Genomic DNA, 69,927 nt, shown 5'->3' on the forward strand with positions numbered 1-69,927 from the left:
AGTACTACAACACAGTCGTAAAATATCTATATTTGCTCAGGCTTGGAGCCTTTGATATCTGTGGCTTCAAACTGCCAAACTTATTGCTTCTGCTACTGGGAGATATTTTGCCATTTGCCTGTATTTTCTTGAGTCTGAACAATGAAATGTAATCGAAATGTAACCTTGTCTGTACTCTGTGCTACTTTAAATAGTCACATTAAACTGTGAAATTGTCTTTTATTTGGAACATTTCAATTTGGGGTTATTCAGCTAGACAGAACAACCTGGGGGGGGGGGAGGATTTTGGCTCCAGAACTCTTAGTTGGGCACTTTAAAACTCTTTCTTTAACAGACTTGTCTCTTCAGCTGCCACCATGGTAGCAAGTTCCCTCCACAAGAAAGCGAGTAGGATTTCCACCAAAACTCTGCTGTGGAGATAAACTCTTGATGCCTTTCTGCAGAAATCTGCATTATTAAGTGTTGACAGCTATAAACACAGAACAAGCTGACTGAAGCAGATCCAGCCCTTTCAGACCCATGCCTGGGGGTTACCAACCATGCTTCAGGACATCTGAATATGATGTGTTGTCATTTCTGAACTTCTGCCGTTTGCAATCCAGTTTGTTAAAACCGAAATTAGCAATGGTTTAATAAAGTTGGATGCTAAACTGCTGCTATTCAAGACCTCCTCTTTGAGCCACCTTCGCTTGTTCAGGAGAGCAGCACATTCACTCCCAATTTGTACTACCCCAGTGCTGCTGACTTGGGTCATTCAACAGTGCAGCTAAAATACCACATAAACTCCACCAGTCATCACTACAGGAAGAAGAATTCAGAGTTTTGCTTCCCTGCTTTGTTTTTTTAGGACACAGTGACTGATACCTGTAACTTTTGCCTTCTGTTGGCCATACTAAAATATTCCTGAATGCAGATTTTTCTCTACAGCATGCCTAGTCTGTTTAAACTGTGCGTGGAAGAGCATTAGGTAGACTTGGAAAGGAACATATTTGATTGCCTCCCTCTAGTGGCTGAATAAAGGGGAATAAAAATAGGGCTGGGATGAAGTGAACCCTAATGTTAAGTATGTGTATTAGCCACTAGTTTAAGATCAAAGGAAGTAAACTTGGGAAGAATACTCAGGCTATATCAAAACATGACACAGAATTACTGAGTTATTGCCAAAGCACAGTTACCCTCTTCCAGTCCTGAAAATATGTGTCTTGCCACTGTCTTCCTTACTTTGTGTCCTACATGGGATGATCTAAGGACACAGGTGAGCCAAAATCTGTGTATAGAGACTATTTTAGTTTAGTTTAGTTTAGTTTAGTTTAGTTTAGTTTAGTTTTTTTTCCAGCTCTTTTGGTTGGCCTTCTAAAACAAATATGTAAGCCCTTGTTTTTCAGACATGAAGAAGGGCTTCTGCACCTGCCTATGAAATTTTTCAAGCCATATTCATTAACCTAGCAAACGATGCTGTTTTCTTTCACAAACCTTGTCCCAATAGATATTTAAAGAACAGGTAAGATCTGGACAGTGCAGCATCTTTATTCCATTTCCAGTACTTTCTTGACGGTTCTATGCACTAGATTTTGTCTTTGACAAAACAGCATCTATATGTATGACCACCAACTGTATTCCTGTTTTTTACTGAGGTACGAGAAATCCCAAGGATGCATGATTCTCTATACATTTTATAGAAATAGGTAGCAATGTCACTATAGCTAGACAAAAGTTATGGCTGGAAAAAATTCCATTAAAAATGGCAAAAATGCAGACAGCCCAGCTGCAAGAGGGGTTGTGCCTTAGTGCTTCCTTTTGGATCTCTCACACTTTGGCCTCAGGGTGTTCAATCAAAGGTTAGATTTGCAGACTGAGTGAGACAAGCTGAACTGAGCTGTATCTACCACACATCCTAAAGAAACCTGGTGGATGAATTTGTGTTACCAGCACAGCAGAAATAAGACATTTGCTGCTATTCTCCCGATCACTTTCATTGATGTAGTCTGATTTTTTTTTGCTAGCTAGAAATACCAATTTGGTTCCACCTGAACCTCACTCTGGGACAAGGTTCTCTTTCGATGTCTCAGCTCCAAGCACTCCACAGTCAGTGGGTATGTTCTGAGCTCAAACTTATTTGCAAACATACAGGTGGAGTTAAAAAGCCATTTGAGGTCACCTGTTCCATACACACAAATGCCTCTGACATAATGGCCTGCCAAAAAAAAAAAAAAAAAAAAAAAAAGAAAGAAATGTCAAAACCCAGGTTTATGGTTTATTTCCACAGGCATGATCAAGGAGCCAAAACTTTATTTTGGTAACTTTTATCTGCAAAGCCACTATCAGTAATCTCTTACACAACAAACACGCTAAAATACCTTATAAATGTAAATAAAATGAATGAAATGAAGAAAGTTACTTGAAAGTAAACAACAAGTAAAATTCCTGAATAAGGAGATAGATCAGAAAAGTGTTATTAGTTAAGACTTTCTATGATGAGACTGACACATAGCAAAGGGGAGAATTTTCTTCTGTCAGTGAAGAGGAACTTACGCTTTTACTTATACAAGATTTTCAACTACATAATTCTTGTTGGCACTGGTTCAGTGTCACTTATTTCAGTGTATTCATGCTGATGTGAAACTGATGCAATTTAAGCTGACTGAAATTCTCAAAATTTTTCTCCTCAGCACAAAAAACTATATGAGATGGATCAAAAATTCTTGAAATAAAATTTGTATTCTCTTTTTCTCCCACTTTTTTATGTCAGAAGTACAAAACAGTAAGCAAAAAATGAAGTGTGCCATAGAGGTTATATCTTGTTAAGGTCATATCATGAAAACTGTTCCAGCTTTCTCACTGCTTGTCATATGTAGCTATTATCATTCACTACCTAATGACTACGGAAGAGCTGACTCCTTTTAAATGCCTTATCTGCCACCTGAAGACTGACTCACATTACAGTTAGAGGCCATAGGACTACAGGAAAAATAAGCAAGTGTTTTTCACTAGATGAACAGAAAGAATAAAGGATGAAAAATGTATACATTACCATGACAACCTCCATGGCTCTCTTCCATATCAATCCACTTCACTGCTTTCAGGTCTCCTTCCCATGATGCGTTGGGCATGGAGCCTGGGACACCTGGTAATTAGGTAACAAAAAATAAAATAATTAGTCCTTTTAACAAGTATATGCTCAGTTTTCTGTCTGTTTGCTAGGACCCTTCTCACAAAACTAGGATAAAATACTCTGTAGTATGTGTCAACCAATGCCTGGATGCTAACTTTGTTGTAAAGCTTTTTCACTGAAAGCAGCTTTCATTCTGTGAACAAGTTGACAGCCCAAGAGACCTAAATAATTTTACCTGAAAAACAAAGTCTCAGTGTGATACTGCATGCAGTATACTGCATTCACATCACCTTCATAACCAGTATGGCCCTCCCAGTGCTATTTGCACACCAGGCCACTGACACATCACATCTTCAGTAGTGTTAAATACTTCATTTTTTCTTACAGTTTCCTTCTCTCTCTCTCTCTCTTAAAATATATATATATATATTTGAGAAAACAAAAAGGAAAAGAGACCACCAGAACAAGTTCAAGTGTGATATCAGTGGATGGAGTTCTTGAAACTGAACTATATAGCTTATGAAAGTACACAATAGTATGTTAATGTCTAGACATATCACAGGACCTATCTAGACATAAACTGGTAAATGATGAACACCTGCTATAACATCCATTTTAAGTACTTAAGGGAATAATGCTGAGCACTCAGTGTTTAGTATTTCATGAAGAGTAAACAAGCAACATATATGCAATGTGTTGGCAGCTGCTTAAGTCAAGAGAACTTCAGTATTTTCAACTCTAGGCAGCAACAAAGACCCATTGCCATGAGATGAGGCGTTCGGTTTTGAAGGTAGGAGCTGACCAGGTAGGTACAGCTAGGAAACCCTCTATGCCTGATCTGTATGGCTATAAGTGACCAATGATAGGACCCGCGGGAATGGTGTCAATCTGCGGCAGGAGAGGTTCAGGCTGGACATCAGGAAGAGGTTCTTCACTGAGAGGGTTGTCGTGCACTGGAACAGGCTCCCCAGGGAAGTAGTCACTGCACCAAGCCTGTTGGAGTTCAAGCGTTTGGACTGTGCACTTAGTCACATGGTCTGAATTTTTGGGTTGACCTGTGTGGTGCTGGGAGTTGGGCTTGATGATCCTTGTGGGTCCCTTCCAATTCGGGATATTCTATAATTCTATAGCACGCTCAGTATAGTGAAAGATGTTTATTGAAGCCCTTCTTAAAACAGTCTTCAAAATACAGTAGAAAAAAGTAAAGGCATGTTATGTAAAATCATAAAAGCTTTCTACGAACTCATCCCTTTCTGTAAATTTTATCTTTCTTACTGGCTAATTTGTTGCTTGAGAGCTAAGCAGACTGTAACTGCCACCCCATACACACTAAGAAAACTGGAAAAACACCAACTTCTCACTGTAGCACAAACACTTGTAAATAATTTATTTGCCTGCTTGGAAAAAAAAAAAAAAAAATCAACATATTTTGTTTTTTTCCTGCCCAGCAATGTAGTGTTGTGCCTGAGTTATTGTATGGCAGAACAGGAAACGTTTGGGGAGCCAAACACATGCAGGTACAAAAATGCAGACATTTCTGCTTTCTCCTCATGAAGCTACAAACAGAGGAAAAGACAAACTTGCTCAAATGCAAGCATTAATTTACCACCGTGGAGTACCTGCAACTCAATCTTTTTAACAGCTGCAGCAGAAGCAACAGGGTGTGACTGGGGTGGCAGTGGCAGGCAGCAGCAAGCTGCAGCTCCCTCTTCTGAGAGTCCCCCCATCACAGATGACAATTGTCATAAATTAGACCACGCCAATTTTTGGTCTATCAAAAATTTATTAATTGAGTAAGCGGATGCAAACAAAACAGCGCTGGGCGGCCGGGGAGTCTGCGCTCCACCAACGGCGCGCGCCCCTCTTCTCCAGTCTCCTCTTCTTATAGTCTAATAGTTCCGGTTGTTTGTCTGCTACACTGCCACATCCTGGCATATCTGCGGCTACGCGCGCTGTTGCTAGGGGGTCGTCTTCAGTTTTTGGTGGTCGTGAAGATGAAGGCCATAGTCTTCCTCTACGAATCAGTCCCCTCTTATCTCCTTATAAGGGTCCCTACAAGACCCAGAGCTTAACACCTAAGAATATTGCAAAATCTGTCTAACAGCTTAGGAAGTAGATAATAATCTTTGCCCAGTCAAGAAGCTGCACCTGTCTAGCAACTTAAGAAAAACAAGTAGATTACAATCTTTGTTCTATCAGGAAGCTGCTGCGGTTCTTTGTTCTACAGGATACAGCTATTCTGCAAAGCTTTTACCCTGCTCTTTAGCAAAGTCTTTCTTATTTCACAATGAACAAACTTTATTATTCCATCACAACAATGATATTAATAATGTCATTAACTAATAACCCCTGGTCATAGTTGAACTGTAATTAAAGCAAAAGTTAAACTACTTGAACAGATAAACATATTCAAATCTTTTTCTTCCAGATTTTTAATAGGGCTATTTAAAGTCTTTTATTCCTATGTCCTCTTGTTTGCTTTTCAAAAGAAACTATCTGAGTGGCAGGGAGGGAACCATGCAGCTTTTTATTGAAACATCCTCATAATTTTTGCATTATTATCCATCATTTGTACTGACTCTCAGTACTAAAAACACAGCAATTTTCCTCGATTTACAGTAAGATTTTTAGAGCTTGAACAAAATGCAGAATAGTGTTGGTTTGCCGTTGCAGGACCTGTGCCCAGTATGATTTTAAGTAAAATAAAACAGACATTTTAATCCCCACTTCTGACCTCTTTCTTTAAGAGCAATTAGCCCACTTTCTGATTTTCATAATGTCATTTAAAATGTGTATTAATATAAACTATTTATTTTGCTATTTAACTACACTCCTAAAAGGGGTTATTTGACAGCAGTTCTGTAAAACAGAACAGAAAGCTAGTGCTTGCAGAACACAAAGAAGCCATCAGCAGTGTTCAAATGGTAACTGAAATAGTGTCATCACCTCAACTTTGGTGTTTTCTGAAATTTAAAGCTGAAAGCAAAGGGAGATTTTGCTACTATTCTATTTTGTTTGTTTGTTTGTTCGTTTGCTTGTCTTCTGTTCCCTTCTGGATGGCAGTCATCACAGTATCTTCACAATTACTCTAGCCTAACAACTACTTTGCTTGTGAGCTTGAAGAGAAGTACAGCAAAGGTCAAAAGAGATCCTAAAGGCACTGAGTAATATCAAAGGCATGGGAGTGGGTATTTTGGTTTGTTTTGAGGAAATTTGATGGGAGGAAGGTTAAGTAGTTTTTTGGCTTTGTTTTTGATTTCAGATTGCTTGCTTGGTTTGGTGTATTTAAATACAGCATGTTCCTTGCAACTAAAAAAGGTTGTTTGCAAATATTGAGTTGTGACTTTTATGTCAGATGCAAAAAGACTGCTTGATCTGCCAGCAGAACCACTGCAGCAGTTTGCTATAGAGATACCTGGCAGCAGTAACTGGAACGTCACAATCTTATTCTGCCCCCCCTTTGTATATTAGGCTTTTGTCAAACAAAAGAACATGCCAAAAAGCATGATTTTGTCCTGGGGAAAATTCTGAAAATGTTATTCCTTTGCAGAAAGCATCCAACTAAAGATAACACTTCATAAAAGAAAAAAAAAAAAAAAGAGGCAGTGATGACAGGCTATATGCACCTCAAATGGCCTGGGATATATGTTATTCCTCCAAATTAAAAACCTGTTCACAAGAGCTGGCAGTAAATGTGGTGTGAGGAAAATCTTGGAAAATGCTGACACTGTGGGAAAGCAAAAAAGATGACTGACAAAACAGGAAAGACCTCAGGATATCCACAAAAACAATGGGAGCACTGCCTTCTAGGAATACAAAATTACTGACTTCACATTATTCACTAGCTCTCAAATTAAGTAAACTAGGCATTTTTGTAAGTTAATTGAAGAGTAAGGAATAATGTAGTTCAGCACTAAAAAAAAATAGATTTATCACATTCTCCATTATATATTTGTTTGGTCCTTATCAATTGTTTTCCTATTCAGAAACTGTTCTTGGGACCTCTTTTGATAAATACTTTGTCTGAAAAGTTATGCTGATGTTAAATATGAATATAAACTCAGGTGTGAGTTGCTAACCTCTACTTTTGTTCAGCTCTTATCTCCCCCTCCATGGGGCTAAAAGGAGTTTTGTCCCTAAAACACAGGCAGCAGAAATGAAGGCTGCTCTGTAAACTACAACAGGGATGAACATATTCCCTGCTCCTTCTCATTTAGCACAAGTGGGGAAGCATGATCAATATCTCCACATTTTCCTGTCCACCTTTTAAGTGTACTTGGTTGCTGGAGGGAAAGTAAGGGGAAAGGGGGAAGTGCGATGTTTCTGCTCTATCCAACATGAGAATCATGCAGCTCAAATCCCCCTCAAATCCTGTATTGTGACAGTTTATTTTTCAGGAACTTGAAGGTGCCCCCAGCAAAGGAAGTGTTTTTCAAGTACACGCTAAGGGAAGAAATGAAATTAAAGGCATCAGAGGGCTGGACTGTCTTTCCAGTCAGTCATGGTCGTCTTCATACCTGACCTGTGCAGTTTTGTTGGCTGCAAACCACTACTTGGCAAGCAAAGCACACTCTTTCTGTGAGCAGCACCTCCTGTGGGCACAACACCATGCTGAGCACCCTTCCTTTTCAGACAGAGGTTTGGAGGCAAGAAAAATACACTTTGGTTCAGAACATGGACCTCATCCACAGGACACAACACGTTTCTCAGCTAAGCTCTTCCTTTTTTTTTTTTTTTTTACTTCTTTTTACCATTGAAATACAATGAGAGTTGATTTGCATGTGTTGGCACTAAGACAGAGGCAACTCCATTTCCTTCTTGCATCTCTACCAGGTATTATCAAGAAAGACATCCATATGTTACATAAAATGAGCCACCGTACTTGCATTTCTGCAACGCATGCATAAACTGACATTCAGAAGGAAATGCTACAGCATAAATGGCTGCCCAATTTGCTCTGAACTTCCAAGCCCTGTACCTGTAATTCCGGAACCAAACCAACGCATCAGTTAAAGCCAAGCTGACAAGCAGCTAGTCCTCTCTGGTCTTCTGAAGCAGCAGTGTGTGCTTCCTCATTTGCAGCTGTATAGGGAAGGGAATGAGCTTACACATCTATACCACCAGCTCATCCAAGATTTTCTCCTGCACTTTGTAAGCTGGTACACAGAAAAAAAATCCATGCCCTCACCTGGCACATGAGGGCTAGGGCACACTTCCTAAATCTGCTCCAAACGGTGCATGCTTGGGGTAGAGAGGGACTATTATTCTAAGAGACCTTTTGAAATCAGTGATAACTTTGGCTGGACTTTAGGATCAGATATTTACGTTCCTGAAAAACGTTGGTATTGGAGTGGGATATGCATAGGTGGGCGAACTCCATTAGGGTTAATGCCACAGAGGTGAGACTCGTGGTGACCACCACAATCAGCTGACACCATGCCATGGCCAGTTATTCCTACTGTACTATTTTAGCAATAATTAGTACTAAAACCTTCTCCTCACCTGTCCCAAGGTGCTGGATGCCAGGACATGGACCTCAAAGCTTACCTGGGATCCTGTTGAGCGTCACCCAGAAGTGCTCGTCGGGGCTGTAGGTGTCCTGGGACCATGCCAGCAAGTCGATGGCACGCCGGTCCCTCAGCACGAATTTCACAAAAGGCCGGGTGACTGCAATGTATGCGGAGCCGAAGTAGATGGTCAGGTTGTGTGGTGGGGGAGCCTTGTGCACCTTGGGGGTGACCAGCCCCGAAATGTTGCTTCCCTCCCACTCTTGGTGCATGAATCGCGTTCGTGCAGTGACATGGGGTGGCGGCAGCACCCCAGGGGTGACATTCTTTCCCCTGAAGCCCTTCAGCTGCCGGACAATCTCCCGGTTGGTCTTCAAGGGGAAGTCCTGTCCGCAAACGTTCAGCAGGTACCGCCAGGGCACGGCGGAGGCCAGCAGGTCCTGCATGCAGTGCAGGTCGGCCCGCAGGCGGGATGCGCCGCCATAGACCACCCGCTCGGTGTGGGAGGCAAGGAAGGCGTTGGGGAAGCAGCCCACCAGCTGCCACACTGCCTGCCGCAAGGCAGCCGGCGCCTTACCGTCCACGTGGACGCAGTAGACATTTTGGGGCATGTAGACCGCCCTGAAGAGCCGCTCGAAGGTCTCAAACTCCTTATGCAGGGTGATGATGTAGGCAAGGGGGAAGGCGGCCTCCTCGGAGGACAGGGCACGGGTGATATACCGGCTGTGGAACACGTATGTGCTGCAGGATGAGCCCCTGGTCGCGGGCCGCAGCCCACCGCCCTGCATGCCAGGGGCCTGCCCAGCCAGCAGCGCCCCACACACCCGCTCCAGCACCATGCCCTCAGCTGAGCCACTGCCTGGCCCTGCCGTCCGCCACCCGCCACGGCCCAGCAGCACGGCGGCACCCAGCAGCACCACGGTCACCAGCACTGCCACTGCCCGTCGCTGCCGCATGGCCATGCAGGGCCGGAGAGGCAGCACTGGTAATGCTGTTACCGGCTGCCTTTCACGGGGTTGGGAATCAGTCCGTTTTAGTGCTCTCCAGGTTCTGGAACTGTGGATTAGATTGGTTTGGAGGGGGAGGATGGGGGAGGGAGGGTGTTCTCTCTTTGGGTTTGTGTTTGGTTTTCTTTTGTTGCTTTTTTTCCAGCCTCTGTCATTTTACAGAAGTGCCTAGGGAGAAGTCCAAACCACAAGCTGCCAGTGCCAGGAAGAGCGAGGGAGACCAAGCAGCCACAAGTAGGATAGAAGTGGTCACCTCCAAATGGAAATGGTTGCTGGGTTCTTGAGGTGACACGCAGGAAGGATTTGCGCTGAAATCCTGGTTTAGTTGTTGTCCAGCTTGTCCTTCAAGACAAGCTCTCCCAGCTGTCCTTCAGGGAGGTGACTGGTAAAGGTACGAGGAGGTCTTTAAAAGAAAAACTCTTCTTTTAAAAGAAGAAAAGGGGAAAAAAATATTGCAAGAAAAGCTCTTCTTGCAAGATTAGATTGAAATAACAGGAAAAAAACAAAAACAACAAAAAACCACCACTTCCCCTTAAAAATGTACAAGTGCTCAGTTTTGAATCTTGTTGCCATAAATGTCCATTTCAGTGGGGGTTACGGATGTAAAAGCAGTGTGTGTGGCAGGGGTGGGAGTTAAATTAACACAAGATTGACAAGCTTTAAAGCAGACCTCTGAACCTGTAGAGTAGGAAATAGAACTCGAGGGGGGGGGGAGCTTGTTTGAAACTGCTTCTTTCAAGACAGTGGTTTGAATTAAGGCAATGCATGCTCTCTGCTTGAGCAGTTAGGCTGTTGACAATGGTAGGAGAGCTAACCTGCACCTCTTGTTTTGATTAATCTGATGGATAATAAGGAAATGGTCTCAGTTCTAGTAACCAGCTTCATTTGACAATATGTTTTGAAGGAGGTTTTTCTAAGCTTTTTATTCACCCATAAACCAATGTGAGCATCTTCAGCAGGGTCGTGGTTTTGACTCAGAGGAGCTGGCTGATCTCTACAGGGCTGCTCAGGACTTGCCCGCTTTGCCAGCACCCTGTCAGGAATGGCTCTGCTGACTTCTACATCGGCTGCCCAGACAGGCTTCTGGCAACAGGGCTTGTCTCACAACACGTGTAACACAGCTTTCAGTGCAGTCAGATGAGTTTATGTGTAGATGAAAGCAGAAGACAGGTTCAGGATGCCTGACTGTGCCTTCCTAATGAAAACAAGGGGTTGTAAGCAGCTCAGCATCTCATGGGAACACTGTATTCAAAAAGAGGCGCTGTTACTGCAGCTGGACTGAAGTTTGTTTAGTCACATGCAATAATTTTGATAGATATTACCTGATGGTAAAATTCAAAAAAAAATACATGCTTTCTTAAGATGCTGTCATCTGATTCTGCTCTTCAAGGAGTTGTGCTGTTTGAAGCCCATTATGCCAATGTGTGATAGATACAAAGATACTGGAGAGTCAAGCAAAGGAGTGCAAGTCCATTTATTAGTTGTGCCTTTTCAGAAAGCCTTCCTTAAGGCATATCCTTCCTTATCCTGTCATCACTAGGCAGCTTTAGTGCAAAACAAACAACTGGTTGTGAAGCAACATTTGACTTCAATAGCAGCAAAATCAAATTGATCAAACTGAAAGCAGTACTTAAGTTCCAGTGACTGCAGATTGCATAAAGACTAAACCATATTTTAATTCACATTTTTTCAGATGAACTTTGGTATCTGAATGGTGAATAGAGGACAAGAGTAATTTTTCTGGAAATTCTACCATAAAGCAGATGTATTTGTGATTGCTGCCATTGTGTTGCAACACCTTGCCCTAAGTAGGTTTGGCAAAAGAGAAAGGTTTTAATTATGAGATTGCAACAGCTTTGTGGACATAAGACTCAATAATGATCACAAAAGATTCCCTGGCCTTTTTATACCTTATTACTACAAGAAATTCTTGCTCGATCAGGAAGTCTCATTAAAATAATGTGGAATAGGAACAAGATAACAAGTATTAGTTATATAAGTAATGCTGCAGATATAGGTACAACATACTTCCTTCTAGAATATTGCTTGTTCAACTAGCATTGCTATCTGGAATCATATTAAAAAGCGTCTGCCTCTCTGTCTACCTGTCATTTGAAGTGTGGGCACTAACTTAAGGAAAATGAACCATTGTGGCAGACAAAAGCCAACCCAAATGGTGAATGTTAGTATGGTGCATGCATTGCTGAGAAGGTCATTCTAAGAGTCTGTATAGAAACTATGGAGAGGTACCAAAGTAGTTTTAAATTATTTAGTTGCTGTAGAAGGAACCTTCATGCAGCCTAAATTGCTGGGGGGAGCAGGTCTGTTAAAATTTCACTGCAGTTTATTTGAGGCAATAGTTTCAGAGACAAATAAAAGCTGATAGCTCTCAAGGAAAATCTCATCCACTTCCTTTCGTGGTGGTTGTGAGAGAAGAATACCAGAAAATTCAGGGTATCACTGATAGCACATTAATCAATCACATTAGGCAATTCCTAATTTTAAAATTTTTATGTGTCTGTTTGCTTGTACAAAAAGAACTTCTGTCTGCCCTGAGAGTGCACTTAGCTTGACTCACAGCACTGCCTCCCACATGCCTGCCATTCCCTGAGGCATACTGTATGACAACTGCCCTTCTTATTTTGCTGTCTACTATTGAAATCCCAGCTGAGGGCTTGCCATCAGGATGGTGCAGATATACTTTTGAAGTTTGGGTGTGATTTAAGACACCACTTGCTAACAAAACTATCCACCCTTTTCGTTCTTTCTCAGCCATTGTTGAAACGAATGAGTCAGTTAGCAACCTTTATCCTGTTCAGAGAAAGGTGAGATGAGACTGGTTCTTTCCACTTAGGTACACACGATATGCAATTGTATCCAAAAAAAAAAAAAAAAACAAACTTTGTGATAGGCACACAGCTGGATGAATACTTGGAAAAGCAAGCACAGAGTAGAATGCAAAGTCGTCTTCCACGGCTTTCCTATTTCTATGTTGAATTAGCAGTAACAGGAGAAAGGACCTCACCCAAAGATAGCGGGTTGAGGTTGCTGATGTCCCCAGGTGCTTGTTCTCAAAGGGAAGCTGCCTAGAGGTTCAGTGATCTGACCACTCAAATCAAGGGTGGTCTGGGCATGCAAGACAGGACACTGTGAACCACCCCTTCTGTTAATCAACTACCTTGTGTTCACACTAACCCAAAAGTTTGTCACATTTTACAGCAAGCAGTGATGGTATGCTGTGTAACCAGTGTTCTTCCCAGGCTGGCGCATCAGCAGAAGTGACATGGTACTCCAATCTTTATTTCTTCCCCTCTGGGACACACAATCCACAGCTGCAGGCTTCTTGCAGAACCAGGAATAAAAGCAATTCTGCCCTAGCGCTTTCCCTGCAAACCCCCAGCTTCCCTTATACCAAGTGACCATCACCCCTGTGGAGGCATGTGCGTGACCAAGGGAGGTCCCAGTAGCGGGACCTCCAGGTCAGAATCATAGAATTATAGAGTCATAGAATCATTAAGGTTGGAAAAGACTTTCAAGATCATCTGGTCCAAACATCCCCCTACCACCACTGTCACCCACGAAACCATGTCCCTAAGCACTACGTCCAGACTTTTCTCGAACACCCCCAGGGACAGTGGATCCACTACCTCTCTGGGCAACCCATTCCAATGCCTGACTGCTCTTTCTGAGAAGAAATGTCTCCTGATTTCCAATCTAAACCTTCCCTGGTGCAACCTGAGGCCATTCTCTCTAGTCCTATCACTAGTTATCTGTGAGAAGAGGCTGACCCCCAGCTCCCCACACCTTATGTGTACTCTCACATAAAGCTGAAGAGAAGTGAAAGAACAAAGTTGTGCTGTGTGTGAGGGGGCACACTGAATCCCATACCACATGCACAGGTGGCATTGTAGAAGATAGCTTGAACCAGGCTAATGATTTACTGTCCCTGAAAGAGGAAGGTCTGACTTCTCTTCCTCCTGATTTCCCTCTCCTTCTTACCCACATCTGCCTGTTTCCCCCTGCTTTTCTTTGTGCTGACTTCAGTGCTGGCTGGATTCTTCACTGAGTCAGTTCAACTCACCCACTCAGAAACAGTACATTGTTTTACTTCAGGGCTAATTAATTGAACTGGCAACCCTCCTGGCACAGAAGGGAGGAAAGGATGAGCAGGATGCAGGAGGAAAAGAAAGTATTGGTCTTTGTTGCATGGCTGTGGGTAATAAGCGTGCTATTTTAAGATATGGGGACCAAACAGTCTTTTGTATTATCTGAATGAGATTGTCATGGCTGTCTGAAACTACAAATACCTGTTTTGTTTAGTTCTTTCATGATACGGTGTGTGTCGAAACTGATCTGCAGATGATCTCTCTTCCTGCATGAAGGCCTCCAACTATTTGTTCTAATAGCTGGACCACTGCCTGATGCTATTATCTTCAAGAGTCACATCAAGCATTGGATCCAACTCGCATATGCTTGGGACAGTCTGACACCTCCTGCTACACTTAGGAGATAGGCTTCAAAATCCTGGATGACAGCAGCCCTTGAGTACATCTGTCAAAGCTATATGGCTACTTTTGTCACTCTAGTAATGGCAGGGAAAACATGGAAGAGGAAGGAGCATTTCTCATGTGGAAACTGCTCCTTGTTTTCATCCTCTGCAAGTTAGAGGATGAAAAAGAAAAAGACAGGAGAATAAACCTATCCTTGCTTCCATTGCTTGTGTTCCTGCTTTGGGCTGCTATGAAACTCTAGGAAGTTAGGAGCAGTAAAATCCTACCTGGTGTTTCTAAAAGCAGTGTGCATGCATGGGGGAGAAGTCCTGTGCACTTTCCAACCCTTCCTCAGACAAGGTAAAACTAATTATAAATACATAAGGTAAAAGTGAAAGTACTGGTTCTAATTCTGTTCCTCTTAACCAATCCTTGAGCCTGTATGTTGGAATTTAGGCAGTACCTATGAGCACCTGCTTTTTGCAGCTGTTACGGGAGAGCTGATATCTTTGTACCCACAGAAGGGCACGTGAAGACTAGAAGCAAATTATAGGCTGAATTCAGATTTTTGCTCTGGAGTAATAGATAGAGAAAAAGAAATTGGCTTCTATTCATGGAAAAATAAAGTCCTTCCACAAAATGTGGATATCTTGTAGTAAACCTTCACTTCCATAGCTTATTCTTTATTCTGTGCCTTTTCTTCATCTTGATTTCTACCAGTAAAATGATTGAATCAGCAGAGATTTCCAAAGGTTTGAATTGGAACTTAGATCCTCTGGGCTTTTGGTCAGATACAAAGAAAGTAATGCACACCACACAGAACAGTGATCTAAGTGGCCAATAAGCTTATTTCATAGCTCATCCTTTTGTAGGAATTGTAATCTGATTACATTTTTCATCTCGGTTTTGCCAAAGTCAGCCTGAGGTATGTGAATGTGTATGGTGTGTGCACACCTACGCGTGCATCTTCAGGAAAAAAAAAAATAAAGAAAGAAAGAAGGTGTCCTTACCTGGGATCCTGTTGAGAGTCACCCAGAAGTGCTCATCAGGGCTGTAGGTGTCCTGGGACCATGCCAGCAAGTCGATGGCACGCCGGTCCTGCAGCACGAACTTCACAAAGGGCCGGGTGACTGCAATGTATGCAGAGCCGAAGTAGATGGTCAGGTTGTGTGGTGGGGGAGCCTTGTGCACAAACGTCCGCAGCATGAAAGAAAAGAAAGGGTATAGTTGCTCCCGGTGCACATACTTGGTGCGAGCGATGACGTGGGGTGGCGGCAGCACCCCAGGGGTGACATTCTTTCCCCTGAAGCCCTTCAGCTGCCGGACAATCTCCCGGTTGGTCTTCAAGGGGAAGTCCTGTCCGCAGACGTTCAGCAGGTACTGCCAGGGCACGGCGGAGGCCAGCAGGTCCTGCATGCAGTGCAGGTCGGCCCGCAGGCGGGATGCGCCGCCATAGACCACCCGCTCGGTGTGGGAGGCAAGGAAGGCGTTGGGGAAGCAGCCCACCAGCTGCCACACTGCCTGCCGCAAGGCAGCCGGCGCCTTACCGTCCACGTGGACGCAGTAGACATTTTGGGGCATGTAGACCGCCCTGAAGAGCCGCTCGAAGGTCTCAAACTCCTTATGCAGGGTGATGATGTAGGCAAGGGGGAAGGCGGCCTCCTCGGAGGACAGGGCACGGGTGATGTAGTGGTTCCATGTGATGTACTCTGTGCAGTTGGATTTTCTGAAGGATGTTTTTAAAGCAGTTTCCTTCAGAAAGGGCGCCTTATCTTCAATAAGTGCTTTACAGGCTTCTGCTAAAGTTGAGCTCACTGGGAAGTTGAGCCTCCTTAGAGATTTTTGCACATGGAAATTAATGGCATAGAAAACAAATAGAAGGGAAACACTGAGAATCAAGATGGTAAAGAAGCAATATCTGAGTGTATTCATTGCTGCTTGGAAAAAGAGTCTCACTTGAAATATTACAAGGAGGTCAGATCAAACATCCGAAACACCTCATTTCACTGGCTGTGCTTGCTTCCTTATGGAGAATGCCTATGTCAGGCTGATGCATAATACGCAGCTGATGTCCTTACTTTTCATATATGTTTGTAGTCGTTCTTTACGTGGAACGAACATGAGTAGTGAACAAACTGTAGAGGGAAGCTGCTTCACAGCATCCTAAAGATTGAACAGACACATTGTGTAATTGCTAATTTAACAAGAACATCCACCACCACATACTTCAGTGTCTTTGAATACAGTTTGTGGGTTTTCTCTTAATTGCTCCCTCCCACTCTTCCTGCAGGAATTCCAGTGCCATGAAACTTTGTAGGTGTATACTGTGACAGAAAACACTCATATGTACCTCTTGTATAATTCTTTTTTTATTATTATTATTTATAGGGACTTTTTTTTTTTTCTGACCCATCCAAGATTATCAGTCATTGCTACTTGAGAATTACAAATGGTTTGTACACTGTATTACCATGTAAGGCCACCAACAGTCATTTATAAAAAGCAGAAAAGTGTTTTTGGCCTCTGTGTAGAGTTATATCAGAACAATATTGCAACAATATTTGCTTGTTGTAAATTTGGAAGCTGTAAAATTGTTTCTGCTAAGTGTTGTGGATGAGTTGTGATGAGCTCCTGGCTTACAGTCATCACAAGGAACCAAGTTCACAAAATCTACTAGTTAAACTATTTAAGTTAACCTTATGCTTTCTAACAAGGCATTCTTGTTTCTAAGAGCCATGCATGCATTAGGTACAACATCATGCTTATGCAGTGAGAGATTTTGGCATGGCTCTGTCTAAAGTGGAACACTTGGTAATTCTCTCTTTTCCAACTGCGAGTCTGTTACTGTGGATATGCTGCCATGAGACAGCATATTTGCAGGATGTAAGCATTTTCCATACTCATAATACTTTGATCCAACATGAAATAATGTTGAGGCAATGTCAGATGATCTGAGATTGCACCAATAAATGCTTTGATCAGGCAATCCAGCATGCTACAAGGCAAAGGTGGAAATACCATCACCTGCCTTCCAACACATGCAGACAGGCTACCTCAGGCACAGACAGGTTCCTCCTGATGCCCTTTGGGTCTCTTTCCTCCCATCCTGGCCCCATGCACTCAGTTAATAAGACTGAAGACTGCAGGTGGTAGCTTCAGCCCTACCAGGTACAGTCATAAGCTGTTCTGAAAGGAGCTCTGAAGCTGCTTTGTAAGGATTCGTGGCCAGAATGAACCCTAGGCAGGCACTGATGCAGGACGCAGGAGTCAAGCTTACACAGTGATGATAAGTAGCACACTCTTCAAAAACAACACCTCATTGGGGAGCTAGCAAGGATAGGTAGGGGTAGCCATGGTCATGCTGGGCTTCCAGTGCAGTCATCTTCACCAATGCCACTGCCTTTGGTTGGAGGCAGGAAGACTGCTCTGGTGGAGCCGAAGGACTGGAACAGGGTTGTTCAAAGTCACAGGGAGTAAAGGAGACTTGCCAGACACCACTAAGAGGTCATCTGGAAAATGGCACCACAGCCCAACAGTACAGCTTGTTAAAAGAGGATTCAGAGAGATGAGCAAACACTGAGCTGAGACCACTGTCGAAGTCAACAAAGGAATATGGAGCAAACACCAGTTCACTGGTCCCAGCTCAGTGACTGGTGAACGCTGTCCCACGGGTGCACAGACCTGCCCACAACACCTCAAACCACTGCTACTTCCTAATTGGATCGTTATAGTGAATCTCATTCAGGAGTGAACCCTGCCAGACACCTCAGTAACACAAAATGCTGTGATCTCAGGTCATAAAGCCAGCAGCCTCTGTGCTCCCCTCTGTGCTCCATGGACCATCGAGTTCAGTGTGTTCCCATTGGGACTAGCTGCCCTCAACCAACTGCAAGACCATTTCTTTCCCTGCACCATGGTCTTACAGGAGAGCTCCAACCATCTGGAATGAGGAAAATGTGGAAGGAGGAAAACTGGGAGCAGGTGCCAGTTTTCCTGCGGGAGCATGATTTCCTTGGGGAAGTCTCAGTTTGGGGCAGAGAGCACAGGTAATATTTCCAAAGTATTAAATGCTGAGATCCTCCAAAGCATTTGAATAACTTTGAAACTGCTCAGGTGCTTCTAAAACTCTATTTTAGGCACTGTGTAACTTGCTAGACAGCTAGGAAGACTTAAAAACTTTATATACATATAAATGAATATATGTCCAAGGAGACTGTTTACTCTTAGCTGTCGAAGTTTGCATTACTTGTATGATCCATAGCAAACAGATAAGCTACATTCAGAAAATGAGAGAAAGAGACCTGCTCATCATAGGACTGGAATGCAAATGCAAGCCTTAACTTTTTTTTTTTTTTTTTTTTTTTCTTGCACAGACACTGCTGCAACACCCTTTCAGCAAACCAGACTAGCCACAATCCTTTGGTACTACTAGCCTTTGGGGGAACGAAGGCTGCATGCTTGGTGGTACTTCTTAATCCTGGTGCATTGATGCTTCAGCACTGTTATTATTTAAAATTCTGAAAACATGCATGCAAATAATTACTGTAGAAATCCAAGCTGTCGAAAATTTTTTGATCATTTGGTGGGTTGGTTTTGTTTTTGTTTTTAACTAGTTCTAACTTGTGGTGATTTCTATGAAATAACGCCCAAGCCTTGGATTATAGGCAGAAATCACATACACACACACAGAGCAAGGAAGCAAACAGAGTATAAAGCCACATAGAAAGTCTCTTTCTGAGGTCTTGGTGCAAAGTTCATACACAAGGAACAGCCAAATCTACATGTAAATCTGAATTATATTATGGCAAAAATCAGTGAAGGAGCAGCCGGGTGCCAGGAGACCTCATGATACCTATGGCTTCTCTTGATGTGGGTTGTACTGGACCTTGGCATGCATTTTGGGTACAAAACCAGTTACTGGGCAAAATAGAAGATCAAATTTAACATGTTCTTCAACAGGAGCTGTGTAATAGAGGTCTGTGCTTGTAGAACTAAATCTGTTGCTGAATGAGACTTGCAGTGCAGCTCCTTTTTATTGCTCCCTGGGCCTTCATTGTGGCAATTCTCATTTTTGCTTTAGAGGAGGTTTTGGTACAGCTCACGCAGTAGAAACACACTCCCCAGTAAGATTAGCAATTGAAATGTCTTCCCTGGGGATGAATGGGAACAGACCTTCCCAGTCAGGAAGGATATTTTCTTAGGCATATAGTTAGCACTCAGTAAACTGCTCCTGACCTTCATCAATATAGGTAATTGGTTTCAACTAATTTACTAGCAAATTAAAAAGCAAAATTCATGGGCTTTGCACGTTGTGGATTTAAGTTGCAATTTGGCCTTGGTCAGTAGTGACAGACATCATGTATTTCACATCTATTAGGAATTACTTAGACCTTTATATTCTGTTGTTGGGACAGATCTGTCAGTCTCACGGCATTCCTTTTCATGACCCTCATACGCAAAGCTGGCAGTTTGAATCGGCATTGTCAGAATCACAGCAAGGCCTCAGCAAGCAAGCAATTTCTCCTCAGTGTTTTTTTTTTGTTTCAGAAATGCAGGTAGTCACAGATTTCTGCTTTGTGCCCATATAAAGGAGCCCCCATCCCTCTGTCCTTGCACCAAGATGAAACTGTCTCAGTCTCACGCTGCTCTTGGATGCTGCATGGCCTCCACAAAACTCTTTCCTTGGAACAGTCCTACCTGGCAGTGATCTTCTCTATCACATGCATAACGTGTCCCACCTGAGCTAGAAAGCATGTATGCACAGTGTAACATGAGAAAAGAGAAAGCAGAGTTGAGCACAGGAGCAGTTAAAGTTTATTCCTCTCTATTTTTCTTGCAGTCCCTGGCATTGCTGCACTTGCCAGCTGGAAATAAACTGGCTGTCCAAAGAGACAAAAACACAAACCTACCTGAAAAAGGAGCTCCCAGGCAGGTACACAGGCTGACACCGGACCGTCACATCGCAGCAGCGCTCGCAGCAAGTGGGAGGAGAGATAAAGTGACACATCAAGGAAAACGCTCGCTCAGCTCACATGGTTCAGTGGAATCATCAAGTAATCTAATCATGCACCATCAGTGAGCACATCCGTCTGCACAAACAGCAAAGGCCAGACAGTACACCATCTCATCTGATTTTGTCTTGCTGTGCTCATAGAGCTTCTCACATTGTGGTAACTTCACTTTTTGTCTGATTTCATGGAAGACTTTTCAATACAAAGAAGGCAGGAATATGTAAAGCTCTCTAGTCTCCAGCAGAGCACATTTTGCAACTCAAACATACTACTGCTCCAAAGCAGAGCACTCCACTGCTCACTCTTCCAATTAATTTCCAGCAGGGACACTTACCTGTGTGAAAACAACTCACCAGCTGCTGTGTGAGGGGATGGTGACCTAATGATTGTAGTTGTGGTGTTTTGTCCATCACGGAATAGCTCGTCCTTAAGCACACAACACTGGGGTGTAGGTTTCCGAGCGTGTATGCAGGGTGTTATAAGTGAGACCACGCAAATTTTCTGGTCTATTAAAAGTGTTTTATTAATTAATTAATTGAGTAAGCAGGCACAAGCAAAACAGCGCTGGGCAGCTGGGGAGTCTCCACTCCACCACGACATGCAACTTCCCTTTTCCAGTGTCGCTGTTTTATAGCATTCAAGTTCCGACTTGTCGAGACTTGTCGACTTGGCAACTTGTCAAGACTTGGTGACTTGTCGACTTGTCGAGACTTGGAAACTTGTCGACTTGTTCTGAGGCTGCGCAGTCTGTTGTTGGGGGTCGTTATTCTTCCTCTGGTGATCATGCGTTGTGCTTGTGTTCAGGTAGGGGAAGTGAAGCGGCAAAACAGTATGTAACAAGGATGTTTACCCAACCCCCCTTCCCCATTTGTCCCCATGTCACAATGCCGTGAGTTGTGAAACCTTATCTCCTCAGTAGATTCTTTAAATTCTCAAGGACAATGAACAAACCCCTACTAATTTATCACACAGGGTAAAGAGAAAGACAGAAGGGGAACCAACCAAGTTCTTGGGTCAATGTTGGCAGAACGGTTGCACCACTGATAAAACTCTGCAGTTTGGCTCGTGCCCACAACCTTGGCAGTTGGACAGGTTGGCCAAAGGACAAAAAGGAAGATGATGGAGGATTGAAGTAGCGACACCCGTGGGGCCAGTGCAGCCCCAACTCCAACAGTGCGCATCCACATTTGTAGGTATGCTTATACAACACCTAGCAGGAGCCTGGCATCCCTTGTGACACGTTTGCCCCACCTGTCAGAACAGCTGCTGGGCAGGAGGGGATAAAATCGTGACTCTCCTGAAGGAGAAGCAGACACACTACAGAGGCCAATGTTGCCTCAACGGGGTCGTCTGTTTGAGCAGTGTGCCTGCATTATTTTATAGGTGATCCCTGGGAGGATTATTAATATAGCTTAATTAATTTTTGGCTAGCTTTAGGATATTTAGCGCTAATGCAACAAGCGTATTTATCACTGGCAATTCCAGATCTGTTATACCTGTCACCTCAATAAAATCATCTAGTTTTGACTTTGTAAAACTGTCTCAGTGAAAGTCCTTGGAGGGGCTCTGTCAAGCAAACGTCAAATCCATAGGCTTTATGTAATACTAATTTCTCCTCCTGTGCAGAGAAAGCAAGCCATAATTAAACATTCTAATAGAGGACAGGCTAGCTGCGATGGAGAACTTTATTTTTTTATTTTTTTTTTTAAGTATGACTGGATTTTATAGGTGATACTGATATAACATCATATATAGTGTAATATCAAGGCATGGAGAGAGCACTGTTTTCTTAATGCAGCTTAACATACGTATTAATTAGCATGCAGAACTGCATGTATTCATGCAGGTATTATCTGCACTGGAAGAATGTCCAAAGGTAGCTCTCAATGGATTTTGCAAACACTTAGGCACTTGCTAACTTTATGAACATGAGCCTCAGGAAGTGCAGTGGGTGTCAAGCCTGACCACCATCAGCAGAGCTTTCAGATTTTGTCTTCTCCTGATAATTGTCAGTTAAGGATACTCTTAGTCACAGGTCTAGGTTAATGGGGGGAAAGTAATTCCCCAATATGTGATGCTAAACCTCATCTGTCTGCACAAATTGGGAAACTGCCCCCTGCTGCAGGTGCCTCAGCAGCTACAGGAGTAACATAACTCCATCTGGTTGTGAGCAACCTGCTCTGCCAAGCGCAGCTACCCACAGCCTTGCTGGCTGCTGCAGGTGTCCAGCTGCTCTTTATTCTGTGATTTGTTTAAACGTGATTTGTTGCTGAGTATGAAATGAGCAGTAGGTGTCTGGAAAACATCCATGAGTAATGACCTAAAAAAAAAAAAAAAAGGTTATTCTGACAAAAAAGAAGAAGAAGAAAGAAAGAAGGAAAGAAGGAAAGAAGGAAAGAAGGAAAGAAGGAAAGAAGGAAAGAGAGAAAGAGAGAAAGAGAGAAAGAGAGAAAGAGAGAAAGAGAGAAAGAGAGAAAGAGAGAAAGGAAGGAAGGAAGGAAGGAAGGAAGGAAGGAAGGAAGGAAGGAAGGAAGGAAGGAAGGAAGGAAGGAAGTAATCACTGAATGAAGGAAGCAAGGAACGAAGGAAGTAAGGAAGCAAAGGAAAAGAGAAAATTAAAAAAGAAAGTAAAGAGGGAAGGGAAGGGAAGGGAAGGGAAGGGAAGGGTAGGGAAGGGAAGGGAAGGGAAGGGAAGGGAAGGGAAGGGAAGGGAAGGGAAGGGAAGGGAAGGGAAGGGAAGGGAAGGGAAGGGAAGGGAAGGGAAGGGAAGGGAAGGGAAGGGAAGGGAAGGGAAGGGAAGGGAAGGGAAGGGAAATTCAAAATTTCTAGAAAGTCTATGAATATGTTAAAAAAATAAATGAAGTGAAGCCTGATGCAAATATGTAAGGGAGCAGCTGATTCTTCATGTTCTCTGTGGACAGGAAAAGAACTGATCAGCTTAGATAGCATCAGGAGAGTTGAAGATCAGACTTTAGGGAAGCTTTGTAGTGATAAACAGGTAAATGTAGACTAGATGGTCTGGAAGGACTGGAATTCTCCCCCTTGATGGTGTTGAAGAGCCGGTTAGGCATAGCTTTGTCAGCTACTTTGCAGACCATACTGGTCCAGCCCTGGTGATTTTCTAGGTCTTTTCCTGCTCAGTTTCTTCTGATTGTCTATATTACAGTATCATCTAGCTTGGCTGTAGCTGGGTTAGCGATCCTACTACACCTAGGAACTGTACGAAAACATTAACCAAAGGACTTTGTCATCATTTAGGAATATGTTTGTCATCCTTGCTAATTACCATTAAATAGCAGTTTTGGTAAGCTTGAGATAGTCCTGGAGCACTCTGGAAGGAAAAAGCATTTGTATGATACTTTTGTGTTTTACCCTAAATGCAAAGAAAGATCATTTCTCAGTAGCTGTTCACCTATTAACATGTTTCACCTCACAATTTTTCATGTCATAACACAAATCAGTTTAATGTCTGCTCCACCTCTTTGCATAGCTTTCTTTCAGTGAATTATCAGGAGCCTCTTTCAGAGGTCCATGGTAGGCATCTGTTGTCCTTAGAGAGCCTTTCTGACTGGGACAGACCTTTTACTAAGTTGAGGTAGAACCAAACCAGGACTTGTCTTTTAAAAAGTTCCTGAATGAGCCCTTATGTCTCTGTATCTCTCTGTTTCAGAAGTGGCAAATTTGCTGTAGCTAAAGTATATGGTGTTTTTGTTGTTGTTTTGGAGGTATTCCTTGGGTTTCTCTATAGTTCAGATTCTCCCATTTTGTTTCTTCTCTGTGCAAGAAACATCCACGGCTGCTCTAGCCCCTCAGATTCTTATTGAGTAGCGATGAGCCACTAGTAAATATATCTGCAGGTGTCAAACTGTGGAGGAAGTTGGCCAATGGTAGCTTCTGTTTATTTTCCCAGCTAGGGAGGCTAGTGCTCATGGTTTGGTCCCCTGTCCTGCTGCTAACACAATCATTTTGATGGCCATCTGATGGGAAGGGCAAGGCTGCAATCACCAGTTCCCATGAGGTCCAGGGCAGACTCTGATGGTATTACAGAAGCTGGGACAATCTAGGCTGACTGGATTGTGTCACTGGGAGGTTATAAAAGGGATAGAAAACTACTGGAAACCTCCACTCTTGCACAACATCACATTCCTAACTACTGCATCCAGCTTCCTCTTGTCTGGTCCCTTCCTACTAAAATACCTCTCCCAGACCAGGATTTTCTTACTGGATTTCCCACTTAAACATACCTGGCAGCTGGTACCCAATATGCTTTTTTTTTTCTTTTTTTTTTTTTTCTTTTTTTCTGTAATTTCTTGGATATTCCTTTTTCAGCATGCCTGAATCCTGTCTTAAAATTTAATTCCGCTCTGCAGTCTCAAAATGCTCCAAGTGTCTTTGCTTCTTTTGTCCACTTTGGCTCAGTTTCTCTTGCTGACTACTTCCAGTTTCTATGCTGTTGCTCACATTGTGAATGCTCCTTGGCCTGAACCTCTAGCCCATACTTGGGTTAGTTTTATGCTCTAATCCTTTTTATTTGCAAAGAAAGTGCAGAAAGGGCTGGGCGTTATGACCCAGGACAGCCGACTGCTGCTTTTCTCACTCTCCAGTCCTTTTCCACATCCATGCATATGCCTCGGGAGAGTTGCACATGCCCTGTCCCAGGCTGCAGGTACCAGCGGATACTGAGGTTTCTGCATGTCAGGTCTTGCTCGGGACATTGCACACAGCATCTCAGATGGTGGCTTCTGCTGTTCTCATGATGACTAAACAGTGAGGGTGTTGGAGTTGCTGCCAGTGGTTAGCCTGAGCAGGACAAGGAGGCACATCAGCAGGAGGCTCTGAGCTTCCTTATGTGCCAAGCTCACCACTTCCAGCATGAGGCCGCCTTGTTCCCTCACCAGCTCAGCACTTGTGGAGTGTCTTGGCTTCTCTGTCAGAAAACAGAGGCTGGATCCAGCATTTAGACAGACCCACCTCAAAAATTTCAGCCAGGCCATCTCACAGTGGAAGTAAGACTTTTTCCAGGGGCCTTAGCTGTGGGATCTCTAGAGTTATAGCCCCATTAATCATGAATTCCCCAAGAAACTGCCCTACCCCATTAAGTACACTGGCATATTTTTTAATAAGGTCACCTGCCTTGTGTCGGCTGAGATGGAGTAATTCCCACTTTCATTACCAGTTTGATCAATTTAATATCCAGCCTGCTTGGGGACTGAGCTCTGGTGATGCCGCTGTGTGTGTACAGCACAAAATGTGTGGCGTTTTACATGCCATTTCCATCGGGCCTAACAGCACACCTCCTCTGTTAACGTCAGCCCTGCTGTCATCCCATTAATGTCTTTCAGAGGAAGACTCAGTGGCCAGTTGAGGAGCTGTGGCTGGAGACACTCTAGCTTCTCTTTCTACCGGGAGCTGGCTGCCTCCACGGGGACACCAGGTTTCATGCTGGTTGCAGTTGTATAGATACAGGTCATGCATCAGGTCTTCGTAGCAAAACCATCACAGGCCACCACGCTGTTCCCACACTGTCTTGGGTATTCACTGACCAGAACCTCCTGTCTTGCTGTGGGAATTTCATCTGTGGCAGCAAGACCTGCCTCACCATGCAGGGCCAGTGGCTCTTTGGGGGCTCACAAACTAACCCACATGCTGTCCTGTCTGCAGAAACCCAGCTTCAGCAGAAAGGAAAGGTCCTTTTCATTCCTTTTATGCAACCACTTCACCCCTGGCAGATTTTTTTCCCCGCTAATTGCCTTGAAAAATGACTCTTATTGGCTTATTTGGGCTAGGAGAGGGACCCAGATAATTCAGATGATCAGACAAGAATGTGTGATCACTGAATGTGTGATCATAAGAATGTGTGAACACTGTGGCCAAGGCATGAATAGCAGGTAGATAACAGATATGTTCCAAAGCCTAGAACTTAAAGTTTTCTAGAAAGGAAAATCTATGTTTTTGTATATTTTTCTCCAATAGTTTTGGATCACTTGAGGTTCTTAAGAGCATCCTGACTAGCAGCATCTCAGGAAAAAAAAAAAAAAAAAAAAAAAAAAAAAAAAAAAAAAAAAAAAAAAAAAGATGAATGAATTAGAGACCTTTTATATTGCAACTTAGTCACCCTAATCTGTAAAGCGATAATAAAACAAGCTTCTGCCTACTAAAGCACCATGGAGTTATCCCAGGAAAACCAACCAACCAAAAGCACACCCTCCCCATAAAAGCAGGATTTAGGATCCGCTGGCAGCCACCCTCTAGATGGGCTGGGTACCAGCACAGCACCTCGTGCTTAGGTGACACGCTCACCATCTTTTTTCCCCACGGCACCCCGATTAACAGCCACAGCTTGCAAGCTGCCAGTAAAGAGGTGCAGCCGTCCAAATTTAGTCTAAACCGTGCAGGGGCGATCTGCTGCAGTTCACCCCCACACCTTCAAGCCGGCGCTGTCTCTCCGCTGTCATTTATCTCCTGTGCCACTGGATGGCAATGTTGGCCAAAACATGCACCGGGTTTTGCTGCTGTTGGGAGAAGTGGGAGCGACAAGAGGAGGCCGGCAGCGGGGCCGAGCGCACCAGGGCCGGGGCTGCCGTGGCCTCGAGCCGGCGGGAGGCGCATCCCCTCGCAGCGTGGTGATTTCTCAGGACCACCCTCTCCCCTCGATCACGGAAATATTAGTATTTATATTGTACTTTAAACGTAGCAAAAGTTACCGGCTGAAGTGAGTAAGAATCACATTGTCACGGCTTGCTAGAAATTGCCCAATTTTATACTTAAAACTCTACTTAAACTGTGTGAAAACGACTTTGTAAGCATGGCATTGCCGGGCTCAATGACTATTCAGTGCACTCATTTGAATGTGCATAGACAGGGCTTGCTTGAACTGCTGCATCAAAGAGAAATGCTGAAATGAGTCATTTGTGAATCACGGCTTATTTTCTGTTGTTAGCTCATCTGGAATCCCATGGTGATCAAACAGCCTTTTAAAATGTGTTAACACATTGCTACTCCGTGTGTTTAGCAACAGCCCAGTCCCAATAAATTGTAGCTAGTCACCGGTTCTAAAGAGGTGGTATTTTCTGCTCTGCGTCAAGTGGCAAGGACAAAGCCTGGAGACAAAAATGTGGTAAAGTCCTGCTGTTCCAGGTTCTCTTTTCCACGCTGCTTCCACCCTGATTTCATAGTGTTTTCTGTCTCCTTGCTTGTAGGGCACAGTCCAGCAGAAGAGCCTGCCTTGTCTTCCAGGAGAGCTGGGACAGCCGCTCCTGCAGGACCAGAGCTGCTTTCGAGGTGCAGGAGTGGAAAGTAGCACAAGAAACCCAGCCTCATCAGCAATGTAAGGTAGGGCCCTGATTTCCAAGTGGATTGCTCGCCTCAGCAGTGCTGGCTGTCCCCATGTCCTTTAGCTCCATGGGCTGTGTAGCTTGTGTAGACTGTCACCACATTCAGGAATTGATCTGCTTGGGGAAGTTCACACTTTTTTTTTTTTATATATATATATATATACCCCCCCACACACACACACAGACAAAGTGAATCCATCCAGCAGGTCTGGGAGGAAAAAAAAAAAAAAAAAGTGTTGGCATGAGGCTGGAGAAGAGGGTGTGAATCCCTTAAGGCTGCTATTGTCATTGAACTCTCTGGTGCAAAACCACAGCCTGAGGTTCGGAGCTTCACCCCAGAGCGATTGAGACTCAGGATCCGATTTCCTTCTGCCAACTCTTTATTGGAGTGAGCAGCTCAAGATGGAAACATCTTCAACCAACACAGCAAGCTTTACCACAACCCTCCTGTCAGTGCCCAAAGCCCTGTCTACGAGTTACATGGCCATAAAGGACAAATACTCTGCCATCAGACACTTCTTCTGTCACACATAATTGTAGCTTAAAGATACTAAATAATCACGTTCATGTTGGGCCTGATCCAGCCCCCAATAATAAGCCTAATAACACTGCTCTTATCCAACCACATGGATTCCTTTCAGTCCCCAGTGAGGGCTCTGTCACACTAATTCAGTAGAGGAGTCCATTCACTATGGGGCTAATTTAGTATAAAATGTGGACATTTATGGGACAATTTTTCAATCCTGTTCTAAATTCTTGTGCTCAATCAGCAGCCTGTAAGCCAGGTCAAACCAATCACTCATTAATGTAGGCAGTTGGGGCTTACAGCCTCTTGGAGTTGTTTGTGCTGTGCTCCCAAACAAGTGGGATAGATCCCCTACATAAGAAGAAAAGTAGAAACCTTTTTCCAATACTGGAAATAAATTTCACTGGGCTGAGTATGACCTCACACTTGCAATCAACTCTTGCCTTCTGAAAGGAAACAAACGTCAGTTTCCTGCTGTGAAGGAGGAGTGCTAGTTGGAGGTAAGCAGAAGATGTCCACCCTGCCGAGATGGACACCTTTCTCCCACCGGCTGTGCCACCAGGACTGACCAAGAAAGGGAGCTCCCAAGCACAAAGGGAGCTGTGGTCCTCCCAGGGAGGCTTATGGCTAGCACAAGACTGTTAATGAAGCTCAGGTTCCTCCATGAGTCTAGAATAGGATTAAGCAGTGGCTTGCTCACAATTTTTGAAACACAGTACATTGCGGGAGGAGACAGGGTTAAGACATGCCCGTATCCATACCCAGCAGTGAAGTGGGCAGTAAGACAAACACCCTGGATCCTTGCTCTGAGAACCCAAAGCTAGGCAAGTCCCCTGATTTCAGGGATGCCCCCTCCATTTTCTCTCCAGGGCTATTTTTAAGCTGACTGATTCCAGCAACATGCCTTACAGAGGGGCAACACAACACTGCAAAAGGTGGAAGCAGAGCAGGAAGCAAGGGAGATGAGAAACACTTTTTCAGATGGTTTCTCCTTGTGTGGGCAGCTGTGGCCTTAGGGGCCAAATTTCCCTGTGACAAGGGAGGCTGTAGTGGAAGAGCTGGTGAAAGGAGCAATAAGCACTGCAGGTGGGAAACAAAGGTAGGGCAACCACCCACCAATAAATATAGGCAGGGCTACATTTTGTACAGCTGGGGCCATCTGCCTAATGGCAGGGAAGGGCAAGATAGGTGTCATGAGAGGGCCCGTTTCAGGTTAGCGAGGTTAAGTGCAAAGCAGGTGATGCTGACTCTGGGGCAAGTGATAGCCTGCCTGCATTTGCATGCCATATTTTTCCAATGACACTTTGCAGAGTGCCTGTGCTTTCTGAATAGCCCCAGATAAACACCGCACCCATCAGACGTGCACATCCCTTATATGTTTTGAAATAAGTACCGTCAGCTAGAAGACAGTGAAGGGGGCAAAGGGTTTAGAGACTTCGTGCTGCAGGGCCCACTTGTAGCAGGATCTACGGCAGGATAAATCTGACCAGAGTGCAGCCTGGCTTGGTTTCCTTCCTTTTTGTCCAGATGTCCTGCCTGTATCCATAGGCAGTTCCCTTCATTCCTTTGTGTTCTGGTTATCTTCAAGATACAGGAGAGATAATGATAAATCTACCCTACAAAAAGTATTTATAATTAGGATTTTTTTTTTTGAATTTCCTGTTTCTGCCTTTACTGTTTGAAGAACATGGGGGTTTATATTACAATTGCTGACACAGAGGTATAGATACGCATCTCCCACAACTACAGTATTATTGTCCAATATGCAAATCTGAACCCTCAGGAGACTAAGATACTTTTATTTTTACTTCTTTCCTTTCAGGCTCTTTCAAAACTGTGCTTCACTGGTACCAGGAGAAACACGGATGAGGAGATGATGCTAAACGTCACAACTCCAGAAAGCAGTGCCTTAAAAACATGAATCGCTCTGCCATGAAGCTTTGGATGAAGTTGCAAGGGGGTAATGCTGGAGTCTGTAGGAGGTTGGGTAAGGGGTGGGAATCTGCACAGCTCAAGTAGGGGGCCAGCCGCTGCGCACTGCAGCCTGGGAAGCGCTACCCAGGCTGCCCCACAGGGGAGATCTCCAATACTCACGCACGAGGTAGAGGATTGTCCTGCTACCGAATTCTCCAAAAATGAGACACACAGGGGCGCCAAAGTCTCAGGAAAAGAAACCTTAGTGTGAGGCTTTTTGCTGCAGAGCTACTTGTGGGCAGCCTGCTCCCCACAGGAGCAACAGCTCATCAGCCTTGGCCTGCTTTCATTTGCAGCCACACTGGGGCTTCACAGGCCCCTGAACTTGCCTGTGGTAAGCAGGATAGGTGGCTGCTTGCTGCTTTTAACCCTGCTCCTCTGGCTAGAAATTCCCAAAGGAGGGACAAGGTGTGACCGGGTGCAAGGGACGTCACTTCCTGGGCAGAGCCAGGCAGTGTTTTGTCCTTCTGCCACAAGCGAGGCCAGTGAAAGAGTGGTTCCACCAGCCCTGGGCTGCCATGAGATTATGCATATAGAGGACTGCTGTTCCTTCTGTTGCTCTTTGTGAAGATCACACTGCATCACTCAGAGCACAACCTGTGGTTTCTCTCACTTCAGCGGTTTTCTTCCACAGCAGTCAGGGACGCAGGCAACGTATGCCGGTATAAAACACCCCAGAAACACAACTGAGTCAAGCAAGCCAGACCCATGGTACAGGCTGCTGTGGAAAGACCATGCTGTTCACTGCTTCATTTTGCTTTGCTCTCTGCTGAGTGATATATCTTAGTGGCAAGTTGCTCTAGCCATGCAGCACTGCTTTTAATGCCATAAAGTGTCATGGGGTGTAGGCATGTGCTAGGACAATGGCTAGAGCTAATGTTAAAGGCTAAATGTATTGCAGCTGCATGCAAGCTGGTCTCGATTAAAGACTACAGCCTTGGAAGTTTCTTGTTAAAAAAGTCACTTGGAGGGGGTTGTTGTTTTTTTGTTTTTGTTTTTTAGTATATTAATATTGTTATGGACATCAGAGCCTCCAACAGTTATTTTCCAGTAATATGTCTTTTTGTAATTATTTGACACATTAAAATATATGCCTTGCAGACAGCAGTTCTAATGTTAGCTTAGATATATCAAAGTAGATTTTATTTAAACCCCACTATGGAGACTGCCAGGCTTTGTTTCATAAATACGTCTTGGAATTATTAGGGTGTTTTATTCAATGCACTGAAGAATGCGATTCCACTTCCAGTGTATCACATTGTGCCAGGGTGGATGCCATGCCCAAGTGTCGTTAGAGAGACAGCAAGAGTTCCAAATGTGGGTGCAGGTGCCCAGGTTTAGATACCAAAGAGCACAATTCGGCACCTGAATGGAAACAGCCTGTTGCAGAGAGGCCCCAAGCACGCACTGCTCCTTCCAATCTCTCTCTTCTGACAATGGGATGCAATGTCAGCAGCAGCAGGAGGAGCAGATACTGGTCTAGCGGATGGTTCTTGGTTTCCTTTCCTTGATCTTCACCAAACCAGCTGCAAGACCTTGGGGAAATTCCTTATCTTCCCCTTGCATCGATTCACTTATCTGTAAAGCAGATAAACTAATAACACTGCCTCTCTCAAGGGTTTGTTGAAGCTTATTATAGATTTTGAGAGGGAAGTCATTATAAAAATGACCGCATTAATATGACATGAATGTAACATGAAGGAGCCCCGTTCTGCTCCATGCCAGTTTGTGGAGCCCTGTTATTTGCTTTAGCAGAAGCAGGGATTTGGCCTGTACTTAAATAACTTTCATTTGTTTTTCTTGTAGCTAAGAGATAGCATTAAAAGGAAAGCTCACTCCTGCCTATGTGTAAATATTCAGCACCTGAATAGGTGTTCTTTTGCAGAGCACAGGTTCTGCTTCTTAACACTTTCCAAGGATGTTAGTACAGACTCTTTCTAAGCTGCTGCAGATCAGAAGATACCCCGAAATTAATGGCTCAAAATCCTTCCCAGATAAGCATACACATACAGAATTTATTTTACTGAGCAATTAAATATTTAATATAAATATCCCTGGGGGAGGAGGGTTGTGTGAGGTTTTATGGCATATCTTATTATGGGCTCAGTTTTGAAATCTTAATCCAAGCAAAACTCGTCATGTAGAGACAGCACTGGAGTGTAACTTGGTGCTTCATCCTCAGGTCAGTGGATACTTGCAGTTGCATCAATGGTTTTTAGGGCAGGGGGCAGTGAAGATGGTGAAGCTTTACCCAAAGAAGAGCAGCCCTCTCCATAAACAATTAATTTGGTTTAGCAATAATGCTTTGTTCAGGCATGTCACATTGGAGGATACCGTTCTGTGAATTTCACCTAACAATTTTAGTGATGAAAAATTATAAAATAATAAATGTCAAATAACAATTTTGTAATTGTTTTTCAGTGGCATGGTCAATAAAACTGCAGTCTGCTGCAGCTGAGATTGTTGGCAAAATAGTTTCCTGTATTTCAAATGCAAAAGTCTTTTTGGAGAATGTGTGAGCAGACAGAATCACACAGAAATCACTCACATTTTATATGCCCAAGCTGCAAGCGGAACTGTTTTCTTAAAACTATGTGTTTTTTTCCTGTTTAGCAAATTAAACGTACAATAAAAATAAATAAATAAATAAATAAATAAATAAATAAAAAGTGACTATGGCAGAATAATCAAGTAATCAGATCTCAGCATGTTTATAGTAGCCAGATTTCTTCTCCTGAAGACAAAAGTGCTTGGTGGCTTTAGCATGGATTTATTGTGCTCTATGAAAGGGTCAAATTCCTTGCAAACATTTGCATTTGAGACCCTACAACTGTTCCCTGAGTGATCAAAAAAAGCTGAAGTGCAGAGTTTTACCTCATAGGTGCTCTATCATTAGGATGGATTTTTAGGAGTTTGTTTTCTGGAGGTGGCAGTGTACTGAGCCCCAAAGGCCCTATGCTGGGAAAGGGGTGTCAGCTGTATTGGAATGTACCTGCTACATTTCCATACATCTATAGCGTGGGAATTTGCAGCGTGCGGTTGCTCACGCAGACACCAAGAAGTCCTCAGCAGAGCTGTTGCATCCGTACAGCGCTGCATGCTCAGTTTTCCCTCTGGATTACTTCCTGGGTTTGCTCACTTAGTTGCTTTGGTGTAGTTGGGTTAGTCAATAAATATTAAATGGGCAGATGGGGACCCACATGTGAAGAAAAAAAAAAAAAAAGAGAGAGAAAGAATGAAAGAGAGAGAGAAGGAAAGAAGGAAAGAAGGAAAGAAAAAACACTTAACTTTTTTTTTTTTTTTTTTTTTTTAAATTCTGGACCGCAAATGAGAGAGAGGTGTGCAGCATGCTCGGCTGCATCCCCATGTGTGGGTCCACAGGAAAGGCAGAAGCTACCCCAGCTGCCTGAATCTCTCTGCATCTCAGAGGAAAACTCTGCCAAAAGTGATGGGCAGGACAGGCGCAGGTGGAAGCGGCCCCACGCCCAATGAGGTTCCGCTCCTGCACCCCAAGACCTGTTCCATCCACCAGCTTGGTCTGCAGAGTGGTGTGTGGGGGCTGCTTCTTTCTCTTCTTATTTTTTCCTTTAAATATATATAAATATATATAAAATGTAAATATATAATATATAATGTAAATATATAATACATAATATATTTTAATATACTGCCAGGTTTTGCCTCTTTCCTTCTGCTCCTCTCTGCTCCTGGGAAGACCCCAGCGCAGCCTGGAAATCCTCTTTCATGGGGGATGCTGGTGGATATGACCCCCGGGAAGCCGAGGAGACCCACACCGACCTGAACCTCTCCTTTTTTCGCTGGAAACACCCCTGCCGGGAGTTTGTCTGGGGATGGGATGGGATGGGATGGGATGGGATGGGATGGGATGGGATGGGATGGGATGGGATGGGATGGGAGGGTAAGGGGCGGGCGGAGCGGTGCCCCCCTTCCTCGGCGGTACGGATCCTGCGGGCTGCCAAAAAATCGCCAAGTGCAACTTCTGTGACCACGAGCCAGTGGAAATCAGCCTGTAGCCTGTGCCCGGCACTGGGGAAGGGAGAAGGAGAAAGCAACATTGCGAGGAGCGCGCACAGGGGGTAGAGACCTTCCGCTGCCTTCTGAAATAGGTGGCAGAGGAAGGAGCTCCACGAGGACTGTCGGAGATTTACATTCCGAATTCACCGCCCAGCTGCAAAGCGGCCGGCGCGACGGAGGGGAAAGGGAATAAAATAAAATAAAATAAAATAAAATAAAATAAAATAAAATAAAATAAAATAAAATAAAATAAAATAAAATAAAATAAAATAAAATAAAATAAAATAAAATAAAATAAAAAATGTAACCTCTGCGCTACACCTCCCCCCAAGGCTAAAAAAGAGTAGGATTGAGCCCGATGCCAGCCAGGGCTGCCTCGAGGTCCCCAAAACTGTGTTGCGGCCGCCTCCCGGCCAAGCGCACGGCTCCCGTCCGTGCGGGGCTGGAGGGGACAGGGGGCCGGGGGATGGGTGGAGGGGGCGATCCCGACGGCAGGATACGAAAAGAGTGGCAGCCAAGTTTACCGGGAACTTTTCGCCAAAGGCCAGCTTCAGACCGGATTAATTCCCCGCCTCTCCCTGGAAATATACATATGTATATATATATATATATATATATATATATATATAATGATAGAAAGTAACGTTTTAAGTAATTGTAAGAAGAAAATCGCTGCCCCCCCCGGGGCGGCTCAGAGGGGCAGGACGGCCGGGGAGCAGGCAGGGAAGCCCCAGAGCCGCGCAACTTTCGGGCTAGGCGAAGGGCCACCTTTCCTCGGGAGGTTCCCCGGACCCGGGGGGGGTGGGGGGAGAAGGGAGTGGGAAGGGGCAGGGCCGGGTAATTAAATTCCGGTGCCCGGCTAATTGCTGTAATTTGACGCTAACTGTACACCGCGGGCAGGCGCTGGTAGCAGCGGTGCGCAGCGCGCCTCTCACGGCCCATTGAGCGCGCTCAGCGCAGGAGCCCCCGGGATCCCCGGCTCTGTCCACCCCTCCTCGCCCCCAGACCCCTTCCCCTGCCCCTCCCCGGGGACTGAGCCAAGCCCAGGACCCCGTTTCCCGGCCAGACGCTGCTGTCCTCCCTCGGTGTCGCCCTGTCTTTTGGCAGGCCTAGGGGTGACCCGCAGACGGGACAAGGTGCGGCGTTGTCCCGGCTGCGAGATGCGAACAGCTTTTTCTCTGCGCCTTCAAAGTGCAGATGGATGGCAGTCCCCCCGACACCCCCCTCCTCGGGCTGGGAAATCAAAACTGCCCTAAAGCCGGGCCGCCTTCCCGAGGCATTTCGGCACTCGAAAATAGGGTCGGGGGCGGGGGGTAGGAGGGAGGAGGAAGCGGGGGAAGAAAACAGGGGTGGGAGGTTCGGGCACCGGGAGGCCCGAAGCCCCCAGGATGTCCCAGAGGGGTCGCATCATCCCCGGGACCGCCCGGGATGGGGAACGGCGGCGGGCACCCCCCTTTACCCCCTCGTAGGGGGGCTGGGAAGATCTTCTGCGTCTCTCTTATTTCCTCCCAGCTCTCCCGGCAACTTGCAGCATCCCCGTTCCCCCCTCGGGCTAGTTCGGAAGCCCCAGCCCCGAGGCGCTTTGTATTTAGGGCTGCTATTGTAGGCCGGTTATTGTTGTTATTATTATTATTATCATCATCACTGTCGCAGTTAGGAATTCGCCCCCGAGGGACCCGCCGCCCCCCCCCCGGGGAGGGGAGGAATAGAAGGGCAGGGGGCTCGCCCGTCCCCACCCCGGCCCGGGGCAGCCCCGGGGCTGCGCGGCGGCGGGGGGCAGCGCGCAGGCAGCGCGCAAGTAGCGCGCAGGCGCAGGCAGGGAGCACCCAGCTCTTTATGGCCAGGTGAGAGAGTCCCGGCGCAGGTAAGGGGAGGATTTACCCACAGGCGTCGCGGGTAAATCGCAGTCCATGACCAGCGGGGATCTGGGGATACGCAGCCCGCAGCCAGGATGTCCATCCTTGCCAAAATGGGGGACTGGCAGGTAACGCGAGCCTCCTTCGCTGTTGGATTTTTGTTGTTGTTGTTTTGGGGTGGTGTTGTTATTTTGGGAGGGGAGATAGGGCTGGAACAGGGAAAGGCGTCGGGCCCTGCGGCCGCTGGCTGCGGGGGAAGGAGAGGGCTAAATTGTGGGGTGCGCCTACCTGCGCCCCCCCAGCCCAATCCCACCGCTTGCTACCTGTTGCAGGGGGACAGCCACGCCGTGGGCTCCCCCGAGCCTATCCCATGGGGAAAAAAAAAAAAAAAAAAAGCCCCCCCCGGTTCCTACCTGGCCGGATAGGTGCCAGGAGCGGCCCCCGAGACGAGTTGAAATCGGGGAGGGTGGCTTGGGGGGTAGCAGCGTGGCCCCGACCCCATGGGGCCGTAGGGTCCCCCCACCCCACGAGGGAGCCGCCACGCGTGGAGTAACTGGGGTAGTTTTGAGAAATCCCACAGCCTCCGGAACGTGCGGCCGCGATTTGGGCAGTTAATAAAAAGCGGAGGCGAAGGGGGCAGTTAAAGCACTCATGTTTTTGCTGCCGAAAACGATTTACTTTTTCCCGGGCAGTGCAGCGCAAGATGGGAGCCCATCTTTTCTGCTCCCAACTTTTCGATTCTCGCGACTAAGTCTTTCCTTGTGCTGCTTTCTTCTTCTTTCTTTCTTTCTTTGGGGGGGGGGGAGGGGGATTTAGGGGTTAGGGGGGATGTAGCAGTAAGTTTTCTGCGGGAAAACATGCAGTAAACAAAAATATCTCTTAAGTTATTTTCCAAGTTAGTCCGGGCGTTATTTTATCAGGTCGGCGCGCAGAAGTGATCAAAAAAGTATTTCATTATTATTATTATTATTATTAGTTTTCTCCTAAAAGCAACCCTTACACGATTCCACCTACAGGCTATCTGCCTTGAAATTCACTCCTGAGTTCGCCGTGTGCCCCTTCCCTCCTTTTCGCCAAGCCACCCCTGCGGCTTTGTTGGGCCGTGCGGAGCCGTGCCCGCAGCCTCGAGGGGCTGCCCCGGGTGGTCCCGGGCGGGGGGCTCCGCACTCCTCGGCCGTGCCCCGCCAGGCCGGCGCTAAGGCGCGGCGACCCCCTGGGTTCCCTCCTCCCCCGGCCCGCATTAGCCGGCCTTAATCTGCCAGCTCCATTTGAACCTCAATGGGAGTAAAACCAACAATTTACTCTCCTGCCATTTGCAGACAAAAGAGCTGGTGAGGGGAGAGGGGGTAAGAAAGAAGAGCATCGAGGGGTAGGGAATGGAGGGGGGGAGCGCTGCATTTTGGGGCTGGGGGCGCGCAGGGCAGCGTGTTTCGGCTCCCCCGTAGGCACCCATAGGGGTTCCCCGCGGCCTGAAGGGTTGCTCGCTCCCGCAGGCGGTGAATGCGGCCTCGGTGTCGGGCGGTGCCCCCTGGGGGGGTTTCCCAGGTCTGGAGGTCCCCTGCGCGCCCCGCTCCGCAGCGGGTATGGGGGCCCGACCCGTTCGAGCCGTGCCAGGCCCGAGGCAGCGGCCGCAAGGAGGGGAAAAAAATGGGGAAATGGAGCAACAGAAAAGAAACATTTCGTCTGGGCATCGCGGGAAACAAACAAACAAAAAAAAAAAAAAAAAAGAGGAGCGCTCAGTTAGCAGTGGATTGTTAGGCAAACGAAGCGCTCCACCTAAGAAACAACCCAAGTTTTATTATGGCCATTGTTCTGTCCCTCTGCCGAAGTGCTTGCAAAAGACTTTTTGGCTCCTGATGCGTTCGCGTTACCGCTCGCTCAATGCTGTCTGGGAGGTTACGTTGTTGGTTTTTGTTTGTTTGTTTGAAGAGCAATAGCCAACAGACCCGAGAGGAAGCAAATAGTTTGTAAAAGACAGAAGCTTAAAAAGTATCCACCAAAAAATATAATTTAAAAAAAATAAAAATCAAAGCCGGAGGGCGGCAGCAGCTTCCGCAGAGAGCAATCAGCCTGGACAGAGCGCGGCCCGGGTCTCGTTGCTCTCCTCTTGGGTGTTTTCAACCCGATGGAAAGAGGAGGAAAAACCCTAAAAAGGAACGAGAAGGGTGGCTTCTCGGCTAGTCCCAAACTCCAGGCAGGCGGAGGGAGCCGCGCACGGGTGGTCAAAGGCCTCTGCCCCCACGCGTGGCTCGGCAAAGCCCCGTGGCCCGTGGGTCCGTTGTACCTGTGTCCGCCGCTGCAGGTTGTTGTGCTGGAGAGCAATTGGGCTATTGTTGATATGCTAATGAGGCGATTAGGCTGTTGGTAAAGAGCTGGAAAAGGGAAAAGTTTCGACCATTAGAGGGAGATCTCAGAGCGCGCAGAGGAGCAGTGCACAGCCTCCGCCAGCCGCGCTCCGCATACCAGAGGCACCACTTTAGTGAAAGGCAGGGAGAAACAAATCCTCTCTCACGCCAATCCATGAAAATGCTTTGGAAACTGACGGATAATATCAAGTATGAGGAATGTGAGGTAAGCGCTTTCCCGGGCCGGGGCAGAGAGCCCCGGGCCCCTCAGCTGCGAGCAGGACCCCGCAGCATCCATCGATCTCTGAATTTCGTTTAGGAAAACTTCTGCTCCTTCGCCAGGCTTCCTCGCGGTCCTGCAGCTGGAGAGGGGCTGGGGTCCTTCCCCAGGAACTTCGGGGCTTGTGGAAACCCAGCTTTGTCGGCAGTGTGTGAGGGAAGACAAGCAGGACGGAGGATGCAGCAGCGGTCTTGTCTCTAGGTAGATCCTCTCTAGATAAGGCTCTGTAGGATGCTACTACGCTCATCCGTGTGGATGGATGGCTGGATGGACGGATGGCTGGATGAATGAAAGGGCAAGGAGACAAAGGGAAGAGAAAGAATCGCTCTCGCACACCAGGTGCCCGAGGCACCCCTATAGATCTACTCGGGACCGACGCCTAAAATCCTATATTTCGCTGGAGCCGTGGCTCGCTCGTTGCGAGCTGCGCGCCTTGCGGGGCCAGCTGTGGAGCCGCAATCCGGGGCTGCGGAGCGGCGCCCCCCAGCCAGCCTCCGCCCCGCAGGGCCGCGCTCCCCTGGCTCTGGGCAAGGATTTTGGGTCCTCCTGGGAGTGCAGCGCCCACCTAACGAGGGCTGGGAGACGTTCAGCATAGCCCCGGTTGCGTGCGTGTGTGTATGGGTGTGCATCTGTCTCTTGAGAAAGAGGCGAGTGGCTTTTGACCTTCCAGAAAGGAGAAGACGAAGAAAAAGAAGAGCCGTGCCCGGAATGGTTTGCCTCGTCCCAAACCAACAAATACCCTTGTCATGCGTTTTGCAAAAGTTGCCTGTGCCGTGCACTCGAACCGCGCAATAAAGGACTGCACTGTGCAAATGAATGTATTTCTTTGGTGCTGAGCCGGGCGGGGAGGCAGCCTCAGCCTCGGCGGAGCCTCTGCCGGCATCCATGCCAAGGGAGCGGGGGGGCACGCTCCCGTCCTCCCCCGCCGCGGCTTTTGGTGATGCTGTAGCGTAGGAAAGGGATGGAGGACTCGCCGTGCTTGCCGGAGATTAAATTATTTGGTGCTCGGGTCCTGGATCAAGCCGTTGGGATGAAGCTGCTCTCCCGGCGTGGGAGCCGAGCACTTAGATCCACTTGCTGGCGGAAGCCTGATTTCTAGGAATGAAGTGTCAGGGCTATCTTTCTATTTTTTATTTTTATTTTTTCGTAAGTGCTTTCCCCTGGCTGGACTTGGGGAGCAAGCCGTACCTCTCCCCTTCTTCCCCCACCCAGGACATGGGATTTTTAGGCGTGGGATTTCGTCCTCACTGCCTTTTGTCGCCCCCGCGCTGAGGGGATGTGGCACCCCGCTGCCCCCGGCTGCGGGATGCCACTCCTGGGAAGGGGATGCGGGCTGCAAGGGGGTTTGCGGGGGAAGGGGGGAAAAAATGGGGGGGAGGGAGCTCCTGCCCAGTGAGGGGCAGGCTCTGAGGAAAGAAAACCTGGGGGAGAGCGGCGGGGCGCAGCCCGACCGTTCCCGTCGCCGTTGCGTGGCCGGGCGGCGGAAAGTGGAGCAGCGCCCGGCCGAGGGAGTAGCTGGGGAGTTGCGCAGCCAGTCCGACGGGTTGCGCCGGAGCCCCGGCTTGTCTGGGCCGGGAGAAGCTCTCGCCGTGCCTCTTTTCCCGTCTCCCTCTCCCCCCCGCCCTCCTTCCCTTCCCTTCCTTCCCCGCCCGCTGTCTTTTCCCCCCTTCTTTCTTTTCCCGGCTCCTCCGAGAGGGGGGCCGAGGGGAGCCCGGTGAATGCTCCCGGGGATCCCCAGCCCCCTACCCCGGGCTCGCCTCGGCCTCGAAGAGGAGGAGGAGGAAGAGGAGGACGGCGACGGGGAGGCGGAGGAGGGCTGAGACGGAGCAGGGGAGACACCCAAAAAAAAAAAAAAAAAGACCAAAAAACTTTCCCAGCCGCTTTCCGGGACGCACGGAGGCGAGCCGGCTCGGCGGCGCTGGGAGCCCCCCGGCGGGGCGCCGTCGAGGCATGGACGGGGCGGCGGCGGCAGCAGCGGGGGGGGGCGGCCCCCCGGAGCCCACCCCGCGGAAAGGAGGCGGCGGGGGCTCCTCGGAGGGTAGCAAGAGCCAAGCGGGGAGCCAGCAGCCGCTCTTCGCCGTGGGCTTTGAGGCCGGCTTCGCCCAGCAGCCGCAGCCCGAGGTGCGCCCTCGCCGGCCCGCGGGGGCAGGGGAAGATGGACTGGTGGGAGGGAAGGGAAGGGGAAGGAAGCGAAGGGAAGGAAGGGGGGATCCCGCGCCCCCTCCCCTCTCTCTTTCTGCCCGTCCTCCCCCCCCTTTTCGCCCCCCCCCCCCGCTCCCGCCGCACGCCCTCCCGTCTCCCACCCTCTCCCTCTCTCCAGATCTCTTTCTCTTTCACTTTTGCATGCCCTGCAACCTTTTAAAATGTTGCCCCTTTCCTGTGATTCGTCAGACGCAGCAGCATGTCCCCCCTCTCGCTCTCCCTCTCTCTCCCTTTTTGTCTCTCTCTCTCTCTCTCTCTCTCCCTCTCTCTCTCTCTCTCCCTCTCCCCCATCTCTGATTAGATACACTGATTCTTCATTCAATGGACGTCATTTAGAACAGGCTCTGCCTTGAGTTGCCTTCTCGCTTCACGCTCGATTTCCAGCCATTCTTCCCTTATTAAGTATTCGTGTAATATTAATAGTCATGAATATCTGCTATTAGGAGTCTCCAGGAAGGCAGCAGATCTGTTATTAGGAGCTCAAGTGAACCAGCAGCTAAGTCAAAGGAGAAAAAAAAAAAAAAAAAGAGACAGAGGAGAAAAAAAAAAAGGATTAAGAAACAAACACACACGCTAAAAAGCGGGAAAAAAAAGGCAAAAAAAAAAAAGAAGCGCAAAACCAAAAAAAAAAAAAAAAAGCGACCAACTTTGACTCCTCACACCACGCCAGGATAGAGAGAGAGCTCGCCTTTGCAAGAGCCGATGAAGGGCAGCCGGGATCGGTGCAAGTTCTGATGGATTATCGTGGCGCACCCGCGGAGCAGCCCCGGCGCCCCGGTCCCCCCCGCGCCTAGCGCCGGGCTCCGGCCGCGCTCCCTCCGCGCCCGCGCAGGCTCCGCCGGGGGCTGTGCGCGCAGCTCCGGCCACTTTGCTCTGCTTTTTTGTTGTTGTTATTATCGTTATTTTTTTCTGCCCTGCCTCGTAACCCCCCGACTCTTCGCAGATGTTAGTGCACAGTTTTTCGGCTATGGTGAGTGGCTTCGCGGCTCTCTCGGAGGGGGATCCGGTGCTGGGTGTTGCTATTGTTGGTGGCGGTGGCAGCCGGGCTTTCGCATCCAGCGTGCTGGAGAGGGCTCTTTTTCCTTCCTGCATTTTTATTAAATCGGTGCTTTACCTTCCCTTCTCTCTCTCTGTTTTTTTTTTTTTTTTTTTTTTCCTTCTCTCTCACTCTCGTGATTTTTTTTTCTTCGTTTCGTTTTTTTTCTCCCCCTACGATTTTTATTTTATTTTATTTTGTTTTTATTTTATTTCGTTTTTATTTTATTTTGTTTTATTTTATTTATTTTTGGTTTGCGAACGGCAAAAGGCTTTGCTTGGACCCCGCCGCTCAGATTTCTCCCCCTTGCCACCTGCAAACGGGATATTTCCAGCTTTCCCGTTTCCTTTTTGCGGGCCCGTGGCCCTTTCCCTCCGACCCCCCCTTCCTCCTCCTTCTCCTCCTCTTCCTCCTCCTTCTCCTCCTCCGCGGAGGCCATGCCTTTTTCCCCGGACGTACCTGCGGGCTCTTTTGCCCGGCCTCAGAAGCCTCCAGAGCTGGGGATCCCGCATCCCCCCGCCGACCCCTATTTCCCTCGGGCAAACGGGGGGCTCGGTGCGGCTTTGCCCCCGGGTGGTCTGCGGAGGGGCCCCGCGGCAGTGCCTTCGCCCCGACACATTCCCCAAAGTTGCAAGGGGAACGGGTGGGTGGTCAGAGCCCATTTCGGCGTCTTCTGGTAACAAGATGGCAGTGGTCTTTGATTTCCCACGTTTTTCTTGGGATGCATTAGCGGTAATCTCGGCAGCTGACTCCGTCTTAATTTTGCTCAGGGCCGGCAGGAGCGTTTTTTGGGTGGCAAGAGCGTTATTCTTATTATTATTTTCCTACGGCACGCTTAGAAATGATTCTTTCTATTTGCGGGAAATACCTGCTCCTGCAATGCCCGGGCGCGATCTGTTGTGAATCCACGCTGTGCCGCCGCAACATTTCATGAATTGTTGTGAGCAGTCCTGCTATGAGTAGTGCTATCGCCGCTGCTATCGTCGTTGTTATTGTTATTATTCGAGAAGCGAGAGTACCTCAGGATTTTGTTGAAAGGGCGGTGGGGGGGGCAGAAAAATCCTCAGCTCTGCCTCCGAGCAGGCGGATCGCCCGGCGGGTGAAATTTGGAAGCCGCTTTTGACGAGAAACAGTTTGATTTTATCTTTTGTTTTTCTTTTCTCCCCCCCTCCTTCTCCTCCCCGTGTCCTTCCCCCCTTCCCCCCCCTCCCCATTTTGACACCCCCACACCCTAGGAGCGCCACGACAGCACCAGCAACGGGACGGCCCGGCTGCCCCAGCTGGGGACCGTGGGTCAGTCCCCCTACACCAGCGCCCCGCCGCTCTCCCATACCCCCAACGCCGACTTCCAGCCTCCCTACTTCCCCCCCCCTTACCAGCCCATCTACCCCCAGTCTCAGGACCCCTACTCCCACGTGAACGATCCCTACAGCCTCAACCCCCTCCACGCCCAGCCGCAGCCCCAGCACCCTGGATGGCCGGGACAGAGGCAGAGCCAGGAAACGGGGCTCCTGCACACGCACCGGGGGCTCCCCCACCAGCTTTCGGGCTTGGACCCCCGGAGGGACTACCGGCGGCATGACGACCTGCTGCATGCCCCACACGGGCTGGGCTCGGGGCTGGCTGACCTGCCCCTACACTCCATCCCTCACGCCATCGAGGACGTGCCGGTAAGCCCCGCTGCTCGGGCCCTTGCATCCCTCCGGCATCACTCCCCACATCCCTTGGGGGGGCAGAGGGCAAGGGGAAGGGGGTCTCCCCCCAGACCTTCTCCCCACTAAGCAAAAAAGGGAGGGGGGCAAGGAGACCCTGAGCCCCCCACACAGAACAATGGGTTCTCGCGTTTCATCCCTGCACGATGCCTCCCTGTTAGCGTGCCCGCTAAAATATAAATAAATCAAATTACTGTCATCGTTAACAATATCTTTCCTTCTCAATGACAATAAGCTGTTACGATTGGAAGAATGTATAATATCACCACAGGGCCGTGCATTTGGGGATTTCTCGCTGCCTTGGGAAAAGCATTAGTCTGAAATGCGAGATCTCATTAAATGTCCTCTCAGGCAAACGTAAAGGGAAAGAGGGGAAAGAAAAGGGGAAAAAAAATAAAAGTGGGTGAAAGTGGTCTTAAAAGAAAAAAAAAATGTTCCCCATGATTACAGAATTGGCATACAGGATAATGACATCTAAAGTTGTAAGAGGATACGGGCAGATCCTCTTCTCCAAAGGAATTAATTGACAAATCAGAGGAGAGGTATATTAAAATGCTGCCTTATTCTTTTAGCAGTAGTGCAGAGGGATGACCTCATAAATCATTAGCTATAGGTTATCAAATTCTAGCCAGACCTGCTACACCCTATATTAAATTAAATGTTTGGAGCCTATTGGGTGGTGCGTTATTTGGGGGATCTAATTTTGTTATCAATAAATACAGATTAAAAAATGATTCCTAATTAAGCATGACATTAGCACGAGGGCTATTTACAAAGTGAGCCGTGCTATTGTTCAGTTAGGAAAGTGGCCTTATGCAATGTGATAGGAATGACTGCTTGTGATCAAAGTTCATCTTTCTGGGTTTCTCCCTGAAAATAGAATTAGAACATGCCAATAAATTTATTAAAGCCCACAGAGCTTGTGCTAAGGGGCTGAAGCTGCTTTACTTTGCAACGAGGAAAGAGGAGGAGGGAATTGTGGTATCTGGATGTGATTTTTGCTGAAATGCCATCCCAAATTACAGGATCAAATATTACAACAATATATTCGCTGACAGTTTAATGAGTACAGTTTCGTGTTGCAAGGATAATGTTCAGATGAACTTACCTATTTTGGGGGGTCATTTTGAAATCTTTTGTAAATCATATTCGGGGAAAATAGTGAATTTATTACAGCCCTCATCTGGCTAAATTAGCCACAGAAAATTGCTGGTTATGTTTAGCAGTTTTGCAATAAACGCATATGTTTCCCAAAGTGGAGGATTTAGTAAGCAATTTGGATCCGTTAAAAACAGGTCGATTCTTTTAACCTGATATAAAATAACACGGAGGCAATAGTAAGAATAAACTAATTTGTTGACTGTGAGCCCCTGACTGCTGTAGGAACGTGACCTAAAATGTTCTCTTGAATTCCCCCTCACTGTGATTGTGCTTTGTTGCAGTGGGCTGGCTTGGGAAGCCTCTTGTGCAGATATTTTAAGTACAAATCATTTTATTTGCCTTTGTAAGATCTATGAATTAATAGCATTGCTATAGTTTATGAAAACCAAATGCCATCTGGTTTAAATCCTTAAACCAGCCCAGCCAATTTTATTTTACTCTCTGTAAAACTGAATCAGCAGGATGCATGAAGGAAGGCATAAAAATAAGATAATGTATCTTTTGAGAGCATTTATCTAGTTATGAAACAACAACAACAAAATCCTTTGCAGAAATTTGGGTCGTGGAAAGCGTGATTTTTCAAAATTTTCTGTTGCTGCAACAGCTAACCTTTAATAAAAGGGACCGCTAAATATTTAAGAAAATCAAGTAGACGGTGAAAATTATTTAATCATAAATATCTCTGTGGGATTTTAAACTTAACAGTCCTCCCTGTATGGAATATGTGTAGAAATAACACAAATAAAAGTATTATGCCACACTACATTTACTTTATGGGTTTAGGGTGCATGCATAAAGGGATCATATTTCCCCATATAGTTAAAACACAAGAACTGCAGCAGTAGTCATTTCTGAACATTTCTCAATTTAATTATACTTAAATCCAGAAGCACTTTAGGCAAGTTACAAATGAGAGCATTGAGTATAATAAAACCTGTAATAAAGCAACTTAGTACCATCCACCCGGAATCATTGAGATCAGGCACAATTAACAGGAGCATAAATCCAAGACAGAATGGAAAATGTTAGAATCAGTATTATTGTTGGACAAAGACTAGAGAAGGAAGTAATAGTTTTTTAAATGGTAATGCCTGTGTTTTGTAACGATTGCGAAATCTTCTATCTCAGCACCACTGGTGTTAATTTGTAAACACAGCCAGACATTATATCGCTTGTCATTTTTTTTGAATTAGAAAACATGATTTCATTTGACTTTCTAATCACGTTGCGGCGCGGGCGCGCAAAACCCCATCTGCAGCCTCCAGCGCGCAAAAGTGCGAGCGGACAATAGTGGGGACCCCGGGGCTGCAGGGGCTCGGCCCGGCTTGGCTCGGCTCGGCTCGCCCCGTCGGTGCGGTGCGGGCGCTTCTTTGTGCTCCCTTGCGGCGGGGAGAGGCCGGGCCGGGGAGGCAGAAAGGGAGGCTGGAGGCCGACCGGGCGTCGGGCTCGGCAGGACGAGTCCCGAGGGTGTGGGGTGGATCTTTGTTCTTTTTTGCTGTTGTTGTTGTTAGCATTATTATTTTTTCTCGTTTTTTGTGGAGAAGAGCGGGGAGGGAGGCAGGGTTCTTCCGTGCGAAGGAAGCGCCCCCGAACCCCGTCTCCTCTCCGCCCCCCCGTTGTCGCTTTCCCTCTGCCCGGTGCCCTCCGGGGCTCCCCTCCCACGCCCCGCTGCCTTTCGCCGGCGCCGCGCACTGACAGCCCGCCTCTCTCCCTTTCGTTGCAGCACGTAGAAGACCCCGGTATTAACATCCCGGATCAAACTGTAATTAAGAAAGGTGAGCTGCTTCCTCGTGCGTGGTGGCAGAGCCTGGGCGCCGCTGGCCAGGGGCTCAGAGGCAGAGCAGGGTAGCCGGGCTCAGCCCTGCCCTGGAAATGTCCAACAAAGCCGAGCCGGTGCTCTGGTGCCTCAGCAAGTGGCTCCCTTCCCAGCTCTGTGCAGAGCATCGGTATTTAATCGTTGTTACCAAACTGGGCTCTGGAGGAGAACAATCTCTTCCTTCCCCTTCGTGTTTTTGTGGCTGAAGTGCAGTGGAGAGTAGCTGGGCTGCTGGAGAGCAAGGGGCTAGATGCTGGGAGATGAGTTGTGCTTAGCTTTGTGCTCTTTGCTTTGCTTGAGATTGAAATTGCTGGGAAGCTGAAACTGCTGGGAGGCCGGTCCCGGAGCGGTGTATGCGGGGCACTGTCGGCATGTCTCCGCTCGGACGTGCGCTCCCACCGTGCTCCGGATGGGAAGCAGACGGATGGGAAGGCGGCACAGGGCGCTCTGCTCTCGGTGTGAAGGTGCAAAGCCACCCGGGGGTGCTGTGCCAAGCAAGGTGCCGGCTCACACCACTCTCCCCCCGAGCCCAGCCGCTGCGCTTAAAGTTTTGTCCCCTTCCCCTGCCCGCGAAGCCTTTGTCACGTCAAATTAGACGTGCAAGGGATAAATCTTAAGAGATGCTCTTTCCGAGCCGACATGATAATTGGCTCTTTTATTAGTAATCTCAAGAGTTCGTTTAACTCCTGGCGTATCTATTAGCCCTCCCAGAGCTATTAATGTCACAAGCCATCTATCCAAAACGGCGGGGGCCCCTTCGGGCCGGGGCTGGGGGGCACGGGCGAGGACGGAGCCCGAAGGCTCCCGCTGGGCCCCGGCAGAGGGAAAAGGGGCGCGGGTGGCCGCGGCCCCCCGGGAATCGCCTCCCTCGGCGTCCAGCGCTGGGCGCCCCGTTTGTTTTCCCTCTTCTGGTGGCGTTGTTCTGGTGTCGGGCAGCCGCTCCGCTCTCCCGCTGCGGACCAAGGGGTGCCTGCCCTCGCCTCACCCCCCCCCGGACTCCCCCTCCCGTAGCCCGGCGGCCGCCTCTCCTCCTCCTCCTCCTCCTGCCCCGTCTCCCCGCCCGCTCCTCACCCTCACCGCCCTGCTCCTCCCTCCCTGCAGGCCCCGTGTCCCTCTCCAAGTCTAACAACAACGCCGTCTCCTCCATCCCCATCAACAAGGACGCGCTCTTCGGCGGGGTGGTCAACCCCAACGAGGTCTTCTGCTCGGTGCCGGGCCGCCTCTCGCTGCTCAGCTCCACCTCCAAGTACAAGGTCACGGTGGCGGAAGTGCAGCGACGCCTCTCGCCGCCCGAGTGCCTCAACGCCTCCCTGCTGGGCGGAGTGCTGCGGAGGTGAGGGGCGGCGGGATGGCGGCGGGCTCCGCTCCGTGTGTCTGTCTGTCTGTCTGTCTGTGCCCTAACGGGCGCCCGCGAGCTGAGATGGGGGGGGGGGGGGGGGGGCTCAGCGCGCACCCCCCCTGCCGCCAGGGGTCGGGGCAGAGCCGGCAGAAAGGGGGCGGGGGGCGCTCCAGCCACGGCGATGCTGCCTGGAGTGGGTGCCCCTCCGTCACGTCATGTACCCCAATAGCAGTGGCACCCCCAAACCCCTGGGCTGTGGAGACCACCCCCCCCCCCCCCCCCGCTGTAACGTAGTCCAGACAATTAAAGAGTGTTTGGGCAGGGAATAAACTCCAAGGGACAAAACGCAGGCAATAAACTCCAGGGTTAATTGACCAAAGTGGTCCGTCTCCTGTCCCCATCTCTGTCAGGAAGCTCATCTGTGGGGAGATGAACCCCTGTGCATTCGTCTCCCCGTTCATGTGTGGTGGTGTGGGCTCCTGACCTTCCCAGCTAGTGAAATAATGTACTGGCCCTCGCCAGAGAGCAGGCGGCCCCTTCAGGGACATGGCAGGTGAGGGTGCGAAGAGGGTTGTCACCTCACTGTGCAGCTCCTATCCACGCATTTAGCTCAGCTTTCAGCCCTTTCTCCCCCAAAACCTCCCCTCAACACCCCTTCAGTGGGGCATCCTCCCCCAAAACCTCCTCTCAACACCTCTTTGGTGGTGAATCTCCCCAAAAAAAACTCTCCTTAACACCCCTTTGATAGCAAATCCCCCCCAAACCTCCCCTCAACGCCCCTTCTGTAGGAGCACGGTGTCCAGGGCCGAATCCTGTCCCTCTTTTCTAACCATCTTTCTGTCGTGGTGCAGGGCAAAGTCCAAAAATGGAGGGCGATCCCTCAGAGAGAAACTGGACAAAATAGGGCTAAACCTGCCAGCCGGGAGGCGCAAAGCTGCTAACGTCACCTTGCTCACTTCGCTGGTGGAGGGTAAGTGACTCCACGGGCCAGGAGGGTTGGTGGGATAAACCTTTCCCATTGGTTTTCCCCAGCAGGACGAGGCTTAGTTTTTTTTTTTTCTTTTCTTTTTTTTCTTTTTTTTTCTTTTTTTTCTTTTTTTTCTTTTTTCCCTGAGTCAGTGCTGAGGCATCGTTGTGTTTGGTCAGATAAAAACGCACGTCTCTGCCTTTTGTTTTAATGTGAAACAGGCTTGCATGAGTCCTGCAGACTCAGCAGTGTGTCCCACCGTTGGTTGATTTGCTTTGGACTAGATCTTTTCAGGGTCCTGTCCCACTCCCGTAGTCAGGCCAGTAATCCCTCCCCAGTGTAAACTGGTTTTGTTGGTGGCAGCAAGCGGGGGCTGCGGGCTTGGTCTTGCCAGTGCTGGATTAGAAGTTACAGGGAGCAAAGTCGCTGCCATCCTTCTTCCACCGGTGGACAACTAGGCGATCTTAAATGTCAAAAACTGCAGCCACGTTAGGATTCGCCTCCCTCCCGCCCCCAGCAACATAACAGTAAATCATTTGAGTTTTCCGACATCTGCATTTGAGAAATGCGTGACCATTACTTCCTGAATTAATTTGGGAATCCTTGACCTAAGCTATGAATTAATGGTGTCCTGAAAGCCTCAAAGTTGCACTCCCCCCTTTCCCTTTTGGTTCTCATTTTCAGAACATATGTTCCCTTCATTATATCATTCTCCTCTACTTTGCTCTGGCCAGAAAACGTGCGCTTACTTTTAACACCTTCAGATGTCCTATGCTTTCAGAACTTGGAGGTGGGAAGCTCAAGACTTTGCAATCATTTAGTTTTGAAACAGTTGCTTTGCCACCCTGGCTGGCACAAAGTAAACCCACGACCAGAAAATACATCCTCCTCCTTTCTCCTTACTTGTAGGTTTCACAACGTTTTGGACTGCTTCAGTCTGCAGAGTGCTTTTAACCTCAGCCCGGGCTGTGTAGTTTAGCTTAAGTTTGGTTGTGTAGGAGGGAATTTGTAGCTTTGTTTTGTTGTCACTTTGCGTTCTGCTAGAGATGTTTCATGTTCAAAGGGATGGGGAAAGAAGCACTGTGCCATGCCAGACTTCTTTTTTTTTTTAAAAAAAAAAAAATCAGATTAGTAGCTGTATTATATTTATACTGCGTGAAAATTACTGTGTCTTCATGTTTTTGAAAAGGCTTTGCAATTGCATCAACACACCGTACTAAAAAAAATCACGAGGGGAGAACTTGTAAAAAGTCTAGATTTGGTAGACACTTAACATTATTTGTGATGTTAATGAATATGGAAGATGTTTTATGGTAATCTATTGTTCTGCTTGGCTTTGGCATACAATGGCTTTAAAAGAATGATTTTATTTTTTTTTTAATAAAAATAAAAAGCAAAACAGAGGCCTGATCTCCAGTTAGCTTAGTGGTGGTGGCTAATTTTGGGGGGATGATAGTATAAACATTGCTTGGGCTTTGAGTCCTGTAGCGATGAGGCAGTTTCTAGAGTACTGTTATTGTTTATGATCCGCTCCATTTTATGGAAACAAGCTCACTGGACTGAGGCTTTGAAGCTCTAATTGGCGCATGCGTTCTTCCGGAGCTAGAGCTAATGGCAGGAAGCCCTGCAGTAAAAACCAACTGGTTCAGGAAATTAAAACCAAAGATTTGAAAATCAACAAAACAGACAGACTCAGTGGAATGACCCTAAAATTCTCATGGTTAATCGTTTGGGGGTGAACATATAATTATATGCGATCAAGTTAAATTTTAAACACTTAGCTGTTTAATGCATTTTATTTAAAAGAGCTCTAGGAGTAATTATGATCAATATTAATCATTGATGCGTTGCAAAAGAATATAGAGACATGGCCGAGGCAAACAAATATTTCTGGAGTAAATAGCTTTGAATGAAATATGTATGAAAGGCTGTTGTATACATGTGTATGTGTAAATGTAAGCGCACATTCTAGGTGCATGGAGCCGGTCTGTATAAAATCTGTTAGTCAATGGAAACTTTAAAAAGAAAAATCTAGTGTGAGATTTCACTTGTAATGGCTGGCATGAAAATACACATTTGCATTGCCCTAAACTGAAGCAAAGACAATTCCTACACGGTAAGACGTGATTAGCATTTCTTACCATACCTTTTTGTAAAGAAACAAGTCCAAGTCTTTTAGAAGAAACTGAGTAGAAGGTAGTACTTTCTTTCCTAATGGATTTTTGCCTCTCTGCCATGTGTACTGATGAGCTGTGTGTTTTCCTCCCGCATCTCCCTTTGCAGGAGAAGCAGTGCATCTAGCTAGAGATTTTGGGTACGTTTGTGAGACAGAATTTCCTGCCAAAGCAGTAGCTGAATTTCTCAACCGACAACATTCCGATCCAAACGAGCAAGTCACAAGAAAAAACATGCTTCTAGCTACAAAGTAAGACATTTTACCTTTCTGGCATGTTGCTCAGTTGTGAGGGGAGGGCGAGAGACCCGGGTTTGGGGCCTTTGTGTGCAAGTGTTTGCCACGTAGTCAGTGGCTAATGGTTTTGCAAATTGTGAGGGAGTGTGTGCCCTCACGCTCTAGGACTGCTGCATAACCCAGCTTGATCTCCATCGAGTTGGTTTGTGTGAGGATTACCTTGAAAGTGAGTTGTGAAAATCGTGGGTGGATGTTTAGTTAAAGAAAAGGCAATAATTCTTCAAAGAAAAACATTTTCCAGGTCTTTTCACTTAGCTTATCACTTTAGGTGGAAGGGGAAGGTTTCCCATTGACAGTAAAATAAAACTGGCGCATTAAACCAATTTCAGTTCATTAAAATCTGCAATGGTTCTTTCTTCCCTAGGAGCTTGGTTACTTAGTGAATCTAGGGATATTAAAAATATATTTTAAATGCCAATCTGTACGCAGTTAAAATGCTAGTGGAGTTTATCGTTGGTGGGGCTGACTAGACTTCCAGGTGGTGTGTGAAAAGAAAATGATTGTTTTGATATGTTTGCTGGAAATTAAAAGGGCTGTTTAGTAGCCCTTAATTACCATTGGAGGTGTCACCAAAGGGCACAGCGCCAGAGGGCGCAGGCAGAAGATGGGAGCCAGTTTATGGCTGGAAGACATTAACGTGGGTTTTAGAACACAAACTATTTCAACACGCCTCTAAGCTCTTGCTATAAGGTGTGTTATTTCCCCAAACGTTTGTGCAGCGAGCAGGTGATACAGCCTCACTTCTGCACCGTGCCCTCGTATCCTCCCTTCCTGGCTCCCTGGAAGGAAATTTCCAGACTCCAGTTAGCGTCAGCCTTCCCCTCTGTGGCAACGTCCCTTTGGATTTCGAGATATAGATGTACATATATAAGTGCTTCAGAATACCCTAATTTAAAGCCTCTGTTCCCCTCTCTGCCCTCACTCTTTCTTCCTGACACGTGGGCATGTTTTAGCCTCATGCAGAAGGAGGCCCGAGGCTCTCTCCAGTTCCAAAACATGAATAAATCCCTGAAAAACTTTCTTTGGATATTACTCCCCATCTCTTCCGTTCCCTTTCGCTGGAGAACTTTAAACTGTGTTACAGTTCTGTTCCAAAACCCAGCTGGGAAGGGATGTGTGTTTGTAGGAAGTAGGTGAAGCGGTGCGATGCGGGGATTGCTGGGGTGGGCAAAAGATGCTCGCGTGTGCGTGCTGCTTGTTGTTTGCCTGTGCATTGGCTGGGGCATGAGGCATGTGCGCAATTGTGCGTGTATGCGAGGTGAGGGGAAGAGGTTTGTGCTTGCCTGCCAAGAGTGAGAATCGGGGGAAAGGTTGTGCAGAAGGACGGGTGGAGAGTGCGTGTGCATGTGTGCACTCGGGGGCAGCAGCCCCCTTGATCCAGGGCCTTGTGTAATCTAGCAGGGAGTACACACAGACTTTGCTGCTGACAGCGATGGTTCATTTCTCTCCCTCTCTCTTCCTCTCCCTCCTGCCCTCCCTCCCTCTCTCTGTCTCTCTGCTCCATTTGTGCTACAGACAGATCTGTAAAGAGTTCACCGACCTGCTGGCTCAGGACCGATCTCCCCTGGGGAACTCGCGGCCCAACCCCATTTTGGAGCCGGGCATCCAGAGCTGCCTGACCCACTTCAACCTCATCTCACACGGCTTCGGCAGCCCGGCGGTGTGCGCTGCTGTTACTGCCCTGCAGAACTATCTCACCGAGGCGCTCAAGGCCATGGACAAAATGTACCTCAGCAACAATCCCAACAGCCACACAGACAACAGCACCAAAAGCGGCGACAAAGAGGAGAAGCACCGAAAGTGAGGATCCCCCCCCCCCCAACTCCTCTCCCTTCCCCCCTTACAGCCCATCAGTCCATTCGTCTCCCTCCTCCCTCTTCCCTGCACCCAGCACCCCAGGCTACAGCAACAGAATGAGCGTCCTTCTGCCAATCTTGTTCTCTGACTCTGCAGGACTGCTCTGCCCTCTCCCCGCACCCTTTCCCAGCATCCACATTTCCATTTTTTCCCTTTTCACTTGCCCCTCCTCTCCCCCGCTGCTACCATCGTTTTACCACTCCAGTTTGGAGCCTAAGAGAACAGAACAGGGGGACGGAGCCAGCAAAGAGAAAAAGTTCTGTCTTGAGTTTGTGGACATTTTTTTTTTAAATAAAACAAAAGGAGGAAAACAAAAACAAAACAAAAAGGACCTTTTTTTCTAAAAATATATTAAAAATAATAATAAAAAAAAGAAATAAATAATACTAAAAAAAAATTCTATGAGCTTCACCGGACTGAATCACCACCTTCCCTTACATAAACTTCAGTTAAGATTGTAGCCATATTAAGAAAAAAGTGAAAAAAGTGCAACAGCAAACAAACAAAGAAAAGGCAAAAAGGACTGATGACATTTTATCAGTATTGTGAATAAACTTGAACACAAAACACAAGCAGTTCCATGTCATATCTTCAGTTATAGAACTTTTTCCTGTCAAAGGTAAAGCGACCAACTTGAACTTTCTATTGCAACACGGTTCACGGTTATTATATAAGGGAATCAGTGTTCATGTATGTATATATTTATTTATGTGTAATTTAATGGGAATTGTAAATATGGTGAGTCTGTTTTAAGCCTTTTTTTATTTATCTGGTGATCTCGTTTACCTCTTGTTTAGTGGGTTTTAAATCTTCCCCTCTTAGTTCATCATGTGGTTCATGGTACTTATTTAGATATCAGAGGTTTTTTGGGGGTTATTCTCTGGGATACATCATTTTTAGCCCTGTTGTAGCATGTTAAAGGCGACAATGAAGCAGCTGAACAAATAAAAAAAAAAACATGAATTTTTATATATAATTAGTATGACATTTAGTTTCTCATTGCAGAAAAAAATTAAGTGATGTTGGACCCTGGCAAGATTTTTAAACATGTTAGTGGTTTTACAACCTTTATGTGTTGTGGGAAATGAAAGAAGCTATTTTTATCCACTGTCCCTTTCCTGAAAGCACCATCAGAGCAATAAATTAATATTGTCTTTTAAAACAAGATTTAGCTTTTCTTTCCTTTTTTTTTTTTTTTTTTTTTTTTTTTTCTTACACCCTTCTGTTTTTATTTTTGTCCTTTTTTTTTTTTTTTTTTTCCAAAAAACTTCAAACATTTGGGACCACCTGGTATCCTGTAATTCCACTGGCCATATTGGAAGCAGTTATAGTTGTATTGTATTGAGTTGTGCCGGCAGTAGTTTCCATGCCTGTCAATGTATCATAGTCCTTTGTTGCCCAGATAAATAAATATTTGATACGCTTTATGTCGATTTTTTTATTCAGTGGCTGTCTTTACCCAGGCGTATTTTTGTTCTTGGCAGTATTTTTTATTCAGTATGGTTACAGTAATTGAGTTTAACTCTCCCTTGACAATTGCTCCTTGCAATAAGCAGCTGAACCCATTGTTTCCCTCAAGTATAATAAAAACTTACTTTCAACTTGGAGTTCAGAGCAGGGTATCATTTAGATATTCCACTGAGTCTGTATTCAGACAAATGACACAATAAAGCACAATGTATTCTTTTGGATAAAAAATTGTCTGTACTACTAACAAAATGACACACTATCTTTTCTTTAACCAATACATAATTTTATTTAAAAAATAAAGTTTTATTTTATTTATGTTGACCTCTAGGATTTTATTTATGTTTCTATATAGCATACAGAATTATAAGCCTATAAAATTTTGTACATGTAGTTGTCCTAAAGGAGAGCGGAGATAAACAAAAATCTATCTCAAGAAGGACGTTTTAAAAAGAATCATTGCTAAGCAAATACTGAAAATTAGGTGCTCTGAGGAAAAAACAAAACAAACAAACAAAAAAAAATGGTGAATCAGACCTGAGTGCTCCCTCCTCCTCAAGAAAAAGAAAAGCTCCATAGTCGATGCCAACAACATCATCTCACGGTTGTGAACTTTAGTGAAATCTTGCAGGAGACAGATTATTTCTGATTGATGGTGTACGTTTTAGTGGAAGGCTCAGACTGACATTTTGAGATGGCTGTGTTAGGTCGTAAGGAACTGCAGTTTTTATCTTAAGTTTCTTCTTGTGGAAACCAGTTGTAAAATAGGGAAGTTTGCTTAAAAAAAAAAAAAAAAAAAGAAAGAAATGAAGTGTACATCTTGTAGCTAGGCTGTAAAAATGTGAGGATTCAGACTTTGAATCTATTTTCTTTGGCCCAAGGGGTAGGTGAAGTTTGGATCATACTGGATTATATTATATCACAGGAAAAGGGGCTAATGCAGTTGAGATTGTAAAGGCATTTTAAAGAGATGGTCTCCTTTAAGTGGTGATGATATTTTGGAGGTGGTGGCTGATTTTTCTCTCTTTCTTGACTCTGCTTCTCTCTCTCTCTCTCTCTCTCTCTTTCTTTTTGCTCAGGCAGAAATTGAGGAGGTTAAGAGGGAGATGTTTACAATAAAGCTGCAAAGAGAATTAACATTTGCTCATATATTTTGACGTTTGGTAGGGCTGGTGAAGCAAAGCATTAGATAAAGCCCAAGATGTTTCATTTTGCTTTGGTAATCTACTTATGGAAGGCAGTGTAAAATCAATCTTGCCAAGCAGAAAGAGAGTTGGTGGAGTCTAAATTCTATTTCTGAGAGCCAGCCAGTTTATAAAAATGGTGAATATTTTTTTCTTATAAATTGAAAGTGGTTCTTTTGAATGCAAAGCTGCAATTGTTTTAAAAACAGTTATTTATTATTTCCAAGAGAGACTGGTTAACTGTAAAGTAGATGTAACAAAATAATGAGGTGAATGAACCCTAACTGTACATATTCTTGACATAAATGAAATGCACAGTATTGTAGCAGGTGAAGTGAAGCATTGTCTATCAGGGCTGTTTTTCTTGGCTGCATCTCAGATTGTGTGTGGGATCCTAACCTCAGGCACAATAGCATTCATAAACAGCAATACATTGCTGCTCTTTCTACAGCAACACATAAATACTCATTTTTAAACGAAAACAATCTTATTAAATACCATTCATTCATATCTGGATTTACAGATGCTTGTTACTTTTTGAGACCTGTATCCAATATAATCATTTTATACTGGGCAATGTATAAAGAGGTCTTATGCTAGAACATTATAAGGTCATAATAAATAATGTTTTAAAGATATAATTAGCTACTTTACGCTAGGAGAGTGCATTTTAAGTGTCCTTCTCCTGCATTAGCAAGCCACCAGAAAACAGAAATGAAATAACCTTGTGTAGATTTCTTTATTATTATATTATTATTTCTAAGGGAGGATTTTTCAGGCGATAATGGAAATCAGACCAGCTTCAGGTTCAGCCTCTTCCGCTGTGCCCAACGTGCAGTTACTAAAATGTGCTAATTACTTTAGTGTTCTTTGGATGCTTTTTTAACATTGTAATAAACCTGCAGCAGTACAATTCTAGGTTATGCTTTTATACACTAACAAAAATCTACTGTTATTTTCTTTCCCAGATAGGCTGAAATTAGGGTGAGTGGCTGCATATTAGACCGTTGCTGCGACACAATGCTGATTTCTGCATGTGAACCAAAACACAGCTCAGTGGTCTTGCACCGTAGATAAGGACAGCCCTTTCCTTTGTACTGTAATTTACCCCACCCTCCAAAAATCGAATATTAGTATAATTTGAGATTTAACTGGTGGAACAGCAATCAGGACAGCAATGCCCCACAGCTGAAATAATATTTAAAATAGAAGGGATTTGACATTTGAGAAGTCAGTGGCTTGAAATACCCAGTTGTACTTAGCTAATTCAGTCCTTAACCTCTGGTTTCAAATAAATCAATTACAGTCGATTCCACTTCAGTTCAGAAGTGCACGAGGTTTTTAGTTAATTGAATACATTTTATTCACTTGCCAGGAGTATTCATTTATCCAAACCCTTACATTTGAGGGTGATTTCTTTATTGTCCATGATAAATCTGACTGCGTAATCAGATCAACTCCTTGTTTGTTTACTCATGTCCTGCCTCGCATTGAAATTCCAGAGAGTGCACTTCCCTTTCCCTTGTCAGTACGTACGTGTCTGAGCCCAAACTGGATTCCCAGAGCGCCAGCCCTCGCCTTCAAACAGCATAGCTAAAATAATAAATGTCGCTCTGACAAGGAGCGGCACGAAGCCCATCCCAGCTAGTGAGGGCGGCATGATTTAAGCAGCTTGACAGCCGAACAGAAAAGGTTAGGAGTGTACAAAATAAATCGTGCATCTGGTTCTATCCTGTGCACCTTCCCTGAATGGAACAGCTCTGTCACTGCTCCCTGCCCTGCAAGTGCCAGGAGCTGTTAACTCTTGGAGAGTGTTTGGAGCCTGCTTAGCCTCTGCAGGAGACGATTTTGTTGAGCGCAGGGCGGTGAGGTTGTGCCACTGATCCATTCCGAACAGATAGGGATATACACAGTCCTTTGGATGTGGTGTTTGCAGAATCCTGCTGGTGTTGGTTTGCTGTTTTGGAAAGGAAAGGGGTTAATTAGCATCATTATCAATCACTAATGCTTGTCTAACGTGTCCAAAGAATAATCAAGTTAGAGGACTGCATGAAGCTAACATCTGCTTCATTCCAGCTAAAGATTTTTCCCTATATCGTTCAATTATTGGAAGTCCACACCAGTTTCAGGCTTTGTCAGGGCCATAAAACAGGGTCAGATCGTTAGAAATCTAGAATGGAGGGGAAAGTGCAATATAAATAACAAATGGCTTCATTATTTGAGTTACAGGTGCAAGAATGGCCATGAAAATGAGCAGGGATTACTAGAATGTGTTCCTTCTTTTTATCTCCAGGATGGAGAAAAAAAAAGAAATCAGCCAAGCCTGGTTCTTAAATCATTTGTCCTCTCTAATGCAGTATTTAGTTGAGCAACCCCAAACTCCCCCAAAAATAAGTAATTTAAAGCAATTGGAAGCAGAGGAAAAGTAAAACTCTGCCATGGCTATTTACTAGTGGAGCCTTACTGGTTCCAGTATAGCAGAATGGCCTTGTTTCTCTTTTTTTAGTTGAAATTGCTAGACTTCCTTGGGTGGCTAATGTTTTGGGCAGGGCAAATAGAAATATAGCTTATGACAGAGGGAAATATTTGTGTCCTTGAGCTGTTATTCCTCTGTTCTGGTGCCTGGTGCTGTAAGCAAGCAGGTGACAGATCTGTGGGCTTTCATTCCCTCTTACTGTCTCTGCAGTCACATCTCCGTGAGGTCGTGTTCGGCTTGAGTGGCCCAAATTAGAGGGCCAACGTTTCTCCTCTCTCTGATGAAGTGGTTGGGGCACCTTCACTGAGTGAACATGATGTGGAATTCAGTCTATTAATTCTGTGTCTACCTGGAGAGCTTTTTAGTAGGGTAGGAGGGACCCAATGGTTTCCAGCTTTTTTTTTTTTTTTTTTTTTTTTTTTTTTTTTTTTTTTTCTCAAGGCAGGCACTGGCATCCAAATATCACCATGAGCTTTGCAATTATTAGTCTGCTCATAGTCACTCATTTGCACAGACACCTTCAGACCAGGTGGAGGAAAGCATGTCCCGGGTGCAGAAGGAATTGTCTTGTTTTCAAAGCAGGGGGGTGAAGGGCTGCTGGCTGTGAAATGAGTGTCATTGCTCAAGTGAGATGTGCACACACCCCAGTCCTGATTTCCATGTGACATTACAGGATCTATGTGAAGACCTTTCCTGTCCAGAGGTACTCGTGAGCCATGCTGCTCTTGTTGCCTGTGGTGTGGTTAATTCCCTTTGTAATAGTCTATTAGAAGCAGATGGGGGGGCTCTGAATGGATAGTTGTTTTCTGGCAAGAGCGTGGGCCATGCAGTTGGGCTCTCAGGCTTAGGGATGTACGTTACTTCACTATGATGGTTTTGGTTGTGCTCCTGCTGGCTTGTTGGTCCTGCAGAACTCCTGCCCTGTGCTTCTCTGGGCACAGCTGCCCCCTCCTCTCTTTGTGAAATCTGCCCAAAGCTGAGGATAAAGAAGCAGAGGTGTGAAATACACGGGGCACATTTTCAGTGGTGCTTGGGGCTGTGGGGAAGGAGAGAGCTGCCTTTCCAATCTTCTCCCTTGTTCCCTTCCTGAGCCTGCTGGCTGCCTCCCAGCAGCTCCAGCACCCCCTCCTCGCCTTCCCCCTGGCTGCTGGGTGCTGCTCCCATTGCTAGTCCTGTCTCTCCCGCAGCCCTTCCTCTTCTGCTTGGGGATTGTCTTTCTGCTCTGCAAGCAGGGTGGCCTGGACCTTAGCTGTGGTGAGCCCCTGCTGTGGCCTCAGCTCTCCCCTCCCCTGTAGACCAAAAGAGCTAGAGTGTAAATATGCCAAAAACGTGCTCCTGCTGTCCCTGCTCAGGTTTGGGCTTTTAGCAGATGGGTTTTCCTATTGCCACTGAGATAGGGGGCAGGATGTTCCTGAGGGCTGTTGTGTAGGCTCGGGCTGGCCAAGGGGGCTTCTCCCCATCTCTGTGCACTCCCCATGCAGCCACCTGACTGGGAAGGACAGGATTTTGCAGGGAGCTGAGGAGAGGGAGAAAATTTGATGGAAAAGGGTTTTGCCCCAAGCCTTCCACGTAGCTCAGGCAGGACTGTGAGGGGGCAGGGATAACCCCATCCCTCACTGCAACTGCCTCTGGGAAGTTTCTTGGGAAGGCACTGGGGAAACTGGAGCCTGCAGGAGAGCACCGGCTGCTGCTAGGAGCCTCTCAGAGGCTGGCTGCTTGTTTGTTCGCATCGTCACACCCACGGAGGCTTTCCATCCAGGGTGTCCCTCTGTCCATCCGTGTGGCCGTGCTTGGAGGTGTGTAGGCAGGTGGCTGTATGCAGAAGTGTGGGTGCCTCTGCCCTTGTCCATGGATGTCCATGGGTGTCCATGAGTATCCCTTCGTCTCTGCAGGCGGGTGTATTTATCTCACCATCCCTGCGATTTTGGAGAGGCTGGGAGAGGAGGGGGTTGGGAGGGCTGTCTCCCGGATAGTTGATATTCCAGGTTCAGCCTCTTTCTCCGCTCTCATTCTCTAAACCCAGCCGGGGGGAGTGTCGCCCCAGGCCGAACATATGCTTCTTTCCATTGCACTAATCCACCTTCAGCGTGGAGGAATAATTGCTCGAGTGTCCATGGCTCCTCGCCGCTTTGTCCCTCGCTGGCTCCCATCAGCTTGGCACACGCCATTTCAATCAAAGCCTTTCAGAGCCCTGTCTCCTTTTATCACTGCCCCGCTTCACCGAAAGGAAGGGAGGGCTGCACCCCGTCCCGCAAGGTGGGGGGGACGGGGTTGGGGGGGGGCCAACCCCCTCATCCGCCCCGCCGGGAACAAAAGGACAGTAAAAAAAGAACAGTACCGGGCTGAGTTTACTCTGCCTGCATGTACGGCGTTGGAGTATTTTTGTTGTTGCTGCTGCTGGAAAAAAAAGGGCGGGGGGTGTGGGGGGGGAAATGAAAAAAAAAAAAAAAACGGCCCGACTGCGCTGCAAGTGGCGACCGGCATTTCCTTTCCCCAGGTTTGGGGAGAGCCCAAATGAGACGGGACGGGAGCGGCCTCCTCCGGCTGGATCCGACCGGGGGGGGGGCAGCGGGGACAGGAGGTGCCCTGGGGCAGGGGCAGCCTCCGCAGGGCTGTTGCAGCACCCATCCTTTCTTTCCCTATTTTCCTCCCTCCAGGCGAGGGGGTCGTGGGTGTTGCGAGGGTGGGGTGGAGGGCTTGAAAATTCCTCCCAAGAGCTGAGGGAGAGAAAAAAGGAAAAGGAAAAGAAAAAAAAAAAAAAAAAAGAAAGAAAAGGAAAAGAAAAGAAAAAGAAAAAAAAAAAAAAAAATGAAAAGAAAAAAAAAAAAAAAAAAAAAAAGGAAAAAAAAAAGAATCCAAGATCAGCGGGATTTTTACATCTTTGAGGGACCGCCCAGCTTTTTCTCACCTCCACTTTCCTCGCAGCTGCCCCCGCCGGGTGAAGGGGGGGGGGGATGCTCGGTTTTGGGTGTGTGGGGGTCCTGCCCCGACCCCACCTGCAAAATGCCGGCTCCCCGGTGGGGGCGAGGGTTGGGACGAGCTTTGACCAAGAGAGAGGGGTTTGCTAACCCCCCGGAGGGACAAAGAGCGAAGGGAAGCGGGGCTGGATCCGGCCGGGCACCGTGGGAGCGCACAGGGGAGATGCGCGGCGCTCGGGCAGCTCCGGCTTTTTCCCCTCGCATCGTGAATCTCTGGATAGTTTTGTTAAGCACGGGGCTTTTCCGCTGCTGAGAAAAATCGCCTTTAAAAAAAAAAAAAAAAAAAAAAAAGGGCTAAATTTCCCCTCTCCGCTAGGTTTAACCGCAACACCCACAGAAAGTGCCTTATGAAAACCAGACTTTTCTATGAAAAGACTCTTCTGGCAGCAATTAGTCTGGCTTTCTTTAACAAAATTCTTTGTAATGTCATTCAGCGGGAAAAAAAAAAAAAAAATTCCAGGACAATTTTGATTACTTACTAAAAAAAAAAAAGTATAAAAAAGTATATTCGGTTTTGCTCTAAAAAAAAAAAAAAAAAAGCATTTAAATCGCCCATTAATCGGAAAAAAAAAAAAGGCTAAAATTTTGCGAGAATGGGTTTTCATTGGAAAGAAACTTGCTCGTATCATACGTGACGGGCGTAAAAACACACCCAGAAGGTACGGATTTATTTAGGGGGCTTCAGCACCACCTTGGTTGGGAAGGGGAGGGAAAGCAGGGGGGCTGGGAGGCGCATTTTGGGGCCCATTCATCTGTGCCCGCCGAGGTCCGGCGCTCAGAGGCGGTCCCAAAACCACCCCCGGCAGGCTGCGCCTGGAGGAGCCGCGCTGAAAATCGCGGCGCTCCGGAGCGCTCAGGGATCGGAGCTCCCCCCCGCCGCGACAGCAGGGGCGAGGGGCGGCGAGATCCGAGGCCGCCCTCTGCCCACCTTCAGGCGGAGGAAGAGGAGGTGGAGGAAGGAGAAGGGGGGGCACCTACCTGGGCATTTGTCGCGGGTGCTGGGGCAAAGCTGGTCCCTCTGCCTCATCCGCAGGTTTTTTCTGCTTCGCTTCTACCCCCTCCCCCCCCCCCCCCCCCCCGTGCTCTGGTGAAAGGTTGTGTGTTCCAGCCCAGAGATTGAAACGTTAAATTGCTAAAAAGTCGGAAAGAGGGCTGTAGAGGAGGGAGGCGTGTTTATATTTCAGATCTGTTCAAAGGTCGGCTTTAATTAGGTTAAATACAAGTATTATTGGCCCAGAAACACGTAGTGCGTTAAGCTCGTTACAAGCCTAATTGCAAGGCAAAAATAAATAAAAAGAATAATAACAAAGTACGTGGGAAGAGGAGAAAAGCTGCGCTCCTCCATCCCTACCCGCGGACCCTGCGCCCACCTGGGCACATCTCGCCCTGGCCTCCCTCCTTGAGGGGGGCGTTTTGCAAGGCCCTGCCGAGCCCCTAAAAAGGTGGGGTGGGGTGTGTTTGGGGTGCGTGAACCTGCTCGGAACTTGTGGAGGGCCTGGTCCCACGCGATCCTCCAAAATCCATCACCCCATCTGGTCCTGCTCGCTCAGCCCCTTGGCAGCGCAACTTGGGGGGGGGGGGGGCGGAGAAAGGGGAGGAGAGGGGGAAAAAGGGAGACATTTGTCCCGAACCACGAATTTTCATGGCTCGGAAAGAAAAAGGTAAACCTCATGTCTAGCTCAATTAATAAACATGGTAATTTCACACCCAAAAGGAGGACATTATTTCATGTGAGTGCTATCGGCTCCATCACAAAGGGTCACAGCGCAGCTGTGGCGAGCCCGGGGTTATTATGCAGCCTGATGATAGGATCCCGCTTGCCATCCCGGCTCCTTCCTCGGGGCTACCAATAGCCCCCGGCAGGGCTCGTGCCACCTCATGATAAAGGACTTACCCAATGCGGGAGGAAATGGAGCAGCTTTCAGATGAGAGGTAATCAGCTTGCAGGCGCAGACCCAGCCTCTCTTTCCCCAATCCCCCCACCCCTCGCCCCCTTCTCCTGCCTTTCCATTTAACTTTTTTTTTTTTTTCTCCCTCCCCCAGACCCAAACAAACCCCCGAAGTTGTTTGCAAGCCCCCGAGCGCAAAGCGGAGCTGGGAGGGTCCCCTGCTCGGCCAGCGCCCCCCCAACCCCGGTGCATGGGATTTCTGGTGTCAGGAACCGGGTCCAGGAGCCGTGAGGCGACACATTAACTGCGATCCCATAATCTCTTAATCACATTACGTTTTAAGTGAGCATGTGTAATTTCACCCATCAATGATTTATTTAAGCATCGGAGCACAATTACTCGTCTCGTATGCAACCGCCGGTCGGGGAAGCGTTATTTGCTCGAAATAAAATCTGGGGTCCGAGGGGGACTGCCCCTACCTCTGTGCTGAGACCCCCGCAGCCAGGAACTGCCGCTGGCTGCCTTTCTCTCCTCTCTTAAAAAGCGAAGCCCCCCGAAGCACTCCTCAGCAGGAGGTTTGCTAGCGGCCGTGGGACGGGCCCCGGCTGCACCCTTTTGGCTGAAGCAGGTGCAAGCTGGGGGGGGGGGGAAGGGACTGATTTTCACGCATGGGTGGGGCCGGTTTCACCCTTCCCGGATCCTATGTTACCCATCCCTGGCTGGCTGCCACTCCGCTGTGACAAACGCCGAAAGGATGCTGGCAACGAGCGAGGCGGCTTCCCTGGGGGTGGGCAGGATCCTTCCTCCTCTTTTTTGTCCTTTTTCCAGCCGCAGCCCACCCCATATTCCCGACGGCAACAGATTCAATCCGTTTCCCCGGATGGGCTGGGGGACACCCCGCCTGTCACCGTCGCATCGCGCCTAGGGGCCACGGACGTCGCTTGTCCCTGCAGAGATGGGGCAGAGGGGGGCCCCGAACCCCCCGTGCCGGGGATAGCACCCCCCAGCACAGTCTGGAAGTATTATTATTATTATTATTATTATATAGTGTTATTATAATTTTATTTCCCCGCGGATTGCAGTGCTGCGGGCCGGAGGAAAAGGCGTCCCAAAAACACGGGGGGCTGCTGGGGGCCAAAACCTTCCCTAAACCGTGCTGGGCTTTCCCAGATTTTTGTTCCACACATACCGGTATTTTTGTTAAATCGTCGATACAAGGAGATGCCTGAGAGAGAAAATCTTTGGTTAAAGACAGAAAGAGACGTCCTTCCCCCCCTTTTTTTTTCTCTTTGCACCCACTTGTTTATTTATTTTTTCTTTCCTAGAGCTGCTTTAGTCAGGCATTTGGCAGATTTAACGTTGCAAAGGAAACAAAGGAAAAAATGTAATTACATTTTTGGAAAACAAACAATAATTACACGACACAATCGGTATAATAGTAAGTGAAACACAGCAGCGGGAGTTAGAAACAATATTCAAGCCGTGGAGATGGGCTCCGCTGCTGACTCAGCGTTTCTGAATTCTACAAATTATCCTTACATCGGATTTCATCGGCTTCAGCTGCAGTCTATTGGCTTTTAAATTAAAACATATCTCACTGATTAGGCACATATTAGCTGCCTAAAATAAAAATAAAATAAAAAAACACAAAAGGAAGGAAGCAGGTTTGCTGAGACACAAACAGTTTTGGTGAATGGAAGATATTTTGGTAGCCCTGCCTTCTACCTGTGCCCTGCTCCCCCTCTATTAGTGCCTTTGGCTGGGGTGAATTTCTGCAACACCTGTCACCTGGGAAGGCTGTGCGTTTGCATGGCCCGGGGCTGCAACTTCATGTCGGGGCACGTTATCCCCTGCCCTGGATAGGGCTGACAGTACCCCGTGACATCCACTCCACAGCTTCGTCCCGGCTCTTGCACGGAGATTTAGTTCTGGGGGGGCTCTCTGGGTACCAGGAAAGTTGTGCATGTGTTCATCTGTTTTTCAGTGGCCTGGATTTTACTTTAATTGAGAGCCTTTAGAATTAGTTGTAATAATAGGAGTGGTTAAGATGGGAAGGTCTCAAGGCTGGGAAGAACTCTCTTTGCCTCCGAATAAAATACCAGACATCCCACAGAAACAACCTTGTAGGGTATAGGTCTTGTGCGGACAGAGGGAAATCATTGGGCTGTTGGTGTGCTGTGAAGTGTATGTGAAATCAAGCATTTGCTCAAGCAGTCCTTCGTTCTGCTTCCTATTAAGCACCAAATCAAAAACATGATCAAAAATCAAAAAAGAAGGAAGTGAGAGATTAAAAAAAAAAAAAAAAGAAGAAGAAGAAGAAAAAAAAAGACTACATTAAGTGTCCAGCACTGAATCAGGAGAATCCCAGGGAGAAGTTTGGAGCTGTGCTGCTGCTCAGCCCCCCAGTTCTGCTCTCTGGATTCCCCAATTCCCAAGCAAGCAGGCGCATTACCGGCGACAACAGCAGCAGCAGGAGCAAACACGAGGCTCCTTGCTGCCCGCTCCTTTGAAAACAAACACGGTCTATTTTTGGTCAGGAAACTCCAGACAGAAGTGGCAAGTAAAGCTTTAAACCATTTGGAAATTCCTTTATGATTTAAAGAGAGAGCCGGGGGGCTTTAGTCCTCTGCCTGCCATTGGTTGCAAAAAGGGAAACAAAAGAGGTAAAATGCATTCTCCAACTAACTGGCGAAGCGTTTCATATGCATCAAAGGGAAAGAAAGAGCTAATCCGAAAATGACCACTTTAATGTACACAAAACCGTTGCAAACCCATGGCTACAGCGGCAGAACCGAGGGGGATTTTTAACTCACTACCACAACAAAAACCTACACTTAATGTCATAATAACAGATATTAAACAAAGGGGAATGAAAGGATCTCACGCTGGTTTTTCTGCATTCTTGACTCTAATTAAAAATATACAGAAAGAAGACATAGTTTGGGTCAAAATGGCATGAGAGCTGCCTTGTGCCAGCAAAGGGTCTACAATTATCAGCTTAGAGGCTGGACCTGAGAGGTCTCACTCTCTGGCTCTGGGGGAGCCATGAGCTGGGCGCGGGGGTCAGGGTGGGATGAGCTTGGCAAGGGCTGGGGGACAGGGCACCTAGTCCTACCCCTAGATGGCCATGGGACATCAAAAAGGGACTAAAACAAACATTCAAGCTTATTTTTTTTTTTTTCTTTTCTTTTTTTTTTTTTTTTTCTTTTTTTTTCTCCTCTTAGTTTTGGAGGCTACTTGGACAGCCCTTCCAATTTGAATGGCGCCAGGGTGTGTGCCCAGCATCAGGTGGTGACTGCTCCCATCCAACAAGTGCCCTGCATGACAATACCTCCCCAGGGAGAAAATGCCAGCACAGAAGGAACTTTCTCTGAAACTGGGGGCCAGGAGCTGGAGCCAGACACATTCAAATGTGAGATAAGGCACATGCTGGCAATTAACTACTTGAATAAGATACTGAGGGCAGCAGCGGTCTTGTTCCTTGCTGTATTTTGGCAGAGGAGTGGATGACACTGTGGTTTAGTCTAATCCGGGTGCCCGGGCTCCACACAGAGGCAGCTACGTACAGCTCAAGAACCTGCAGTATGCAAGAGGTCGGATGGGGACCTTCCAGCCACGATTCACGAGTGACTTCAAGACTTTTTGATTTGACCCCGTAGTAATATCCATAGTGGCGTGTGCTTTGTGTTACTGATGTTTCAGTGTAGGAAGTGCCTCTTCCCTGGTTTGTATGGAGGGAAGCATCTTTAATGCTCGTCTATTTTACTTTCAGAAGAACCAAACTTGGCCAGGTATCAAGAAGACAGGTCTGATGTGAAGAGTCACCAGTCTCACTGCTCTCTGCAGGCCTTCTTCCATCTTTGCAGAAGACTTTTAGGTGCCTGCAATCATCCTGGGCTACACTTGAGATATTCTCATTCACCAGCAACGGAAAGGGCTCCCTCAGTTAAGGTGGTTGAGGAAACCTACAGATGGTGCTCCCAGCCTAGGGAAGGGACAAAATTGGAAACTGAGGGAAGTCAAGCTGTAGGGGCAGGGGAGCAGTGGTGCTCTCATCACACAACGTTCACACCTGAGCTCATTGTCCCATTTACCTGCCCCCAGAGCTGGTCTGAAGGACTGACAAGGAGCTCCTCCAAGAACTATATATGATCTCAAGAACAATATATGCTTCAGTGAATAAGGAAATAGCTGAGAGCACCCTCCAGACTTGCTACCTGATCCAACCTTGCATCTTGATATCTTTAGCTATTTCCTTCATGCAGAAAGTCCTCTCATGGTCCTCCAGAGAGGCCAGAGACTCATTGCCTGTGCCTCATCTTCAAAGGCTTCAGCAGCCCAAGTTGTCCTCACCTAGCACAGTCACACAGTTGGTGCTACAGGGAGAGCAGGGTCTTTCCAGCAAAGCCTACCTAACCTGAGGGCCTTTGCAAGACGCACAGGAAAACTTCCCCCATAATTGTAGGGTGCTCAGCTTGGGGCTGCCTGTGTAGTGCAATTATCTTTTACCAACACAGTGACTCCTGCTCACCCTGCAGCACAGCTGCCTCGCAGGAGCAAAAGGTTAAGTATTAATTACTGCCTGTAAATCCAAGAGGTCTTCTCCAGACAGCATCACTAACACTTCCAAGACTGGCTTTATACATGTTGAGTAAAAGCTGTCAGATGGCGATTTCAGCTAGCATCATTTTTCAGCCTGTAAAATCATAAATGGGGGAGAGGAATACCTGACATTTCAGGGCTTGAGCTGGGGCTCTTTGCCTCTACTCTGTTTATGGCTTTGGAGTGACACCTACACAGCAGCATTTGAAATATTTATGTGCTGTTTTCGGTGAACACCTGCAGAGGAATCCCACTCCTCATTACAGAGGATGCTCACAGGACTGGAGAGAGAGGAGCGAGAAAGCTGATTTTCCTGCTGCAGGTGTAGGCTCACACTACTTAATCCTGCACTCATCTTTGGCTAGGGCACTTGGGGGAAGTGAACCCTGATACTCAGCATCGCAAGGGTGCAGCTCAGCCACCCCCTGGGATGGATGCCAGTCTGCATCCCCTCTGGGCCCATGGTCTCCTGTACCAGGCTATTAAAGATATTGCTACCTGGTCTCACAAGGGGAACAGTCCTGCCTCAGACAAGACAGCTGTGAGGCAGCTCTGACGCTGTGGATGCTTTCTGTGTGGTGGGGTGCCCACCAGACACACGAGGTGAGCAGGATGCTATGAGCATGTCCAAAGCACACTGCCTCTCTCCTAAAGATAGGCTTTTACCTGCAGCTTGCAGAATATTGATTTTGGAGGTGCGTTTCCTTAGTTCCCTTTGTATGAGACACAGTGTGTGTTGGTGTGGCTGAAGTCCTCATCAGGACAAGTACATCAGAAATAACAATGGACAGATGGATTTTAAAATAAAAATGATTTTGTGCAGCAGCAACTTTGTATACAGTTCTTTCTTGGAGAGATGATCTTAACTAGCTATCCTATTGTAAAGCCAGTTGGGCTCTTGAGATAAAAACAACAGGAGGAATTTGAATCTAATAATAAAATTATCATCATCATCACCAAAGGAAATGGTAATGACAGCCAGGATGAGCTTGACCATTTCTCCCAGGCTAATAAAATAATCTGGTTTGCCTTGCTCATATCTGATAGTGCCTAATTGCCATGCCAGTTGCAGTCCTATTGCCAGTGTAATTTTGAAGCGATTTACCATTTGTCTGCAAAAATTTGCCCCCTTGTGAGTCTTGCTTTATACATTCTTCCCCAGGATGTGCTAATTTTCTTAACCAAAATTGTGAAGAATGATTGGTTAAGCCATAAAAATAAACACTGACATATTTAGGGCCAAAATGTGTCATCATTTCACTCTTAAGGGTGTGAGCACTCACGGCATGTTCTGCACGGGCAGGTTTTCTCATGCACCTCTTGGCCAGCTTGATGGCTTGATGGATGTGCTGAGATGGGGATGGGAGGAAGGGCAGTGGGGAGGCTGGGAACCAGACCAAGACATAGGAGACCTGCATTTGCTTCTGTTCCTCCTGCAAGAGGGAATAGGCAGGAGGAGGTGGGATCACAGTTCAGTGTACGTGCCATGCTTTTTGTGGTCTGCTTGAGGAATATTCCTACAACATAAATGCAAGCTCTTGGTACATCAGAGGAACAAAAGGCACCATACCCCTTCTGTAGCCAACAAGTTTGTTCTTCACATTTTTCAAGTACAGAGGTGCTGAGATCACATTTATGAGCCTGTGCCTGGTCCTTCTGCATGGAGAGCAACGGGAAACAGCTAGGTGTCTCTCTGCACTTTCAGGTGCTTGAGTGCTTTAAAAATCTGAGCCCTGTGTGTCTGTGTCCTTGTCTTAAAATAGGTCTAACTGGTTTGGAAACAGTAGGAAATATTACCGCAAACACTCAGTGGCCTGTTTCTAACTACATGTTAGAAAATAAAGACAAAAAGGGCACTGTGAATCCATGCTACCCTTGCCAGGGGAGCATCTAATAAGGCCAGACAGAGAGCTGAACCCTGCGGATGGGATATGTGGGGTTGGCTGTGCCCGCTGAGTGTGGGGGGATTGGTCCCACGAGGAAGGCTTCCCACACCTCAGCATTTGGAGACCTGGGCACAGAGGTGGGGCTGCCAAGGCACTGTGACATCCCTTGCACCCTTGGCATCACCTTCTGCTGCTCTGCAGATTTTTAGTGAAAAATGCATGAGAAGGAAAATTCTCAAGGAGAGGAAGCAAACCCCACAACCCTGCTTATAATTAATGCCAAGATTTAAACCCAAAATGACGGGGAGCTCACATTTTAAGCTGGGTCTGTGTCCTGTTTTCTCCCTGTTGAGCGAGAATGCAGTACTGTTACTTCAGATTCCTTGTTTGCTGTGGCACTGATAGTAT

The 69,927-nt window shown here is 47.0% G+C and overlaps 3 protein-coding genes across 4 annotated transcripts; 1 reads left to right on the forward strand and 2 right to left on the reverse strand.

The window, feature by feature from the left end:
- Nucleotides 1-2,003: 2,003 nt before the first annotated feature.
- On the reverse strand, nucleotides 2,004-9,575 carry LOC116485591 (N-acetyllactosaminide beta-1,6-N-acetylglucosaminyl-transferase-like). The gene is made up of 3 exons (XM_032181081.1): nucleotides 8,660-9,575; nucleotides 3,032-3,124; nucleotides 2,004-2,194 (listed from the first exon to the last, which is right to left on the reverse strand). Exons 1-3 carry the CDS (start codon nucleotides 9,573-9,575, stop codon nucleotides 2,004-2,006), a joined length of 1,200 nt encoding a protein of 399 aa, XP_032036972.1.
- A 4,611-nt stretch (nucleotides 9,576-14,186) lies between these two features.
- Nucleotides 14,187-16,048, reverse strand: LOC116485592 (N-acetyllactosaminide beta-1,6-N-acetylglucosaminyl-transferase-like). Its single transcript, XM_032181082.1, has 2 exons — nucleotides 15,127-16,048; nucleotides 14,187-14,281 (listed from the first exon to the last, which is right to left on the reverse strand). The coding sequence occupies exons 1-2, from the start codon at nucleotides 16,046-16,048 to the stop codon at nucleotides 14,187-14,189; spliced, it is 1,017 nt and encodes a 338-aa protein (XP_032036973.1).
- A 22,231-nt stretch (nucleotides 16,049-38,279) lies between these two features.
- Nucleotides 38,280-53,329, forward strand: TFAP2A (transcription factor AP-2 alpha). 2 transcript variants are annotated; one of them, XM_032183373.1, is made up of 7 exons: nucleotides 38,280-38,423; nucleotides 42,951-43,385; nucleotides 46,312-46,363; nucleotides 47,506-47,737; nucleotides 48,595-48,713; nucleotides 50,994-51,135; nucleotides 52,696-53,329. In XM_032183373.1, the coding sequence occupies exons 1-7, from the start codon at nucleotides 38,373-38,375 to the stop codon at nucleotides 52,982-52,984; spliced, it is 1,320 nt and encodes a 439-aa protein (XP_032039264.1). In that variant the 5' UTR covers nucleotides 38,280-38,372; the 3' UTR covers nucleotides 52,985-53,329. The 2 variants fall into 2 exon arrangements, with proteins under 2 accessions (XP_032039264.1, XP_032039263.1); XM_032183372.1 differs by lacking the exon at nucleotides 38,280-38,423 and adding an exon at nucleotides 41,520-41,649.
- The last annotated feature ends 16,598 nt before the right edge of the window (nucleotides 53,330-69,927 follow it).

This window comes from Aythya fuligula, chromosome 2 (genome assembly GCF_009819795.1).
Source record: "Aythya fuligula isolate bAytFul2 chromosome 2, bAytFul2.pri, whole genome shotgun sequence".
Taxonomy (NCBI): domain Eukaryota; kingdom Metazoa; phylum Chordata; class Aves; order Anseriformes; family Anatidae; genus Aythya; species Aythya fuligula.

Excerpts from the sequence above, each read along its gene's own strand:
- LOC116485591 (XM_032181081.1), bottom strand. The coding sequence starts at position 9,575 with ATGCGGCAGCGACGGGCAGTGGCAGTGCTGGTGACCGTGGTGCTGCTG. Across the intron at positions 3,125-8,659 it reads GACGCTCAACAGGATCCCAG|GTGTCCCAGGCTCCATGCCC; the intron begins GTAAGCTTTGAG and ends CCTAATTACCAG. Across the intron at positions 2,195-3,031 it reads GAGCCATGGAGGTTGTCATG|GCCATTATGTCAGAGGCATT; the intron begins GTAATGTATACA and ends TTTTTTTGGCAG.
- LOC116485592 (XM_032181082.1), bottom strand. The coding sequence starts at position 16,048 with ATGAATACACTCAGATATTGCTTCTTTACCATCTTGATTCTCAGTGTT. Across the intron at positions 14,282-15,126 it reads GACTCTCAACAGGATCCCAG|AGGATGAAAACAAGGAGCAG; the intron begins GTAAGGACACCT and ends TCTAACTTGCAG.
- TFAP2A (XM_032183373.1), top strand. The coding sequence starts at position 38,373 with ATGAAAATGCTTTGGAAACTGACGGATAATATCAAGTATGAGGAATGT. Across the intron at positions 38,424-42,950 it reads TCAAGTATGAGGAATGTGAG|GAGCGCCACGACAGCACCAG; the intron begins GTAAGCGCTTTC and ends CCCACACCCTAG. Across the intron at positions 51,136-52,695 it reads AACATGCTTCTAGCTACAAA|ACAGATCTGTAAAGAGTTCA; the intron begins GTAAGACATTTT and ends TTTGTGCTACAG.